A 58,282-nucleotide genomic window follows, 5' to 3' on the forward strand; every position below is an offset into this window, starting at 1 on the left:
TTAATTCATTATTTTTCTTATGCTTTCCTTAGCTTTCTTTTTCTTCTTCTTTTTTTCTTCCATCCTTCCTTCGTCCTCGCCTCGACCGGCAAAGGCAACTCTCACTCGATATGGCAAGGGTGAACCTCGCTAAGGCAGTGGGGGCAAACCTTTCCCGAGGTTGACGAGGGCAGCACTCGTCAGGTTGGAGAGGGTGTCCCTCCCCTAAGGCCGGTGGTGACGTCCCAAGGCGTTATCCGATATTAACGAGCTTTGTTTTAATATGATATTACATATAATATAGAGAGCACATGCGGAAGACTCAACAATAAAATAGTCGGGCGGGCATAGATACATACAAGTGCATGACAAAAGGGCGGGCATGACGCCTGAAGGATATGGCCTTTCATAGGGTTCGTTAACTTGTACTTTTCAAACAATCACACAATCCCACATAACAGGAACCCCCGATTTTATACACACACACACATAGACATACCAATTAGTTACATTATCTTTTCATAAACGAAACCACAAAATACACCGAGAGAATTCGGAAGGGTAACGTCTATCCCCGAATACTATCCACATCACCATGGCATGCTCCAACTTCTTCATTATCATTCACAACCATAGGTACCTAGGTATTTGAAAAGAGGGAATAACTACGGAGTGAGCTATAAGCTCAGCAAGTAAAATATCTAGCCGGATGACTAAACTATCTAAATCACCCTTCATTCGGACGGAAACCGGACAATCAGCAAACGCCAAAATACACAACAACAACCATAACAAAGCACACACGTAAAGGCTATAGTTAGTCAAAATTCCACCAGAATCAACTATCGAAGAGCACCAAAGTGCACGATACCCTTATAGAGCTCACGGCCAAACCGCCCTTATATAGACTTCCATGTCCAATTCACTCCATTCTAGCTATAATTTCGACAACCAGTCCTCAAATCCGTACTACCCATGGCTAAGAGGTCGGGATTTAACCGATAGCTTCAATAGGTGAGCCATAAGCACCGTGGATCATTTCTTATAACCCATGGCCAAAAACTCAAGTATGGTTCCTCTCTAAATTTTTCACCAGCTCGATGACATTCAAGACAATCAGTCCATGAGTCCTATCTACCCATGACTCGAGGAAGTTAGCTCAAGCAACGCATCGTTCATACAAAGGCGATTTCCCTTCCATGCAAGCAGAACACCCATGCAACATATTCATTCTCAAGACAACACATCTTGCCAAAACAAACAACCATCAGACAAGCTAGTGGTTAGGATAGAGGTAGTATTTGCTTTAGGATCGCGTACGAAGAAAATAGAGCTTGAATCGCTACAAGAACGAGTTGGAGTCGTTCCTTCCTCTTTGGCTGTCGCGACAAGGAGGAGCGGATGGGGTTGAGCACGGGACCTAGACGAGCCCGAGGATCATCATGACCGAGGAATGAGGGAGCTCGAGCAAGAGAGAGGGGGTGTCGGGGCGTTGGGCGCTAGGTGGAGAAACCAAGAGGGAGAAAGGGTTCTCGGGGGGAAGGGGTGGGGGGAGGGGTGTCCACTAAAGGGAAAGGGAAAAATGAAGAGAGGAGAGAGAGAATGGGGCCTTATATAGAGGGGCTAGGTGATCGCTTGGGGCTATCCACGGTTTCTCGTTCAAATCATGAACCAACTTCGCTCCGGACCGATTACATGCAAACTACACGCCTACACCATATCAATCCGCCAAATAAATCACTATGTTCACTTGTCTCATAACCTTAATATATCTATCGGGCAATAATAAATATCCCAATCATAATTACTAATAAATCAATTCCGACATCAACTAATCCCCCCATTAATCCAATCGGGCAGAAATTTCGGTCTTCACACCGACGACCTTCGTCGGCCATCGACAAGTCGGTGATAGTCGACGGAGGGAAGGAGGGAAGAAAAAAAAGGAAAAAGATAAGAAAGAAGATAAACAAGTAAAGGAAAATAGAAGAAAATAAAAACAAAAGGGAAAAAATTAATTAAATTTATCAAAATTTGTCAACATCAATGCTGGCAGTGCCACGCAGGACAACCGGCGTCCACCTTAGTAACTTCCAACCAAAATTGTCCAAATAGACTTATTTGGTGAAACGTGAAAATGTTTATGGCTCAATTAACAAAATTAAAAGGTTTAGGACTAAATTGGTATAACCGCAATATGTTTAGGACTTTTTGAACAATTTTTCCGGTAAAATTAGGATAATGAGTAAGCAGTAGCGGTATGATTCGGAGCCCAAAATAACTGTTTTTTTTTTTTTTATGTTATAGTACGCCTTTCAAGTTGGTAATTCCATGTGGTAGAAATATCATGTCCCATATTGATAAAAGCTATATTTATAAAAGGCAGGTTTTACCGACGGACCCATTTTGATTGATGACCGAGAAGTGTCGCAATTCATCGTACTTTTAATCGATGATAGAACTATAAGAGACCTCAAAACAGAATTGTTGTGTGAAGTAAGCGATCAAAGGATAGAATAGATAAAACAAGAACATAAATCGGATATCAAATTTACGTGATTCGGTCATAGAGACCTACGTTCACGAGGAGAGCAGCAACGAATTCCAATATAGATGAAGCGATAAAATGGAGATTACAATCACACTCGAGTCATTTAAACATTTTCTATGTCTCCTAGTCCCAATTACATCCAATAACTCACAAGCGTTTAGCCCCACAGTTTCTCACGAAATAATCTCTCAATCTCAATAAGGAATTCATAAATCTTACTCATAAGATTTAATTGACTTCAAATACTTGGGTTGTAATTTACTAGCGGAAGATTTTCTTTGACACTCTTCACAAAGAACATCTGCTTCTTATTTATAAGCAAGGGTTGAATCCAAAATAGAAAATATTCTCCAACTAGGATTAGGAAACCTATTCAAAATAGGAAATATCACATCGATTCCACCAAAGTTAGATTTCCGTGAGATTCAAAACAAATCTTATTCAATGCAGAATCCAAGTTTGGTCAACCCGCTTCCGTATTGAAATTTCTTTGATTTTCTTGACCAACTCCAAAAGCCAAAAGAAGATTGTATGTTCCTTTCTCTTATCTTTAATTTCACGATCAAGATATATTTATTTTTGTAATTCAGATTTTCGCTTTAGGCACAAACTTAAGACATATTTTCAACAATCTCCACCTTGGCTCGACATTTGAGATAATTCACAATTGTTTCGTTGAAAGTTCAAACTTCTCTACTACTCTCACAGCCCCAATGGGCTCGACCTCTTCGGACGTCATCTAAGTCGATCTCGCGCTTAAACTTCGTCATAACCGATGACATCATCAAAACACTAATTGCACATGCACCTTTAACTACTCCGTAAAAAATTTCAGACACAACCTCCTTTACCACAAATAAAGAAAAACCATTGTTGCAGCCATATATATTAGGAGACTGAATACATAGCTTGTCAATATCAGCAGTTACAGCAACCATTGCATTTATAAGCTCTACTCACTACAAGTACCATCTGTGTCGATTACTATACTAGTACATGCTACCTCAAGAGTTTGTTGTTGCAACTGTACCTCAAGCTGAACACTGTTCGGATCTGTATGAACACTGCTATAATCACTCATATGCGGAAATCTTGGAGACTCGTCAAATGTAATTTCTCTACTTATAACAGATGAATTTAATTTCGTGCACTACAACCGATGACTTTGCTCACCTTGTGCATAATCTAAGAACATGCACTTTCTTGCCTTTCCTTTGAGCTGACCATCACTAACATGAATATAACAAGGATAACTAAATATTCTAATAATAGAACAATCAGTAACATTATCGGACCACACTTTTTTGGGAGTCCGGCATCCAATCGCAGTCAATGAGGATATATTCTTTAGGTAGCTAAACGTACTAAATGCATCTCCATATTAGGACTAGAGAACATTTTATGGGCCGTCTTTGGTAATGTCTTACTCATCAACTTTGCAACATGTTGTGGTTTAGTAGCACTAGTGCGGTGTTTTACTATGCCTTTCTTCATGCAGAATTCGTTTAATAGCTCCGAGCAAAACTCCATGATTTTGTTAGTTTACGCATCTATGATCGTTTTATCAGTCTCCTTTTCAATCAAAGCTCTCAACCGCCCGATCCCGACAAAAGCACCAAACTTGTGCCTAAGCATTAAACACCCGATCATCCTCGAGTAGTCATCTATGATTGTTAACATAAATCTGGCACTTTTCCTAGAAGGAAATCGCAACAGCCCGCGAACATCCAAGTGAATTAATTCTGCAATCTTCGTGGTTTCTCTGACAATCGTACTAAACTGCACTTTTCGCCGTTGATTTAAATCACAATACCTGTATACATTTAGTTCGTTAGCTATATAACCACACAATAAATTTCTTTCACTTAGAACCTTCAGGCTTTTCTCGTTGATGTGCCCAAACGCATATGCCACAATTCATATTCGTGAACAGAAGTATTCGACGTATCCGCAGCGAAATATGTTATTGCATCACCTTGAAGCTCATATAGGCTATTGTGCTTGATTCCTTACATTATCACCAAAGCATCTCAAACAACCTTCAAAATTCTATATTTTGAAGAATACCGATACCCAGCTAAATCCATAACACTCAAGGAAATCAAATTTTACTTCAACTCCGGAACATGTCTCATTCCAGTTAATGTCCTCACAATAACATCATGATTTTTAATTCTCACATCGCCAACACTAATAACATTGCATTCGGTATTGTTCCCCAATTGCACTTTACTACTATCCGTGCATTGGTAAGTAGTAAACCAATTCCTATTTGTTGTAACGAACAATCAAAATCCATAATTCATCCACCATACGATGAATCCTCGCAATGAGACAAGATAAAATTAGCACTATCCAAATTACTGTCGACTACAGCTGCAACATTATTCGCAAACTCAACTCTAATTCCCTTACCCTTTTCATTCTTCAGCTTAAAGCAATCCCTTCGAAGATACCCCTCTTGCCACAATTCCAACAGACAGCACCACCGGTTCATGACCGACTCTGTCTGTTATAATACTTCTACTAAGATGAGTACCCATTGTTTCTCTATTTTCACCTATTAAAGTAGTAGACACAGATTTACCATATTGTCCTCTGCGGATATCCTTACTCAGAATTAAATCTCGGATCCCATTTAATGTCAAACTTGTTGACTCGGACGAATTACTAACAGCAGTAATAGTAGTATTCGAATTATCAGCAATGAAGATAATAAAATCAAAGCACATACTTTATCTTGAAAGTCAATATTAACTGAACTCAATTGACTAATGATCATATTAAATTCATTGACATGATTAGAAACTAAAGCACCTTCGTGTATCTTTAAGTTTAACACCCATAACTCGTTTATCCAGCAATTTCCCATTAGCTTGCTTCATTGTATCCGGCTTCGTCCTAGACAAGGGTAAGTACAATTTCATCCGGTATATATAATATTCAATCTGCATCTTCTAGAAATCAAAATCCAATCCATTAAATTTGTCGATTTTCACTATACCTTCTTTTGTTGCCATCTATTTGCTTCAACTTCATCCAAGCCTGGCTTTGATACCATTTGTTGGAATCGCTTCATAGAGTTCGACACATTCTCAAGAGGATATCACCAAGAGAAAGCTCAAGTTTCAGCCCATCAACATATCCAGTCAGACCCACTGTTTCTTAAAAACTTAAGTTAATGAGTTTTGGGCCAACTTGGATATTAACTGCTCTATGCCACATCAATTTTTCAATGTGGGATTTCTCTAATACAATTCACACGTGCATCTTAACAACCTCTCCTTCACGTGTGAGCTCTAGTGTTAGGTTTACTTCCCTTTAATTCAGGTATTTTTCTGCACCAACATATTTCAACTTGAATCTCCAAATTATTGCAATGAACCCACAACTATGCACAATAAACAACCAACATCTACTGTTAACTTGGAATTGCATCACCCATGGTCTCCATCTTGCGTTATTAGACCAACTATCCATGGTCTCTTCTCTCCGGACTCGTGTTACCCGACCAATTGTTCATGGTCTCTTTTCGCAAGACCAATAGAGATTACAATTTTCACATAAAACAAGCGTCAATCGTAAGACTTCTTTTTTGAAATATTCACCAAACACAGGAACAGATTGGAGGCCCACTAATCAACTATCAGCTCTGATGCTAATTGTTGCGCGAAACAAGCGATCAAACGATAAAATAGACAAAACAAGAAAATAAATTGGATATCGGATTTACGTGGTTTGGTCGTAAATACCTATATCTACGGAGAGAGGATCAATGAATTTTACTATAGATCAAGCGATACAATGAAGATTACAGTTACACTCGAGTCACTCAAACACTCTTAGTGTTTCTCAGCCCCAATTACATCCAATAACTCACAAGTGTTTAGCCCGCAATTCCTCATAAAATAATTTCTCAATCTCAAGAAGGAATTCAAAAATCTTACTCACAAGATTTAATTAACTTCAACCACTAGAAATGGAATTCACTAGCAAAAGATTCTCTTTGACACTCTTCACAAAGAATATCTGTTTCTTATTTATAGGCAATATTTGGATCCAAAATAGGAAATATTCTCCGACTAGAATTAGGAAACCTATCTAAAATAGGAAATATCACATCGATTTCACCAAAAATAGATTTCCATGAGATTCAAAACAAATCTTATCCGATGCATAATCCAAGCTCCATAAACCCACTTCCATATTAAACTTTCTTTGATTTTCTTGACCAACTTCAAAAGCCAAAAGAAGATTGCGTGGCCCATCTCTTATCTTTAATTTCGCGATCAAAATATATTTATTTTCGAAATTTAAACTTTCGTTTCGGGCTCAAACTCAAAATATATTTCCAACAAAAACAATTGTTTTTCTTGATCGATAAAACAAAACAATTTAAGTTTTTGGTCAAAAGGGTACTCTCTTTTCCAAGTTCGATTTTGCAACGAAGTTTCCTTTTTCTTTCTCCCGTTCCGTTGACTTCCCTCGAAGTGTACGACTTACGGCCGCGAGAAAAAAAAACCATGGGCTTGTGCTAGACATACGTAATCGCATATGCAAGAGAACTTATTAACCCCGAACTAGTTGTTATCATCACAAAACTATCTTTTCAAAACAAAAACCCAAGTCCAAAACTTGTGTGATGTAAGACAACACGTCAAGAGAAAACTGCCGAAACAACCCTACATTGTGCCCCCCACTCCATCCGTGAAGTTTCCACCGTCGCAGCCCACTATGTCCTTGCGTTGACAATGAAATCATAATATGATTATTTATGGAACACATGCATGTCAACATTGGTGGCACACTCACTCTATCTTGAAAATTGGACATCATGCCTTTCCTAGATACAAATTCTAGGGATAAAAAATTCTAAGTTCATGTCCGTAAGATATGCAAATGAGATTTTGTTTTTTAATAATCCAGCGAGGAGCTATCTGGAGATCCGGGGAATATTCCGCATGTCTCGTGAAGACCTTTGATATGTGCAAGTGACCCTAACTCAGAGCAGTTTAAACATAATTAGTTGGATTCGAATATCAAACTTTCGATTTTTTAATTGAAAATCGCCAATCGTCCAACCAACCGAGCTAACCGTGAGATGTGGTGCGGATGTTGTTAGCGAAGGTTAAAGCGGATGGTCGAAAGCGACGGCCGCAATTGGGGGAGGTGGCAGTATTGAGTTTGGTAATGATATATAGTGAAAAGGCGTTTGAAGGGTGGCGGGGGAGGATAAAAGAAAAAATCGTCAGCCGATATAATCGAATGTATCCTTCACAAAGGGATACATTTTAGTTGTGAATGCCATTAAATAAGAGTATCTCAATCCAAAATAGAAAATCAACCTTCAAGCTCCACACACTAAGGATGCTTATACATGCAATCCTCCATGGAACTTCATTTGTGTCGATGTCATTGCTTGATGACAGGTCATAAATTTTTTCTACGCGGGCCCTTTCGCATAAAAGCTTAAGTTTTTGTGTTGAATTTTCTAATACGCTAGTAGGGTCACGTGCTATCCCTTTTGCGGGATACATACGCTTTTTATACATCTAAAGACTAATGGGTCATGATCTCGACATGGATAAGTTAACTCAAGGGCCATAAATGAAAGAGATAATTACCAAAACGGTGGAAAAGAAACTCGAGCCTTTGAGCATAATTGAGTAGTCCATTATTTTATATCTCATGAAATCCATATTTGAAACTTTAGATCAAGACTAAAATGTGAGAAATACTAGACTTATTAATAAGACTCTTGAAACATACGTCTCCATCGATTAAAAATAATGCAGAAACACACGTTTTAAAGGCTAAAATCAATTCAAGAAGATGATGTGCCCATGCTCGAGTTAGGAGATTGCCGGAAACTTCACATGTTTTTGGCTCTTTCCTTAATTGCCATCTACGCGAAGACATGACACGAGTTGATGGGCGACCGACGACGCGGTCGTGATCAAGATCAAGTGGGTCCGCGGGACGTAGCTGCTGCTGCTTGGAATCTATCCATCCCCTCCTCACGCAGCGCGGCACGTCACCACAGTGCCCGTGACGTAGCATAGTGCGTCACCGCCGTTGACGCTGAAGTCTTCCCACCTTCTCCTCTTAAATTACCTCCCTCAACCCTTTCCTCCCAAAGCCAAAACAGCAAAACACCACTCAGATCTCTCTCTCCCTCCCTCTCCATGCAGAAAGCAATCCCTTTCAAGGCTTGTATCCCGGCTAGCTCCGGCCCCCGGCCACCGGCGGTGGAGGGCCAAGGAGGGCCGGAAGGGACGGCGGCCGTGACGGCGACGACGGCGGGTGCAGCAGGCTGCAGCGGCGTGAGGAGGGCGGCGACGGAGAATGCGGTGATCGTGATCGGGCGGCGCGGGTGCTGCATGTGCCACGTGGCGAAGAGGCTCTTGCTGGGGCTCGGGGTGAACCCCGCGGTGTACGAGATTGACGACGGTGACGAGGGCGTTGTGATCAAGGAGTTGAAGAGCATGATTAGGGCCGACGACAAGGACCAAAATGGCGGCGACAGCGATAATGACCAGAAGTTGCAGTTTCCGGCAGTTTTCGTCGGCGGGCGGTTGTTTGGAGGGCTGGAGAAGATGATGGCCACTCATATCTCCGGCGAGTTGGTGCCCATCTTGAGAGAAGCTGGGGCCTTATGGCTTTGAAGCATATTATGTACATGTTCGATCCCATCTTTCTAGAAAAAATTTCTCGATCAATGAATTGAATTTATGATTGGTGTGAAATAAGACCACACAAGTATTTTTCCTCTTGTTCAGTTGCTTTGGTATCTTTCTGCTTAGATCTTATACCAGGTTTCGCTCGAGAATTTTTGGAGAGAGGGACCTAGGAAATAATTTGTTTTTTGCCCCCTTTTTATTTTTGTAATTAGTCAATATAATTTTCTTTTTGCAATTAATTTTGGTTTCGATTTGTCCAAGGTCGGTACGAATGATGCTTGAAGCTACGCAGGTAGTTTCGTACGGCTGAAGAGACCTTCTAGGCCGATGTCTAGTTAGGTTCAATCGCAGCTGAAGCTTGACTTAGTCTACAATTTATCAAGATTATTATTTTTTTTATAAATAGAACAGAAGCATCTTTGTCGTCATGAATGGAGATCCAATGATGTAGATCATAAATTTCTCAGGAGTAGGGTCAATGCAATTTGGGCCCAAGAAAAGGATGAAAAATCAATACATAAATTGACCGGACGGGGAGAAACTTTTAACTATTTAATACCCTTCCACCGAAGATCAAAGCATGACATATCGATGAAGTTCCTTGATTTCTTCCTCATAAGCGAAACTAGAGCTCGTTAAATGATTTGAATGGATAGAAATGTCATGTTCTCGGTATATCCGAAAAGTAAAATCTCTGGATTAATAGCCACACCTGGCATGGTTATGCTTAGAGTCATCAAATGGGAAGATCATGTCGGGTGAAAAATGGCTCGATCCATATTGACCATGTGAGATTTTGTGGGATCACTATCGATTGTTTTAAAATCTTTTCTGGTTTTTTTTTTGTTTTTGTTTTTTGGGCTGAGGGACGTCGGGTCTACCGGCAACTGCCTGAGGTCGTTGTAGCCCTCACCCAACCCCAAAGAAGAAAAGAAGAAAAAGAAAAGAAAAGAAAAGAAATGCCGTTTTGGAGATTTTCCACGCGATTTGAGTTAACCGAATCGAAATAATCAACATGAAAAAAGAATGGTTATTTTTTCAACTACCCGAACAAAAAATAGAACTAAACCGAACAGAAATGCATGAAATTTTCAGTTCAATTCGGTTCCGTCAATAGTTCGGTTCGATTTTCCAGTTCGATTTTAACATCCCTCCACGACTTCGAGATAAAAAAGAAGAAACTGCAATAGATAAAAAGAAGAATTTATAGTGGCTTGTGACTCAATACCTTCAATTTCAAACTTCGGTCTCTCCCTCTCACACTATTTCAATTATGAAGGGGTGTTGGAATTTCTCCGACGCTTCTCCATCGATTTCTCCTCCAATCATGGCAAAGCGGATGCCGCCTACCCAACCAGCTTGCAACCCCCTCGAAATTGTCCATGCAATTTCATCGCGCTTGACAAGTTACACAAAGCCGAGACGCAATCAAGACTTCTTTGTTTGTTTTAAGCCTTCTTCCTCCATCGAATGTGCCAAAGGTAGGCAACGCTAGAGAAAAAGACCACCTCTCCTTAATCTTTCTCGAACTAGACAAAAGTACTAATTTTGCACCGTCTTTGATTTGGCTGGTCCGCACGCAACAACCTCGACCCAGAAACGCAATTCACGAGTTCATGTCGGTGAAGCCGCTTCGGCACCTTTTTTTTTTTAGCGTACAAATCAATTCAAGTCCGACCCGGAATTGCGGGTACAAAAGAAGGGGGGCGGTGGTGTATGGCAGACAGGTTATTATTCAAATATAAAAGACGAAGGACCAAACCACAGAGGTATGAAACCTTCAGAAAGGAATCATTTAATGAAAGGTCCCCATTTGTAAACGACTCGTCACGTCTTCCGTTGAGGCTGCGTCAATTTGAAGTCTCCTTTCATCTAATCAGCGTTTTATATCTGAGTTTTACCTTCGGAAATCACTTTGCAACTTCACAAGTGCTGCCTCTGTATTTCGATTCACGAAAATGTCATTTTCTGTAATAAAAAAAAAATGCCTATCCCTTAGACATGCAAAACCAATTGATGATCAATCATCCAAATCCCAAGCAAAATGCTAAAATATGGTAAAATGAGTTTGCAAAGAGGCATATGTATTCGCAAACCCTAAGCAAGGGTATTTGCAAAAATAGAGACATATTGTCAGAGGGATCAAAAGTGACGTATGTTCTTGGTATTCTTTTGGGAAAAAAAAACCCTAAGTTACAACGGCACTTTAATTTAATCCGAAAATTTACAATTTCATTGGAGTACAGGCGGGTATATACTTATCTTAACAATCTTCCTGACGCGAATGTTATTAGTAGCAATAGGATTAAAAAAAGCTTGGAGCACATGTGATGCGTGTCTGGGGATGTGTTTTGAGTGACAATGGGATATATGGTAGACGTCAATCACCATCAAGGCATGAAGTACTCGCCACTGGCTGAGGATAAAGATCGGGATGGATGAAATTCACCAGTAGGGCCTAAAGGAACACTGCTAGCACAGGATAAAGGATTTCGGATAGACGAAGTTCACCGTTAAGGCATAAATGACGAGCCGCCCACCATGGATAAAAGACTTCCAAATAGGAGAAGTTTACCGCCAAAGCCTAAAGGAAACTCACTGTCCAAGGATAAAGGGCTCCTGGTTTCACCACCAAAGAACTTGGATAAAAATAGGGATAGAAGTTCTCTCACTTGAGGAAAATCTCATAAATTATCAAATTCATGTCTTCTGTCTTATAAATGAGATTATGCCCCTGGTTATAGAAAGATTATGCTAAACAAAAGAAAGACTCTTGAATCCTAGAAACCAAAATGACTCTTGAATTATTCACGTAGTAAAGACTCTTGAAAGCAACAGCACAATAAAGGCTCATAAAACTAGGGCTTAAGACAGATAAAACTAATAATTAAGACACTTAATAATTTGGGCTAAATACATTTAACGAAGATTATATGCATTATAACTTGATTTGATCCTCCAAATTCATCCACTGGTCTAGGCAGTCGAATAGAAATCTCGAAAGATTGACAAACAACAAAGGAAATCGATCAGAGCAACCCCGGGTTACTAGGTAGTTGATTACGAGTTTCGAAGTCGACAACAAACTTGTAAATCGGCATCTCGATAGTCGATCAACAACCATGAAATCGATAACTAATCTTGCAAGTCGATAACTAGCACGTAGAATCGATATCTTTAAACTTAAACCCATCAAACCAGATTGTAGCCGAAATTGGCGTTTGCTTGCAAAAGTAAGGATTGGGCTAGTTCAATCAACGAGTTCTTTATTGAGCTTGATAGTCGATCATATAGAACCGGATGTTCCCACATCAATTTTCCCAGGTTATTTGAGATTTGTCTTCAAGTCTAATATGCCTTCATATTCAAAACAAGGAGAAATATTAAAAGTAGCCAAGACGCCATAATCTCCAAGGTGATCAACCTTATAAGCATTGTCCCCGACTCTCTTGAGGACTTTTAATGGTCCATCATTCTAAGCAAGAATTTATTCTTTCAATAGTATGGAAACATCTCTTTCCTTGAGTGTATCGACACAAGATAATCTGAAATTTTTTGTTTTTTATTTCTTTTGTTCTTTGCACTTAGGGTCGACGAGGGTCACCAAGCGAACCTCGCCGTGTCTACTCGAAGGCCATGACAACCTCGCACACTCAGATCTAATAAAAAAGTTCAAATTATTATTACAAAAAATGTCAATGTAGATGCAAGTTTTTGGCAAAAGCACTAGAAGCAGGTGCGGGGGGGAAAGAAACGTCTGTATTTCGCTACAAAATTCATTTTGTACACTACGGGTGGTTCCATATATTAAAAAAATGTCCATGTTAGTATCGGTTGTACCATTTAGGATGGTCGGCATCTGTAAATTAATCGGATGAACTCAATTGACAAAATGTGATATTGTTTAATACTGAATTGGTACAAATACAATAGGTTTAAGACTTTTTTAATAATTCTTCCATGCTTGTCACCTTGCAGTGGAGTCTTATCTTATTACGCACAAGGACAAAGAGGTTAACATGCACACGATGAGATTATTCGAGTAGAAGGTTTGATACACGATATTACTAATAAATGGCCAATTAACAAAGTCTCGATGGAGAATTTGATAAGTATAATATTTGCTTATTGCTCCTCACTCCTTTTCTTGGTGGGTCTTTTCTATGATGACTAATTTTGGGCCACCATGCAGACATTCGAGCAATAACTTATCTTTTAGCTATTAGGTTCTTTCAGTGGAGCATAATGATTCACTAATTCTCAAACTTATCCGAATGTCGAGTTGGACCAACCTAATCCTTTAGCACTTGCTCGTCCGTTCTAGAATAATAGGCAAATCAAAGCAATTATATGGCATTCTCATTTCCCGAGTCTACTGCTGCTCGCAACAGTCGCTGACTCGTGCCCAAAAGGTATTAAAGAAGAAATTAGAACAACTTCCTCCTCCGGAAGGAATTCTTCCAAAAATTCCGAACCTAATCTTTTTAAAAAAGTGCGTACAGTCCTTTTGTGTTTACGAGCTAAAGAAAAAAAAAACACAAAAGAGACTTAACTATCATTGCATGAAACTGTTATAATGGGCATTGAGGTGGAGCTATAAAGCACCGACACTATTCGGGAATCTTTGTGTCGTGTGGGATTTGTGTCAAACACCAATACTCTTTGACATGCGACCAACACGTGGCCAATTCTCACGGTTATATTGGGCACTGGAGTGGAGTTAGGAAGCACCGATACTCTTCGGGGACCTACGTGTCGTGTGGGATTCATGTTGGACACCGACACTCTTCGACACGTGACCGACATGCGGTCAATTCTCTAGACATGCCGGAGACATGTGAGTATAGCATTCCAACATGCACATGACCAATTTTAAACATTTTCAATAAATTATGGGTCAAAATGCAAATCTATTACATATTTATATGCTTAAATTATATTCCAACCACCTCAAAATTAATATATCCGGCCAGAATTTGAACCCTAATTTCAATTTCCCCTTTGAAATCTTCAACAGCCTTCGTCTTCTCTTTGTTGAATTGAGTTCTCCAATTGTTTGGGCTTCGATTTTACCTGCATGCAATGGCACCGTGAGAGCGAATTGGAGGATGAGAGACTTGTGAGACCGTGAGAGCTTGAGAGTGAAAGAGCTAGGTGAGAGCGGTGGCCTTTTGAGCGCGAGAGGGAGTGAGCGATAGTCAGAAACAAGGGAAAGAAGGTGTGAGAGAGACGCGAGAGCAAGAGAGGTAGGTGAGAGAGTACCAATTTAGGTTGCCTTTGCTGATCGGGATAAAAGTTAGGATATGATAAAAACAAGAGCGAAATTTCTAAATAAGGGTTTGAGTGGCCACGGTTGCTTCAAATAAGGGTTTGATCCGGCCGGTCGGCTAAATATTTCATCCGATTAAAGGAATTTTCGTTCAAAGACAAATTTAAAGCTAAATTTAGTTAAGTTAATTAAAAAGTCGGAAAACCTAAAAGTTGAAAAATTAAAAAAAGGAAGTATACGAGAGAGAGGGATGACCCTCCTCGCCCGTGGCCGCTGCCTCATCGATGGATCTCATCTATATCCGGCCAAGGGTCCCGGTCGTCCCCTAGACATGGGTGAGGGCCAGCAACCCCTTGCCCCTTGTGAGTGATGGGGCTGCAGCCACAGGTGGAGGAGGGCTTAGTTTTTTTTTATTTATAAATTTTATTCATTTAGGAAAATAAGAAAAAAAATTTTAAAAAAAAGGACAAAAATGCCCTTGACCAACCAGTGAGGTCAAGCCCTTTTTGAGACTAACGTGGCTACTTCAAACCCTCATTTAAAATAAAGTTCACTTCAAGGTTTTTTCTTTTTTTGAGAAAATAAGAGCATTTCATAACCTTATAGTTGAAACAAAGTCCATTTTAGATCTTTTTTTGAGAAAATAAAGACATTTGAAACTCTTACTTAGAATTTTCCCAAAATAAGAGCCATTTTGTCCGATTCAATCGGTTCGGTTCAATGGGAAGCGAACCAATTATTGCTGGTTCCAAACTTGTGAGACCGGAAATCGAACTAGTTCTCGCAAGAACATCCAGAACCGATTGGTTTGATCCGAATCCTGGTGGAATCGGGACCAAATGCTTACCCCTAGAAATAACTATGTGAGTGCATTTGTCGATGAGTTCATACATCTTTAGTGTGTAGAAGAGTTTCCTTATCCGAGTTATATCCGCTCTATATCCTACCTTATCCTATCTTGGAGGATCACCAAACACAAGATATGACAAAATTTATCACATCTTGACTTTTATTCGGACGATCAAAGGTAGTTGAAAGGAATTACTTGATGAGTATAATGGATAGATTAAATACACTCTTTTTTCTCCACATTAATTATTAGAAGTTTCACATCGGAACCGTGGCGGCTCAGCAAAACGTGATTGGCAAGTGACTCACGGATTGCCAAGGATTCAGCCGAGAGAGAGAGAGAGAGAGAGAGAGAGAGAGAGAGAGAGAGAGAGAGAGAGAGAGAGAGAGAGAGAGAGAGAGAGAGAGAGAGCCTACTCTTTGAAATTTGGAGGGAAAATGGGATATATTCAAATGTTAGATCCAATCTTGGCCATTGGATTGACCAATGATTCAAATTAGATGTTTAATGATGAAGTAATGATGCCATTGGTCAGATTTTCATCGCTTGGATTGATGACCAGGCAAAAATGAATGGCGAAGATCACAAGGCATGAATGGTAGGAATGGATCTTCACATGAATTGATAACATGGCTTAAGGGGTAGTTTGGTCATTTCTCAAGGACAAAGGGCAATTTGTAAATTGCTGAACAAGGGGGAGGGTGTGGGCACCTGCCATGCTAATTGTGGCTGGAAAAAATCATCGGAAATTGCTTAACGGAGCCGACGGGTCAACGTCTGTCGGACCGGTTTAACCCGATCGAATTGGGCTGACCCAGGTCTAAGTGGGGTTGAACCAGTTTGGTTTTTGGCTTGAACTTATCTTATTTTTCTTGTTTTGTTCCAATTTTGATGAATTAGAAATTTTCTGATTAAATTGGACCAAATTGCATGCAATTAGAACAACCTAAATTGATCTAGTTTGGATAAATTTCCAATTAATGCATGAATTCCCTTAATTTTTTCCTATAATTGCCTAATTAATCACGTGACCAAATTTTGAACATGTCTAATCGATCAAATTGAACCCTTATTTTAAAATTGGATAATAACCAAGAATGGGTCAAGTTTAATTGGACCAATTGCATCAAGTTTTCATCGAATTGTGAATCATTACGTTGTAAATCAACTCAATCGACCATACATATGAGTGAATTTGTCAAAATTGATGGTGGATTCATATTTCATTCACTCAATGGTGTAGAATCAAGGCAAACACTCATTGGTCATGAAGACTTGACCGGTTGACTGATCGGAGCTCAAAACTGGGGCTTTTTAATTTTGTCAATGAATTTCAAAATTGGCTTGACAATTATATGTAGAACAATATTTAGATCAAATGTCATGAAAGAAATTATCTCAAAAAATGATAAGAAAAGAACTAATTTTGGTTTTGGCCAATTAGGGATTGATTTCCTAATTGGGAAAAAGTCAATTCCTAATGTTTTTGCAAAAATTTTCAATGCCAAATTCACAATGAAGTAAAAGGGAATTGATTTTGAGATTTATGATTTTTCCAATTTTCTTTTAAGCACCAATAGTTTGACTTTTTGGTGAAAGAGCAATAAATGGGTAAAATTTCAATTTTTTTGAAAACTTAAAAATATAAAAATGAAAATGACACTTTTATGTATAAAAAAAATTAACCTAGGTTGACTTTTTGTCAAAGTTTGACCAAGAAAGTCTACTCTGGAGTCAAACTTTTCAATTTTCAAAACAAGAGTGGAAATGGCTGGTAAATGCAAGAGCTAATACTAATTCAAAGGTCAAATGACCTTTTTTGGTTGAAAAATAGATCCTAAAGCGATGAGGAATCTAAATTCCAAATTTTTACTTATGACGACGCATCAACTAAAAATCAATTGGATTTTAGATGAAGCATTTGCAATTTATTGACTAATTTTTTGGTCAAATTTTGCGGCATTTGAATTAAAATACCATATAAGAAGAGAGTGCTTAAAATCGTGCATTCCTTAATATGGCTATTTATGGAAACTAGATTTTTATTTTATTCAATATCATTCTTTTGATGATAGCAGCATATGACCAAAAAAAAAAAAAATTGATAGCAGCAAATAAATGAGTTGAAATTCAAGCTTCAATTCATGTTGGGACCAAAGAGAGACATGGAAATGCTCAATTGACTCCCACTCTCATCCAACTTAATTACATTCTAATATGATTTCGTTTTTCGTATACCAAACATACTGGGATTCCGGCTTAAGTCAAGAAACTCTTCTTCCTCCCTCTAAATCTAGGAAACTAGGGGGTGTCAACGGGCTGGGTCTCGGCTCGGCCCAAGCCGGCCCCAAACGTAACAGCACCGAGCTCGACCCGGCCCGACCGAGGCCGAGCCTAGTCGGGTCAAATTCTGGTCCGATTCTTTTTTTCTTCTTTTTTGAATCAAAACCAATTAACAAACCCATCAAATGAAAGAATATAAAAAGAAAACAATTAAATTAAATTAAATTAAAAAGAATACATTGGTGTTAAAAAAAGTCGGGCGGCGGGCCGGTCGGGCCCGAGTACCAAATCCAACCCGAAAATTAAGTGAATTTTTAGGCCGGGCTGGGCCGCCTCGTCCGGCCCGGGCTTTTTTTACACCCCTATAGGAAACAGGTTTCCAAGCGAAATATCACAAGCCCGATGAGATAAAGAAAATAATTATTTGTAGAAATATTTGGATTTATTCAAAAACGAGGTAAGTACACCACGAGTGTCATAACTTTTGCATGGCGCTAACTTGAGTGCCATAATTTTTTTTTTTCCACGATTAAGTACCATAACTTTGAAAAATCTATCACTTAAGTGATATCTCTAACATGGACACCGAAAAAGCCGACGTGACACCAGCAAAACGATTCTATTGAAAATTTTAATGTGCATGTGGATTTTTTCCTAATTTTTTTAATTCATTTTGCAATTTTCTTTTTATTTTGATTTTTTGCTTCCTTGGCCCGCAAGGGTCATCAACAACCCTCGTGGGCCACGATCGGCAACCCAAGGGTGAGGGCCACCTTGTTCTAGGCGGGTAGGGCCTCGACGGCCCTCGTCCCGGGCCGTCGCGGCCTCGGCGGCGACAAGTGAGGGCATGAAGGCTATTGCCGGATCTAGGCAAGGGTGCTTACGGCCCCACCGGCCATGGGCAAGGGCTGTCGCTCCCTCGGCCGCGATCGAGAGCCCTCGACCGCGGCTTAGGTTCTTGCTCACCGGCCCAGGGCGAGGCAGCCCTAGCCCCTAGGCCAGCCGGTCGTGGCTGAAAAAGAACAAAAAAAAAATATCAAAATCAATAAAAAAAGAGAAAATATTTCAAAAAATTTTAAAAAATCCACGTGTCGCTGAAAAATATATAAAAAATTAATAAAAAAGTACACGTAGGATGATTCACTAGAAGTGGCACTCATGTGAACGATTTTCCTCCAACGTGGCACTCATGTGAACGATTTTCCTCCAACGTGGCACTCAAATGAGTGAAAAAAAAATTTATAGTACTCAAGTGAGTATTGTACAAAAGTTATAGCACTTGTGGTGTACTTAACCCTTCAAAAAGTTATCCATCACCCTGCTCATTATTGCATATTAGGCACTTGGTGAAGCGTATTTTCAAGAATACTTCTAAGTTTTCACAGAAGATGGAAGTCATAAAAATGGACATAAGCTTCACCTATTTTCGTTTGGATTTTCCTTTTTCAGCATCCGAATTATGGCACAGGTGACTGTCCAAAGGCTGGTCAGCAGGTTTCCCTTTCATTTTCTTAGCTTTATTTCTTGAACTTGCAATACTGCAAAGTTTCCTGCGCATCGAGTTCTCTAGGAACTAAAACAAAAGATTTTTGAAAAAGGAGTTTCAAAAGATGAGCATTGTTTTAGTAGTTTTGTTCTGTACTGACTACAGATGGTAAGGTGTCTTAGGTTTTCCACATTATTGTCCTTCTACTTGGTTCTTGTATCATTGCCTTCATATTTCTAACTTGATGAACACTGGTTTACACGTTGAGCAAAACCGAGGCCGCCATCTATCGCGGTGTAAAGTTTAAACGGATCGCTACGCACATACAACAATACCCGATTTGCGAAAATCGTGATTCTGTATGCTTCCATCTGTTCTTTTACTCATCGCCCCCAACCTGTTAAGACAAATTCACACAAAAAACTTTTGGGATTGCAGAAAGTTAGGTTGAAATGCTAAGGTTGAGACGGTACTTTTATGCTTGATGTTTCATTTAAACGTTCATGAATGTCAGGGAAATGAGAAGCATGACAGTGAATCTACGTGTCAAAAACAATTTCCCTTTGGGAATAAGTCGCCGCTTTGCTTCTTACGATGACTGCAGTTCTTGTCGATGTTCTTATGCAGGTAACTTCTCACTATAGTGGCTACAATGAGTCGGGAAGACGGTATTGATAGCACCTATTTACAAGGTTCTCCTGCTAAAATCCGTATGGGAAAGAGGAGAATCCTTACTCCTCCAGAACTTGGAGCCCCAGTAAGAAATCTTCATGCTTTATTTTTCCAGTTCTGCTCGTGCTATCTGGTTGCTCTGTCCCTGTTCTTTATTCGATGACTTCCTCGGTTCAGCTATACATATAACTTCGGGTTTTCCCCTTTCTTTCAACATCATATTTTTAGGTTACTCTTGAAGAATATGACATATCATTATAGTCATCAGAATCAGAGTTAATGTTAAGATACCAACTTTCATGCGACCCGAGAACGTCTTTGTTTATATAGGAAAACCCAAGATGCTAAAGTACAGAAACTACAATTCATCACATCACATTGTATATTGGAAAAGTTCAGGGACCATCCGTGTCATCATCTCGATAAATTACAACTGGGGGCCAAGAATCTCGGGGCAACACCCCCTTGTATTGGATCAGCAATAACATCAGGCAAGAATGATGCAAGAAATCGGCGAGTGCCGATAGAGGGTGACCCCTCAGCCCCTAGAAGACAGCGTCGTAAACATCTGGCCAATGCCATGCGTTTCCGGAAGGTATTATTGCCAAAAACAGGGTAAAATTCCTTTCCGGGTGGATACTACATCAATGCCAGACATCTGACTAGGACAATGCCTATTAACAAGAGTTTCGCCCGCATAATCGCTATCAAACTTCTGGAGGAGCCTGGTGAGAAACAATCGTCTCATCCGCATGTGGATCGGCATGATGCTGCCCATAGAATGCATATACTCCAACTGTAATGATGCTGAGAACAACGAATCTCACCCATGCTTCATAGTGCAGCTGCAAAAGAGAACCGTGATATTTACAAGCTTGAATAGATGTATCCAAACAACGATCTCATCGTCTTCCCTGTGGTGCTTCGTAACCATACCTGAGAAAAGAGGAAGATGTTGAAGAAGATGGAAAGGGCTGGGAGAATTGGAACCCAAGGACAAGAGAAGCTTGCCGCCTGCAAGTAAACCTGAGGAGAATCGATGTTATGTCAAGACGAACAAGAAGTACAATCTTAATTCTCATTGCTTTGAAGTCAGGAATTTAAGCCAGCAGGGCACTAGAGCCACTCCTTAATCAGCAAATACAGCAGTTGGAGCCATCAGAAGTAGCTAGCTACGCCACTAGAGTGACAAGGACAACTACTAGTTCAAAATTGAAAGCTTAGAACCAATTGGTTTGGCTCCATTCTGCCATGCATACAACAGGTAAAATGGAGGAACTAGTAAACTGAAGAGAGAGAGAGAAAGAGAGAGACTCACCTGCCGGTATTGAAGAGCGACAATAGCAATCATAGAGACGACGACAGCAGCAATTGAAACAACAAGTGGAGCGTTGAGACGATAGCATAGTCCGGCAACAAAACTGCTGCAGGCAACTATGAACAGGGTAAGAACACCTTCCCTCCAGCTCGAAATCCATCTTGAAGAATTTGAATTTGCCTCCTTGCCATCCCATCAGAGGACAACAACGCATGCTGAAACTACTGAATAACCTGTCTGGACGAAAAGAAAAACAGGTGAGGACATTGATGATGATGTTATTTATGTCAACTAATTTGTATGCACCGGTCATAAAAGATAAAACTAGTTTGTATGCAGTTGCATACATAAGAAAACCATAAGAATTAGCAGAACAATGCTTTGATGCACATGCAGCAGTCAGGGCACCATGAAAATTAATCACCTAGATGAGTTTACTACTATCACATACAGGAACTATCAAAATACTGAGGACATATTATGGTAATGATAAGGACATAGCTGGCCCTTACCACAGAACCGACAGAAAGAATGTGAGAGAGGACGCACACGTTAAACAGGCCCACCAATATGCCTGCAACGACTCCAACCCAGACCTGAGCACGAATGGGAGTACGGCGAGCCGGGTGTACTTTAGAGAACATTTTAGGTAGTAAGCCATGGCGGCCAATAGCAAGACAGAGTCGAGACTGCCCATAAAACAAATCAATCGTTACTGACACGCCATGCTATGTAACAAAAGGACTGTCTTTTCATCGTCGAATGTCGAGCGACTCACCTGAACATATAGAACAACTAGAAGAGCTGTAGTAAGACCAGCAACAGCACCGATGCTGATCAAGATGGTAACATATTTCATACCCTTGCATGTAAAAGCCGCAACCAATGGGGCTTCTTCACTGAGCAACTGGTAAGGTATCATTCCGGTGATGACTAAGCAAACACCGATGTATAATACAACACATACAAGAAGACTTCCCATGATCCCTAATGGCATGTCTCGCTGAAACTGTCGAGAGAAAAGAGGATAAGTACCAAAACAATGAAAGAAGTAATAATCACAGAAGAATGAAGTGTAATTGAGTTTATGGATGTGGTGAATGCCATGCGGTATACCTGAGGTTTTTTCGATTCTTTGGCACAAGTAGCTACGGCATCAAACCCGACATATGCGAAGAATACTACAGTAGCACCAGTCAAGATTGCTTTGGCACCATTGGGTGCAAAAGGTGTGCGATTGGAAGTATCTACCTCAAAAGAACCAGCACAGATGAAAAAAAGAACAATTATGATCTGCAGAACAACGGATTAGGCGTAAATAATCTGGAAGTACAAACGGTGAATAAGCACCAAAGAAACAAATAGCTTTCGTAAACTAGGATTGCTACGGATTAATTGACGATAAGACAATCTAAATTCTTAAAATGGCCTCAATGACGACTGTCGCCTTGATTGTATAGCAGCTCTAGTATAATAATCAAATGTGAGGTTCTTCGACGACAATGTAGGCCTCTAAAAACAAAATAGAATCTCATAGACACACAATTAGCACTAAAAAGAATAGATTGATTGAGTGCAAAAAGTTTCTACAAAGGAACTGAAAAAACATAGATTAGAATTGCAGGACCCTGGGGATAAAACAGGATATAAATCGGAACCTTCCACGAAGCCGGTATTAACATGATGTAATAAATTGTCCGTCCATAAAATTATGAACGAATAGTGCAGAAATGGCCAACTCAGGCATAGTAGAGTGCAATTCTTGGCATGGAAAAGCAATGCATTAGGCAGAAAAAATACATTATAAGGGCTGAAGAACGAAAACGAAGTGTGCAGAAGCAAATGGAAAGCCACTAAAACTATGCAAATTTAGAAAATTCTTCTGTAGAGAAATGGAAAGGCGTCGTCTTTATAGAATTAGCTGGTATCATATGCATTCCGACTAACCGAAATGCGAACCAAATGTCGTAATTTTTATCTACGCAATCACCGCCATCATAGGGTTGTCCAGTTCGATCTTGCACAAACCATTCTTTAGAAACACTATTTGGGTAAGGCTAAACCGTACCTTTAGCAGTCATGATTGAGTTCACAGCAGAAGATTCTTTAACTCCCAGACACAGAATTACAGTCAGAACAAGCAAGATTATGGGAGCTAGCAGGTTGATAGACATATTTTCTCCAAGGAATTTTTGACCTCCACGGCCTATCCAGCTGGGAATATTGTCTTTAAAGAATGGGAAGAGCTCCAACAATGTAACCAGATAGTTTGCTAAGCCTCGCGCTATGCTAGCCTCCCCGATATTGTAGTCAAGCATCAGCTGGGCGAAGACCAGAAACGCAGTCAGCTCATTGGAAGCTGTATAAGTGTATGAATAAGCTCCTCCAGAAACGGCAGGCAAACGAGAGGCGAGCTCTGCGTAACAGAGCCCGTTCAGCACACAAGATTCACCAGCCAACACAAAGCTAATGGTGACGCCTGCATCATGGAAGTAGGATGAACAAGTGAGGCCCACGGGACAGAAGCCCATGCACTGTAAAGGAACGCTAAGACAAGGTAAACGTCCAGATGTAAGTACTGTTAGTTATTTTTTACTACAAATTTTTCTAATCAGTAAGTGTTTTATGCAAATTGAAATTGTGTCGTCCTTCACAGTATTGTCAGAAAAGCATTTCTAATCGTTAAAATCCGAATCCGAATCTTTGACCAACAACCAAGCGAACAAGATCGGAATCAAGCGATAATATGGAATTTTTGTAGAGATGGAAACAGAATCAGATTGATCTGGTGAGAGAGATAATCCGTGCCACAGGTCAAGTAAGCTGGGAAGTCATGGCTCTTATCATCGAAGCCCAACAGTTATAACGGGCATTGAGGCAGAAGTCTCAGAAGCAGCCTCTCTTTGTTGGTCGAGCCATCGTTGACCATTGACCGTGTCCAACTATGGCTACGCCAAAGGTGGTGCTAGTAAAAAGTAGCCAATTTCGTGACATGTGAATATCGAACAATTTTCGACAAAAAAAAAACATATCGAACAATTGAAAAAGTGAAGTCAAGAGCTGTTAAACGGGTCATAAATAAGAATTCATAGCAATTCCATAGGACAAAAGATTATAATCCTTAGGATGGCAGATTATCTTATCTTTGTTCTCTTTCTATCACCTTCGATTTACTTTCTTCAAGTTGAGTTTTTGTGGTACATTGGATTTGTAATTTATTCGTTATATAGTTTTTCCATTTCCACCTAACTTTCTATTATAAGCACACATATCGTTGGGTTTGGTAAAATTACCAAACAAAAAAAAAGTCATAAACTTTTTATACTTGTGCTAACTCAATCTTAAATCTTTGAATTTGATCAATTTAGTCAAAAAAATCTTTTGGCAATTTTTCAATCAGAAATCGCTGACGTGGACGCCGGCGGTCTTACGTGAAAAGGCCGGAGCCGACGTGGATAACTTTTATAATTTTTTCGACTTTTTTCTTTTCCCCTTTCTTTTTTGCCTTTTCCTTTTTTTGTTTTCTCTCATTTCCCGACCCCTCACCCGGTGCTGCAGTGGATCGTCAGCCTCATTTAAAAAATAAAAAGACAAGAAAAAAGTGAAGGGGAGAACAGCCGAAAAGGGATACAAAGGAAACAATCAGAAATAACATTAAAATCTATGAAAAATTTCCATGTTTACCATCGATCGTGCAATGTCGTCGTCGGTGATTTCCTATCAAAATTAGCCGGATAGACTCCATTAGCAAATTTTCAAAAGATTTATGGTCAAATTAGCCCAATTGAAAAGTTTTGGACTAAGTGGGCAAAAATGCAATATGTTTAGGAATTTTTTAAAAGTTATCCCCGTAGGATTTCCACGAGAATCGTGGGTTTCGGCTTATAGCAGTAAACAATTATAAGTACATAAATTACCGTAACAAATTCAGCTATGCATAGTTGTTTTACATTAATATACCGATAACATGTTTGCATGATCATCCGGACGAAGGGGGAGTAAGAACTTCCTAAATTAAAGTTGAGTGGGGGAATCGTTTTATCGAAAACTCATTTATGCTCAATCAAAACATCATTGAACTTCGTCATGGTGGTTGTTTTTGTAGTTTTATTGTTGCTTATTTGCTGCTTACGTATAAAAGGGCTTACTTAAAGCCCGTCTACAATTAAAAGAAGAGCATCGATAAGTCGAATCAAGCCAGGGGGGTCTAGTTGGTGATAGGAGATCTCGGTCTAATGTCACATAATGGTCATAGAGGCGTGTAGAAATTGAAAAGAGCAAGAATTCAAGTAAAATAAATGATGCAATGGTCTGATCAAATGATATTATCACAGCTCGAGAGAAAGTAATAACATCTGCTTGCACACTATAGAGGAGGTGCGTCGAATCGGGAGCAAATCGTAAGCGTCTCTATTGTGGACAGTGTCTCTACTAGGCCTGTCAAATGGGTAGGTCGGGTTGAAATTGACCTCATCCAAATTGATCCATTTAATTACAAATTTAGTGATCAATACTCCGACCCGACCATATTATTAAATCCCATTAATATTTAATCCAACATATGAAAACTCAAACCCACCATTTAATCTCATTTAAGCACTCCATGTGAACATGCTACTTGAATAGAATTACTATTAAAATGAACACTTATATTGACAGATTTAAAAGATGGTGGAAGTGTTAACATGATTATGAATACCTATAAAAGTATTAACATGGATCCCTAATTTCGGTTCGGAGTATTTTTGAGGTTTTCGTTGCACTGGGCTCAGTGCTCACTGTCCTTAACATCCTCGCTCTGCTCGTCGGCAGTCGCAAGTCAAACCCATTGGTCATTTTCGACACACACGTCAGCACGTGCAGTGCAATCTCCACCCCTTTCGTCACTGAAACGGGGAATGACAAGATACAATATAGGCTCATTGAGGCATTTTATCGAACACCTTGTGTAGCCCATCAACGCATAGAGTTCACCCTCTTCTTGAAACCCCCTGCAAGAGGCAAACACATATTTTCTGCAGTCATATACACGGACTGTGCTTGGAAGTGGCAAAAATGGGTTTAAAACCCACATTTAATAGTGTAGGACATAAATGAGTTACTTAATAACTTAATAGGTCGTAAATGAGCTACTTAACTATCTCGAGATTTGATGAGAGAAGAATTCTTTTATCGATCCATTAACGAGGGAGTTAGACATAAAAAAGTTTTGTGAATTTTTAGTCCTTTGATTTTTTTATAATTTTTTTTTCTTCCATAAAATCCGACAAGGGCCGCGAATTTTTTATTTTGTTCTTTTCTATCTTTTCCTTTTTCCTTGTCCCTCTTCTTGACCGGCATCGACGACTACGGGTGAGCTCGAGTCTCGCCGGCCTCGAGCGAGCCTCGAGCTTGCAAGGGTTTGATCGATCGCCGCCGCCGGTAGCCGACCGTCAACCACCGTTTGTTGGCCGGTGGAGGAAGAAGGAAATTCGGCGATTTCATAGAAAGATAAAAATTTAGGAACAAGTTTTTTAAAATTGAATTAAATGTAAAATTGTTTTAGTAAGATAGGGTGGTCTTAAGTATGGATCGCTAGGTTTGCTTTGAATGCAAATGAGTAAATATGGATCGGCCCACTTTCCATCCGATTTGACCCGCCAATCTGATAAGCCTAACCGTGCTCAAGGATGAGCCCATCTTTATGGGGCGTGGACCACGTGCATCATAATCATATAAAGGGAGAGCGTCGTCGTCGTTTTTTTTTTTTTTTTGGTCATAGAGAGCGTCGTCGTCGTTGAATGCTCTTTAAAGCATGGGTCTGGTTCGGGCCACTTCGACTTTGTCGATTTCCATGTGTTCGAACATGTGAGCCCAAATGCACCTCGCAACACGAGCCGAGCTCCGGATACACCTTAAACACGAGACGCGAAAAACGTGTTTCTGGAAGATTTCTCATTTTTCGAAGGTTGGATAGCTCAGCAAAATGAGTCGACCAAAAATATTGTCCTGTGAAAGTTTAAATTCTAGAAATTTATTTTCTCTTTAAAAAATCATAAAATCATTTTCTATCATATTCGGCGATTGGACTAGGAAATCTACTCTTATGTATAGAAACTCAAATGTTAGTTCCCCGAGCCCATGGCAACAATGCCAGGCTCAAGGAGCCGGGGCTTTGGCCAAGTCTATCTAGGCTGTAACCAAGAACCCAGTTGTTGTGCTTGGGTCCATCAAGGCCGAGCCCAAGAATATCGAGATTGGGCCCGGGTCATCGTCGCCTATGTCCAAATCCATCAAGGCTAGACGCTAGCGCCCATGCTCGGGTCCATCGAGGCCCGGCCCGGGACTCCTATGCTTATGCCTTGATCCATCGATTGGCCCTAGGCTTGAGTATTAGGGACCAAGGCTAGTAGCCTTTATGGACTCGAGCATGGGCACCAAGGTCCCGCGCCCAACCTCTATGGATTGGGGTTCGGGGCCCGGCCTCGACGGGCCCAAGTGTGGGCATTGATACTAGAGTCCCAGCCTGACCTCGATTGACTTAGGCAAGGGAGACGGGGTTCCGATCCCGGGTATTGGGTCTTAGTAAGGCTTGAGGGTCGGGGACCTAGGCCTAATCCCTATCGATCGGGGTTAGGACGCCAAAGTAGCGAGGCATAGAGCCGATTGGTTCTTGGTCCAATCCGGTTCCTCTCGAGAACTAGGTACCGGATCGGTAGTCCCAATTCCTAATTTGTTGGAACTAGAAACCGGCCCAATGGTCATGGGAACCGAATCGGACTTATGGGTTCGATACGGTCCTTGAGCGGTTCTAAGAATTGGGAACCGAACGCTCTGGATCGGATCGATTGATTTTTTTTTTAAAGTAATTCTAATGTTTACTTGTTTGGAACTAATATCTTAACTTGCAATTAGAAGAACCGAGAACCGAACCGAATTACTATAAAAGCGGGAACCGGACCTTTGGTCCAGTTCGGTTCGGGCGGTTCCCAATCCAATCGGTCCGATTTGCGCACCCTTAACCAGGCACAAGCACTAAATTCTTGGGCTTAGTTTTGAATGATCCAAGACAGTGCTTGTGCTCATGAGGCAAGGATTCGGTCTCAAGACTTCGGTGCTCGTGTCGGATTCCTTAGTTACCTATACGCAAGCCATCATCACCTATATAGTGTATATTTATCATAATTTTCCTAATCAAACGATGGAAAATATTTTTTATATCGAAAAATACATTTTCAGAAATATCATATTTTTCGCAAAACAAATAGAATGATTGACGAATTTCTAATGCCATTCAATTCTCGACGCATTATCTCGATTGAGTTCCTAGAAATTTCTAATACCATTCAATTCGCAAACAAAAATTTCGTAGTTTTTTTTTTTTTGTTGCTCTATCAAATGTCCGAATTCATTAGTATTATCGATTAATTTCGCAGGCTTACAACACAACGGTGTTAAAATCCCGGGCTGGCGCTTTGTTTGTGGCTTGACAGTCAAGCAGTCGCGAGGACTTCGTCGCGAAATGACCAAAAGCACCCTCGTTTTGCACGGAGCTCCCCTGTCCGTTTTCGTAAATTCAAGTGTTTCTTCACCGTCTCGCTCAATTTCACTTCGCCGCCCAAAAAGTCACGCTTCACCTCCCTTTCCCTCCCCTGCTCTCAAAAGCAACTGAGAAAGCGGAGGCATGGAACCAGAGGCACTGCTGCACTAGCGAGCTCGTCAAGCAGATCGAGGAGCTCAAAAACCTCGAGACCACCCGCGCCGCGATGATGAGGCTGTTCAACAGAGGGAGGGACGCCCCCTCCGACGCCTCGCCGCAGTCGTACGCGCCTTCCCCGTCGTCCTCGCCGGCGTCGGTCACCGGGCCCGCGCGGCCGATCCGCCTCGTCTATTGCGACGAGAAGGGGAGGTTCCGGATGGATCCGGAGGCCGTGGCGGTGTTGCAGCTGGTGAAGGAGCCGATTGGCGTCGTCTCCGTGTGCGGCCGTGCTCGACAGGGGAAGAGCTTTATTTTGAACCAGGTGAGCTTTTCTCACTGCGCCAATGTTGGGCGCTGGTTGTGATGTTAATGATGATATGTCGATGGCTAGGGTTTGCGCTCTCTAGTGTAGTTTGGATTCCAAGGGCTCGAGTTTCTGATTGCAGTTCTCGAGCGATGAGGGCTGACTTTACTAGGTTTTTTTACTTCATTCTGCTGAGTTCTGAAAAATTCCCGTGGTCTGGTGCTTGGTGTGCGAAATCCGGAAGTGGTTGAGTTAGGCGCCGTGTTGGATAGTGGTTTATGTACTTTTGCAAGAGGAGTTCCGGTGAGCATTTGGGTTGCTCTACTGTGCAGGTAAAACACTGTTGTTTAGGCAAGGTGAAGGCTAGGATGTTTACATTTTGGTGCAATTTGGCCTGAAGTGGATTTAGTATGCCTGAGGGTTGTGTTTTTTGTAATTCCAGGTGTACTGGACCCTGCCTTTTGTGGCTGGATGTGTAGGCTCACTTTATCCCTCTCTTGAAAAGTGATTTCCCAGTTCACGCACTACGGTTTTGAATTCTGAGTTGCGTGAGCTTAGGCCACAATTTTTTTGGTGGGACAAAACTTATATAGTGGTATATGTGCTTTCGGAATTGTAGTTCCGGCGAGCATCTAATGGTGGTTTTACGATCAGTTTTTGCTGACTCAACTAGCGATTTGTAGCAATCTGAGAGCATATTCAGTAGTCTTTGTGGCCAGTTAGGGTTTAGACATCTTCGTCTGTGGCAAGGGCCATACACAGGCAAGTGGTAATAGCTTTCGTCGGCTTTCCATGCAAGATATGTAAAAGTGGGTCCTTGCTGTCTTATCTATTTAGCAAAACCTTCCTTTCTCTGAATTTGTGAATTATCATGGCAAGGTGAGAGCAGAATCATTTGTGGAAATATTAAGATGTAATCAGTTCTGGAGAATGATGGAAAATTTCATGGTAGAGAATGCTCTACTAGTTATATCTTTGATAATCGGAACATGGTTGAAGGTCGTCATGACGTTGAAAGTCTCCTTTCTCTGAATATCAAAACATAAGGACATAACCAGTTCTAGAGAATGATTGAAAGTTCCACGGTGCAGAATGCACTGCTAATTGTACATTTGATGATTGGAGCGTGGTTCAAGGTGTTCGTGAGGTCGAAGGTCTCGATGATGCAAATGACAGTAGAAGTGAAAGAAGACAAACTTTATTCCAAACAGCTCGTTAAAAAATTTAAAGGGTCACACATAAGATTCCTACTGCTGTTGCCATAGATATGTCCTTATGTGAACCTTGAAATAACCTAAAGATGGCACCTCACTATTAGGAAACCTCTCATTGTTTTTTGGAGATGCAAATTCTTTCAATTGTAGTGCATTTGAGATGGAGGAATTGCTGGCTATAACAAACGACTGAATTCAAATGCATGTAGTTGATATTGTGAGAAGATGCTGAAAAAGTCATATTGACGACAATATTGCATAAACTAATGCAGTTATGCGCAATATGATCAAGACAGATTTTAATAGAAAAATACTAAACATAGTAGGGAACACTCCTCTCTTTGGCAGCCAAGTGTAGTGCGGAATAATAAACAATTCGGTTGTCTCCTAGATTGTGTTCAAATCTCAGTTTTCCCTATTCTTATTAGTGCATTATTTCTTCCATTTGCTGTGATTTCTGCTTTGGTTCTGATTGTTCAGTTGTCTTTATTTTGGCCTGTATCAGTTGATCCAGTAAGATGAAGGTGCTATGATATTTATCATGATGTTTATTTTGTTCTGTAGCTTCTTGGAAAGAGTAGTGGATTTCAAGTAGCATCAACCCACAGACCATGCACCAAAGGGCTTTGGTTGTGGAGTGCACCGTTGAAGAGAAGAGCTCTTGATGGAACTGAGTACAATCTCTTGCTTTTGGACAGTGAAGGCATTGATGCTTATGATCAAACGGTGGGCCAAGTTCAATGAATTGCGTATTAATTGTTGATCGCTGATTTAATTCTTATGGTGGTTGTTGAACTCTTTCTTTATGTGAAGGGAACATACAGCACACAAATATTTTCATTGGCCGTCCTCTTGTCTAGCATGTTCATCTACAATCAGGTTGGTAAAGTCTTCCAAAGTTATAGTGATAATGTTTTCTAGTCCTAGATGTTTGATATTTGTCGTATTAGTTTTATGTATAAGTTGCTGATTGCGTCTTAAACTTTTTCCCTTTCTGCCAGCTTTATTGCTACTTTGCTGAAGTTTCTAAGATACTTCAGACTTCAGTTTTATGTCTTCTTATTACTCATTTTGCTTGTGTATAACTCGTATTCAGATGGGGGGGATTGATGAAGCTGCACTGGACCGGCTGTCTCTCGTTACTCAAATGACTAAGCATATTCGTGTGAGAGCGTCTGGGGGGAAGAGTAGTGCTTCTGAGTTGGGACAGTTCTCCCCTATCTTTGTTTGGCTTCTGAGAGTAATTTCCCCAAATTATTCTGCTTCTTTTACTTTGGAAACTGTGATTATAAATTTAGACAAGGTGAATTGTTTGGGTATTGAGCTATTGTTTTTGTTGCTACATTATGTAGGATTTCTATTTGGATTTAGTGGAAGATAATAGGAGAATAACACCACGTGACTACCTAGAACTTGCTTTGAGGCCAGTTCAAGGTACTGGAAGAGATATAGCTGCCAAAAATGAGGTATTATCTACTTTTTTGTTTTTCCCCTTTTAGTGTGGGATCCATGAATTGGAGCTCCTATAAACATTTTCTCTTACCTTATTTAACACTAGTTTATGTGAGGCAAATATCAATCTATGATAATGGGATGTTTCCACATACAATTGGGCTTGTGCCAACCTAGTCATAAGTACTACTTGAACTTGTTTGGTTGCAACTAATTGTTTGCTGTTATAATTTTGGGTGGTCAAACATGTATTGGAAGGCCCCCCTCCCCAACCAAAAAAAAAAAAAAAAAAGGTAGTGGGAGTAGATGATTGTTAAAATTTAGATTGTAGTTAGACCACTTGCTTAAGAACTGATTCATTATAATGGTTGGGCTAAAAGCTCCTTTTGTAATGTTCTAGCATTAAAGGAACTTGGCACAATGCTTCAGTGCGTCATTGTTTTCTTATTTGCCTGGTGCCTGCTTGTGTCTATGCATACATCTTTGCTGTAGGGGTACTAACTGCTACTACTTTTTCAGTGTTTCTTTATGTTGTTAGAGGTTGTAATCTTTTAAAGATATACTTTCCAGATTCGGGACTCTATACGAGCTCTATTTCCAGATAGAGAATGTTTCACCCTCGTGCGACCTTTGAATAATGAAAATGATCTCCAGCGGCTTGATCAAATATCCGTGAGTATATTGTCATTGTTAGATGCGCTTTTATCTACTTCAGCAAATTTTTTTCACTCTATAGTTCTTATTTGATGGTTTGTATGTGTGATGTTGAATGCAGATGGATAAACTGAGGCCTGAGTTTAGGTCCGGGTTGGAGGCTTTGACAAAGTTTGTTTTTGAGAGAACAAGGCCCAAGCAAGTTGGGGCCACTGTCTTGACTGGCCCTGTTCTAGTAGGTATCACAGAGTCTTACTTAGAGGCTTTGAATAATGGCGCAGTGCCTACGATATCATCTTCATGGCAGGTTGGTAATATCTTGAATTTCATTATGTTTTCAATCTAAAGACTTTGGGTTTGATCTGAGTAGGCGTGATAATTTCCTCCAGTGATTGGTACAACAATTTTGCCAAGTGTTAGATGAAACCACCTGGTGCCTCTATGCCTTTGCCTGTTTGCTTTTTAATTTCCTGGGGTGATTGACGCCGAGGATTTTTGTCACAAGTTGACTCATGACTAAATGGGTGTCTGCAATGAAGGGCTCATCGTTTGATAACAAGCTGAAAATTTAAGTACTGAATATTAAGTGCCGAAGTCTTTAAGTACTGAAAATGAAAATAAGAAGTTTGATAATATAAAATAAAACCAAATGTGGAATAGCGAGCATTTTTCAGAGGGTTTTGGTGAAAAGATGGTAAGGTTTTGATTTCCGTTGAATAACTTCCTTACTTACCGCATCAAGTGATTTTCACGCACAAAGATAGTTGTGTAGTTAAATGTTATCAAAAGCACTTAATGACATTAAACATTGAGAAAGTTTAATTCTCAGATTTAACGTGGTTAAGAGAGAGAATCCTTTATATTCTGTTGCAATTTGTTTTTCATCCACATGATGTAAAAGAGGCAAAATTATTCAGCTAATTAACAGGCCTGGCTATGAGTTTTTACAAATAAAACTAATGTAATAAAGATGGACATTTGATTAATTTTGGGAAATACGATGCATTTTATTGACAAAAATAGTTTTGGTGCCTGACATTTAGATTGCTTGATATGTTTGCTACCTTCCACTGAATACTTTGTGTCACTAGAAATAAAAAAATTGTTATGAGCTTCTATTAAAAATTAAGTTATTGCATATTAATGAGCTGAGGGACTTCTCTTTGTTTTGACGTCAGAATCTTTTTCATTTTGAAAAATGAAGTCTGTCCTAATTCTGTTTTTTTCTGTTTATTTCTCTAATGTGTTGAGTTAAATTTCAAATGGTTTTATCATCTTTTGATTAAGTTATCAATGTTATTAGAAGGGCAAAGCTAAAGAACTGTGTGGTGCTGATCAACACTTGTCACTGCTATCTATTGAAATTTGCAGTAGTTATGTTTTCATTCTTATTTACCTCTTATTTCTGCAGAGTGTTGAAGAAGCTGAGTGTCGTAGAGCTTATGATTCAGCTACTGAAGTCTACATGTCTACTTTTGACCGCTCCAAGCCACCAGAGGAAGTAAGCAACACTTAGCCAGAGAAATGAATGCTCTATTATTTTGATATTTTCTAATTTCAGTTAATCTAGGTTGGCATGAGGGAGGCTCATGAGGAAGCAGTACAAAAATCATTAGCTGCATTCAATGCGAGTGCTGTTGGTGCTGGTTCAGCAAGGAAGAAACATGAGGAGCTTCTCCATAAGTTCTTTAGAAGGGCTTTTGAGGTGGTGCCTAAGTTACAATATGCTAACCATTTTTTTTTGTTGCAATGAAGTGGAATTGTTATGCTATTTTTATCATGTGTGGCTCCCAATAATTTGGTTCTGTGATGATTATTACATTAGTTTACTTTTTTCCTTTGTGCTTGTAATTAGATGGTTGCATTGGGTTTGGCATTGCTACTGTTGTTTTTCTTGTTGGGGGTCAACATTTTATTTTATTTCCTCCCTTCTATGTATATTGTCGTGTCAGAATATGGAAATCCATATAGCATTCAAATTTTTTTTCCTCGCATTATGAGGCAATTGGTCTAAAAATTGATGTGTCGCAGAAAGTGCAAAAACTGAGTGGTCAACATATTTGAAAATCTTGTTTAGCGGGATTTTGAAATGCTTAGTCTCAAGTTCTGGAATAGGGAGTTTGATGCGGTTAAAAGATGACATGCTGGTATTGGTAGATAACGTATAATTGTAATATTTCCTTTTCGTAAAAATGCTGTGGTGTGTTGACTAATTTTGGTTAATGAAGATGGTCTATTTTTGTTTAATTATTTTGATTTCTTTGTATTCGGACCAATAACTAAAGCAATCCTCTCCTGACTAAATTGGTCCATACAGGATTTCAGGAGGAATGCATTTATGGAGGCAGACTTGCAGTGTTCACATGCTATACAAAGCATGGAAAAGAGGCTGAGAGCAGCTTGTCATACAACTGATGCTAATATTGATAATGCTGTTAAGGTTAGTAGTCTTGATGCTACCTATATTTTGAGCTTGAATATGTTGTTTTGTTTGTTTATGAGGCTTGGGTATTGTGAACTCATTTCGCATCGATGTCTCATTGGATCAAATTGCTTCTCACAATCAGAGCTTGTTTTATATTTTAGAGCATTTGGGCTGTGTTTCAATAATGCAGATTCAAAGTTGTCTTTATCTACTGGAAAATAATCTTTTAGAATGTTGATGATGGCGAAATTGTGAGGCAGCCATCGTTGGTATGGGGTCTGATTAGTGCGTACTTAGATTTAGATTAAGAAGAGAGAAGGAATGAAACAGAGAAGAAGAACTAGTCTTGAGTGGGGATACTTACACCAAATGCAAACGAGGTCCAGTTCCAAATGTAGGGGAACTGTGATGTATTGACCATTAGTGCCATGGACATGGAGTGCGGTATAACAAAAACCTATCTAATGATGAAGTTGGTAGGCTATTTATTTGTTGATCAATCTTATAAAAAACATACTGGGCTTTTATATAAATCTGAGTACCTTCCAAGTTAACTTTTGCAAGCAAGTATAATGATGCTGGGAGATGAGATCCTCCTCTTTGCAAAGCATTTAGTGTGGAACAAGTAAAAGAGGAGTACAAAAGGCCACTGGGTATTCTATTGCGCAGAATTTCTACAATGTCGTAGCTCTTGTTATGTGATAGAGTTGCCCATTCCAGATCAGAGACTCCTTAATGCCAAGAGGTCATTGGATCATTGTCAAAATTTTACTCTTTGTAATAGACATTGTATTGGAATACTCAGTGCAAAGTAATGGGACCATTACCAACAGACCTAAAAGCTATATTAGATGAAGGTGAGGTTTAATCTTTGAATTGTTGCACTTCCCTCACGTAAAGACTAGTCTTTGGCTTAAGACTAAAGCGTGGAATGTGCATACTTTAGTACCATGTAAAATTTTGTGGAAACACTTCTAACTGTTCTAAAAGTTTAAACTATTAGATGAAGCGCTGTTTAAAATTTATGCTTGATAAACATCCTCTCTTCTTTCCTAAATTTAAATTGCATAGCATTTGATGAGAAAATAACAACTCAAGCCCGTCATATGTCAAAATTTGGGGTCTAAAAAAGAAATGCTACAATTATTCATGCTTGGTCTACCCAACATATTATGGAAGAGCATGGATTATTGATGTCATTTTGGGCATCATCTTGAGTGTGTTCGTTGATATTTTGCAGGTTCTTGATACCCTTTTGTCAGAATATGAGGCATCATCTCATGGTCTATCGAAATGGCAAAAGCTTGCCATGTTCTTGCAACAAAGGTTTTCCCTTCTTTTTTTTTTTTAACATTTTCTTCCTGTTTCCTGAGTTTGTTATCTCCATCTCCATCCTTGACTTACTGCTTTTAAACTACCCAGCTTGGAAGGCCCAATACTGGACCTTGCCAAAAGGCTAATTGATCGGGTCGGATCTGAGAGGAGTTCCTTCATGCTGAAATGTCGGGCCATTGAAGACCAGGTGGGGTTGCTTAATAAGCAACTGGAGGCCAGTGAGAATTACAAATCTCAGTATCTTAAGCAATATAGAGATGCCATCAGCGACAAGAACAGGCTTTCTGATGATTATTCAAGCCGCATAACTAAACTACAGAGTACTTGTAGTTTACTTGAAGAGAGGTCTTCTAGCTTGCTGAAAACATTAGAATCTACAAAGCAAGAATCTCTGGACTGGAAAAGAAAATACGAGCAAGTGTTGTCTAAACAGAAAGCTGAGGATGACCAGGCTAGTTCTGAAATTAATATCCTCAAGTCCCGGAGCAGTGCCGCTGAGGCAAGACTAGCTGCTGCTAGGGAACAAGCTCAGTCTGCTCAAGAGGAGGCAGAGGAGTGGAAAAGGAAGTATGATATTGCTGTTAGAGAAGCAAAAGGAGCCTTAGAGAAGGCAGCAATTGCACAAGAGCGCACAAATAAGGACACACAAAAGAGGGAAGATGCTCTGAGGGCGGAATTTTCTATTGAATTGGCTGCAAAGGTCTCTCTCTCTCTCTCTCTCCCCGCGCGCTCCCCACACTCACACAAACTTGTGTTGGTGCAAACACCTGTAACTTTCCTCTTGTTCTTTCTTTGTACCCTGTTGTAATGGAATCAATGTGTTAACCATTTCTTGATGATTATGCAGGAGGAAGAAGTGAAGGAGAAGGTGACGAAAATCGAGTATGCTGAGCAGTGCTTGATCACCATAAAGTCAGAGCTGAAGGTAAGATCTTATCATTTTGATCTCTGAGCATTGAAAATGGAAGGCGATGATTTTACTGCTGACGTTTCAGTATTTAGCACATTTTATAATACACATATAGGGAGCAACTTGTTAATTTGAATTTTGTTTTGTTAACGTCTTTATTGTTTCCATCAGTCCTGGTCTGTAGGACAATTAATCCAGTTTATCATTTTGCACTTTCTTGTAGTTGATGATTGATATGCTTTACAGGCTGCTGAGTCAAAAATAGAGAATTATGATGTGGAGATTATGTCCCTGAAGAACGAAATTAGAGCATTGAGTGAGAAGTTTGTAACTGCAAATGCTAAGGCCCAATCTTTTGAAAGAGAAGCTAGGATTGTGGAGCAGGAGAAGATCCATCTTGAACAGAAGTACCTATCTGAGTTCAAAAGATTTGAGGAAGTTCAGGAACGGTGCAGAAATGCTGAAAAAGAAGCTAGAAGATCTACTGAAATGGCTGACAAAGCACGAGCAGATGCGGTCACTGCCCAAAAGGAAAAGAATGATATTCAAAGGCTGGCGATGGAGAGATTGGCCCAAATTGAGAGGGCCGAAAGGCTTATTGAGAGTTTAGGGAGAGATAAAATTTCATTAGAAGATCAACTTAAGGAAGCGTGTATATCGGAGACAGAGGCCCTCTCAAAAGTCACTTTATTAGAGGCAAGAGTGGAGGAAAGGGAGAAAGAAATTGAGTCCTTGTTGGATTCAAATAATGAGCAAAGGGCTACTACGGTTAAGGTCCTGGAAAGTCTCCTCGACACTGAACGAAAGGCCCGTGCAGAAGCCAATAGCAGAGCGGAAGATCTCTCGGTCAAGCTACAATCCGCCCAGGCAAAAATCGACTCCCTCCAACAAAAGTTAACCACCGTTCTTATAAATGAAACTGCACTGGACAGCAAGCTCAAGACTGCTTCTCTCGGGAAACGGCTCAGAGCAGACGACGGTGAAATCGGCACGGAATCTGTTCAAGATATGGATATTGATAAGGCCTCCAGAGTAAACAAGAGGACGCGAAGCACAACCAGTCCCCTAATGCACATTCAGCCTGAAGACGGTGGATCTGTGTACAGAGGCGATGAGCACAACCACAGCAACAAAACGTCACAGGAGGATTATACCAAGTTCAACATGCTCAAGCTGAGGCAAGAACTCACAAGTCACAATTTCGGTGCCGAGTTGCTCCAATTGAAGAATCCTAGCAAGAAGGACCTCCTTGCACTATACGAGAAGCTTGTCCTGCAGAAGTCATGAACATTTTGTATGTACAGGGAAGCGCATGTAACTTAAAAAGGGTTTGAGTTGTAGATCAGGTATGACATAGGGTTGGTTTTTTTTACTATGTAGATTCTTTGCCTGAAATTCTCATTGAGACTGGTCCAACATATTATCATGAGTAAACTCCCTTTTCCATGCAAAGATAGCTATTGGCGTAGACTCTGCGCAAGTGTGTTGTCAGGCTTCTTGTTAGTCAGTGTCGTTCTCTGGATAGTTTTTGGTAGTTTCCATGATGCCCTAGAGGAAGACTCTGTATTTGGTGTGCTTGGTTTTCTGGCTTAATGCTTCTCGTGTTCGTGTGCCTGTGCATTTTTTTGGGTCTAATGACGAGTGTAACAAGTAATTGTAGGATGGAAAAACTATTTTCTTGTAGCCCCTTTGCTTGTTTCCATGGATGAGAGTGCTCCTGGTCTGTGTATGCGTGGCTTTTCTCGTACCTGGACTTGGATTGCGTCTTGATCCAGGTTTTTTGTTCATGTTATAGCACGAGCTATGTCCAATAGAAAACGGCCCTGTTTTCCTGCTTTTCAAAGTGCTCCAAGTAATTTTTGGGTTATTGCCTTGTTTGGTGAAGCTCGGTAAGATAATCGAAATTTGGTCTTGGAAGATGGCAGTTCCACAAGGTAGGTTGACGAAGTGATTCTACGACTTTGACGACTTTAGTTTTCCGGTGAGAATGTTTTTAATTCCTGGCCACCGAAGCAAAACCTATCTAAACCATGTTTCCGTTGATCTTGTTGAATTCAACATGAATTTGGTAAGGAGTATTCTCTTCTTTGGTTAGAAAAGTTAGTCAGGAATAGCTGTCGTTCGCAAGAAGGAATTTAGAGTCGGAAATAGTTGTACCGGCCTCCTGTTGATACGGACGAAGGAATTTACAGTCGGAAATAGTTGTACCGGCCTCTTGTTGATATGGATTCGGCGGCCCGAGAACAGGATCGAGCCACGGGCTTGCTGGGATTTTAGGATTAGAGTTTTGGGTTTGGTGCTGGGAGCTCCTTCGTTGGCCGTAGCTCATTGTCAGGATCTGCTGTTTTGTTCTAGGAAAACGATGTGTACGAGTGATGTTCACAGATATTCCATTGCATAAACTGTAGTTTTTGGTGCTGGTAGCTCGTCTTCCCTGATTTTCCATGCCTGTTGGATCTTGGATCACCGAAATAGAACCACAAATCGGAGGACCTCAAAAGTGAAAAATGATAGCTTTTTCATTGTTTGTTGCTTTTGCTTTCTTCGATGTCTAGGGTTTGCTCATTGTAGAAACTATTTGGTGATTTTTGGTGGTGGTTTGATCACCATCCGCTACCGTGTAGCGAGGTAGAATGAAATAAACAAATAAATCGAGACCAAAAGCCCGCAAAACCGAACCGAATTGGCCTGAAACAAAAACATTCGGGTTGGGTCATCATGAAACCCATGTGCTTATTTTTTTTATTCTGGTTAGGTTTTCAAGAAACCGGGCCCGAACAGTTGACAGCCCTAGTTGCGGTTCCTCATGGAGCTCCTACGAGCGGCGAAAATGAGATGAACATGAATAAGAACCTGATGGTGAGGATGACGAAACGAAGAACTGTGATGTAGAGGAGACCCGAAAGGGCGCAAAATCAGAGATGGGCCTCGCTGTTCTTCGCAAGGTCTGGAGCCATGGTGCAGATTTTCATGGTTGCTACGGGGAAACACACTCAAGACTTAGTCTTTATCATCGCGGTTGCTATTGATGCAACTCTCTGATGACAACCATTGGCGACGAACCGGACGGAGATATGGGAAGTGAGAGAGGTCATGTGAGAAGAGAGAGCCCTAAGATTTGGGGGTCCGATTTTGAGAGGATTTAGTATTTAACGTGCCAAAACCGAACCGAACCGCAAGAAGCCCAATCGTTTCACCTATCATTTGAACCCGAATGAGAAGCCACCTGAAAAATATTCAAAAGTTTCGATTCGGTTGTGTTCTGTTCTGCTTGGTTTGAGCTGGTTTGGATATATTTGACACCCCTAGTTAATAGTTCCTAGGTTTTAATTGTTCGAATGATCTAGATCAACAGTTTTTATTTTGGTTGCTGTATGTAAGTGACCTGTTTATCAACAACTATACTTTCTACTTCAGGTTCAATTTATTTTTCTTCTATTGTTGGTAAAACATTCAATTATGATGCAAAACTAACTGTCTCATTATGCAAAGTCGACCAGGGAACAGCTACACTAACTCTTCCATTGTACAAACTTGGAAAATTTACAAAAATTTCAAAAGGTTTGAGATTTTATTTTGAGAAAATTCGAGACGCGAACCTAATATGTTTAGTTATTAAAATGCACTTTGTTTCCTTTATAAAAATTTGTAGAGGATAAGAAGAAAATTTCAATATAATATTCAGTGACGGCTGTAATTACACGCCTAACTTATTTTCATATCTTAGAATTTCTACGTTCTTAGAGCTTAATTTCTTTCAATCTTATATTTTGAGATTGCAGACTATTAATCGAAGACCTACAATACATAAGTTTTCAATAAATAAAAATGCTTGCAAACTTGAGTTTGTGTACCATATATTTTGTGAAAGATTATAGTCTACTATAAATATTATGATAGGTTTGTGCGTGCCCGAATGGGAATCAGACTATTTCGGTGAGGTGAGTTTAGTATATTATAGGAAAAATAATCCAAAAAGTTCTAAACCTATTGGACTTTGGCCTATTCCGTCCTAAACCTTTGGATTTTATCAATTTCTTTTTTTTTGCCATATCAATTTTACCAATTGAGTTATAAATATTTTGACACTTTGCTAATTGAGTCCACCGGACAAATTTTAGCAGGAAATCGCTAATGTGGACGTCGGACGTAGTGGCATGATTGGCTTAGTAGTAGATAATTTTTATTATTCTTTTAAAAAAATTCAAAGTTTTTTTTCTTCTTTTTTCTTTTTATTCTACAAGCCGGACCAAGGTTGCCGGTCATAAGCGAGAGCTAGCTAACCCTCAGAGGCCACCGACAAGGGCCGCAAAGTCCTAATCGATCGAGGGCAAGGGAGCTTGCCCATACCTTGCGAGGGCTTCACAGCCCTCGCCCAATTGCCAATGATGGTTAGCCACCTTGATAGTAAAAAAAAAGAAGGAAAAGAAAGAAAGAAAGAAAGAAAGAAAAGGGAAAAAAATTAAATAAATTAGAAAAAAATTATCCACCTTAGCCGGTCGTTTTACATGGCACCATTAGCATCCAAGTCAGCGATTTCTGATTAAAATTAGCTGGATTGACTCAATTGACAAAGTGTCAAAATGTTTAGGACTCAATAAGCATAAAAGAAAGATTTATGACTCAATTAGCCAAAATGCAATAGGTTTAGGATTTTTTGGACAATTTTTTTGGATATTATTTTAAAATCTCTAACAGGTTTAGAATGTGTTCGAAAGTTGCTGGAACAGGGTTGGGATGGCACTTTTATCCAGTGAGAGAGATTATGTTCTTGACCTTTTTTGTGTTTTTACTTGGTAGGACGGTAGGAAAAGGAAAAACATGTTCTTCATGCAAAGAGTGAGGAATTAAAAAAGATGGTAGTTGATCGTCTAGTGTTCTTCTGACGAAAAAAAAAAAAAATCATCTATTGTTCTCGGCTTCAATTTAGTCCAGGCAAAAATGAGCAAACTCTACAATGGCCGATTCATCAACTGAAGCTTGGAAAGTATAAGGTGTGTGTAATAAGAAAAATGAAGAAGATGGAAATAGAAAATAAAGAATACAAAATATTAAAATAATATTAGAAGTTGAAAAAAAAAATGGTTAGTTTGGGAACGGAAGAGCTCAGTCTTTGACAGCATCCGGATGTTGAATTTTTTTTCCCTAAGCTGTTTTAATCAAGCAAGTGAAAAAAAAAATTGATATTTCACTACCCATTTTGACAAAAAAAAAAAATTAACAATTGAATGATGGGCAAACAAAAATCTCAGAGTTAAGTTGGTTTGCATTTTTAGGCTTCGTTTGTTTAGCGAAAAATGATTGATTTAAAAAATATTTTTCTAAAAATGAATGATCGAAAAATATTTTCATTGTCCATGAAAATATTTAGACATAAATTATTATCGCTAATAAAGATATTTTTCATTAATTAATAATTTCAAGCGGTCGTTTTTAAAAAAAATATTGAAATATATGCACCGAAAGTGTTAAAACTTTTTATGAAAGTGCAATTAAATCTTTAAACTTGCAAAGAAGTGCAATTGAGTCCTAAACTTGTCAAATTGATACAGTTGAGTCCTTCTGTTAACTCCCTCCAACTTAGCTAATGAAAAATAATGACATGATTTTTTTAAAAATATTTTCTCTCTTCTGCGTGGCGATGATGTGGTTAAAACGATGTTGTTTTGGTCATAATCTCATTTTTAATATAATTTTTAAAAATTAAATAAAAGAAGAAGAAGAATCCTCGCAGCGATCGCCCCACCGTCGCCGGGAAGGGTTGGCGATGGTGGGGAAGTGGTCAGCCAGCCTCGTTGACCAATGGCGAGAGCCAATGACCCCCACTGACCACTTCCCCACCATCGCTGGCCCTCGTCGTTGGTTCTCATGTCTTCTTCTTCTTCTTCTTCTTTTTAATTTTAGCTTATTTTTTAAAATTAATTTACATAAAAATTTAGGGCTGAAACAAAGTAGTTTTAGGCATGTCAGCATTTTTCATCGGTCAAGTTGGACGGAGTTATTGGAAAGACTGGATTATATCAATTCAACAAGTTTTAGGACTTGATTGCACTTTTTACAAGTTTAAAGATTCAATTGCACATTCGTGACAAATTTTATGTTTTAAAACTTCGCGATGCACATATACTAAAAATGTTTTTTCAAATCACGGAATCTTAAGTCTTTCATTTCCTTTTATGGCTGGGAAGGCACACCACGTCAAAAGCCCAAATTTGGACAAGACATTATGTAAAAACAAAGCTCAAAAGAGCACAAACGATGTAGACTTCTCAGATAAGATTTCAAACACGAAAATAATTATTTATCTGATGGCGCCGCCAGACTTCTTGCGCAAGAAAAGGGCATTCCTTGCTGAATACTTCATGAGAGACACAGACCGATTACTTAGTCAAACGTCTCATGGCATGCTAACATTTGAATGGGTTTACTGTCAAGCTTAGGGTACGCATAGTACCATTTTTGGAAGTGAATTTCTACTTTAAAAGTGTTTCTGGACCAGAAATTCATTTAGTAATGTAACTTTTGAAGCACAAATCCGTTTGGTAAAAATTTTTACTTCTAAAAGAAATTTCTACTTTTGAAGTGAATTTTCACTTTTGAAGTTGTTTTTTCCCCAATTTGAAAAGTTAAAAAAAGTTGCTTCTCATTTTAAGAATACTTCTTGAAAAAAAAAAAAAACTCACAAAGTACTTCTCACCTCACATTCTTTTCATACGCCCTCATCCTCTTTTTGAGCACGCTTGCCTTCGCCGACCTCCGTTGCCGCCCACCGATGACCACCGACATCCGTCACCGCTGCCGACAACAACCGACCACCGTCGGCCACCGTCCATCGCCGCTCACGACCACCGCCAACCGTTGACCATTGCCCGCCGCTACCCACCACCGGCCGTCGGCCGTGACCGTTGTCGCCAAACACGACCCATCACCACCGGCGATCACCGCTAACCGTCAACCATCACCCGCCGCCGGCCGTGACCTCTAACCACTACCGCCGCCCACCACCAACCACCGCCCTTCGGCGGCCGCTGCAGTAAAATATAAATAATAATTTTTATTTTTTAAAAATTAAATAATATTATTTAATTATAAAAATTATTTTTAAAGAAATTTAAAAAGTTTAAAAATGAAGTAGAAATTTTTTGGCTGCCAACAATAAATTTTCATATAAGATATTGTGTTAATAATATTTTAGAAGTATAAATTTTCAAATGTTATCAAACAAATTTTTATAATCAGAAATCAACTTCTGAAGCAGTAGTAGAAAAATCAACTTCTACTTCTGAGCGGAAATAAAAAAAATCAACTTCTAGCCGGAAGTTGATTTTTGAAGCAAAAATGTTACCATGTGCGCCCTTACGGACTTTTACTTTTGGGTTAGTAACACAAAAAATCCCAAATTTATAAAACTACTATAAATTTATCGAAAACTAATTTTTCAACTACAAAAAACCCCAAACTAGTACATATGTGATAAATTTATCTAAAATTAATTTTTTGACCACCAAAAATTCCAAACTAATACACTTATGACAAATTTATCATTTATTAGTTTTCGTCAAATTTAGTTAATACCACAAAAAATTCTAAATTAGTACACCTCCAACAAATGGAGGGTAATAATCTTAAGTCGGTACACCGGTTAACCGCCACGTGTCACTCAACTAAGCAATTTGATGTTAAAATTTAATGAAAACTAATATTGGATAAATTTATCACAGGTGTATTAGTTTAGGATTTTTAATTTGGCTTAAAAATTTATCAGTTTGAGATTTTTTGTGATATGAACCCATTTACCATTTTGCTTGATCAAGATTTTGTTGTCCTCGCAATGTGAATTCTTTGAAAAAAACCCGAAATACTTGAGGCTTTCATGAATACAAATATGACATACAGATTCCTACATAGTTTTCTTCATATTTATTTAAATTATGAAGGGAAAAAGCCAACAAAAGCTCTAAATTATGCATAGTGTGACACATTTATCCTAAACTTTTTTTTTTTGTGACACAAAAATCTCAAACTTTTATTCATGTGACAAATTTACTCCCAAACTAAAAATGCTAGGGTTTTTACTGCCACCCATAAGAAACACTATCACCCCCAATTCATCTATTGATATTTTACGAGCTTTCCGTCGCTCGAATCTTCCGATAGCGGGAACAAAGAAGCCGTCTCTTCCGTTAGCGGGAACAAAGAAGCCGCCTCGCCTTGAACGGCAAAGTTAGGAACAATTAGCTGGTCGTAAGAAACACTGCAAGGTGGGTTAATATAATACTCAATCGCATCAATGGAGCTCCCAGGTACATGAACGTTCTCATGCAGGCTTGGAGCACTCTTCGCTGTCGCGTCGTTCAGATCTTTGAGGGTCGTCGAATTGGGTTGCCTAGGCTGCGTTTGGTAGAACACCTTGGACACGACCAGCTCTCCATCTGTCTCCTCTTCGTTTTTGCCGAGGTGGTACTGGTGCATCACCCAGTTGGTCTTCTCAGCCTTCCTTTGCCTCCCATAATTGGTGTACAGGACAAGTATCTTCTTGAACCCTTTCACGGCTCCGCCTGCGAGGACTGGCCTCGTCTTGCCCGTCTTGTGCCACCTTGTCTCGCTCCCATCCACGTTCTTCTCCACTCTGCGCCGTTTCCTAGTCCCAGTGGCATATGCCTTCGAAGGCCGGTGGAAGAAGTGGCGGATTTGTCCGTCTTTGCTTACTCCTGCGTGATACGCATGGAAGACACTCAAATGAGATTTGTAGAAAATGAAAATCGAGCGTCGTGTACCCAATTAGCTCAGGTAATTGATAAAGATGATCTGAGTTGTAATAGAATTCACTTTGTTGAGCTAAATGAGCAATACTTTAGATCTATGGGGAGTTATGAGGCCCGTGATATCAATTTGAAAAGCTACTTCAAAGTCCTACTCGGTGCATTTCTAAGTTGGGTAACTTGTTTGAGACCGTTTGCAGTCTCAAAATAAACCGCTTGCATGTGTAATCTAATTTTAGACTTGTTTTCAACACAATTTTGGCCCTTTTTCTTTTTTTTCTTTTTTGCTTTTTCTTTTCTTTTTAAATGTTTCGATTATCCTGAGATTTATCGCTTAAGTAGGGTTTCAAGGGTGTATTCACAAGGCCTTAGATGTAAACACATGCTTCGTTCTTTTAGTGTTTTTACACTACATCCAATAAGTCAGAATGGATTTCTTTCTTGTGTTCATGTCATGTTTAGTTTAGACGAACTGTCTTGCTATAAATATCACTATGTATGTTCTCATTATCCAGTTTGTAAGCACACAAACATTCACATTCATGCATGGTATGGATTTACGACAGCCTTGTAAATTATACTTACACAATCTGAAAAGACTATTGAAGATTAAAAGTTACTATAAATATCACTATGTATGTTCTCATTATCTAGTTTGTAAGCACACAAACATTCACATTCATGCATGGTATGGATTTACGACAGCCTTATAAATTATACTTACACAATCTAAAAAGGCTATTGAAGATTAAAAGTTGCTCCTATGATCATAAAACCAAAAGTTTAATATCTGTATCTTCGGGGCTTCCGAATGATAGACTCGAAGATGATCCATCCGATGTTTTATTTTAAACTAATTTGTTGAGGGATAAGACTCTCTAACAAGAAAGGTGACTTGGGATTGAGAAGTATACATGGCAATCTTGAAAGCGCTCATTCAAAAGAAGCCACATCCACATTATTATAGAGACTTCTGTTCTGCGAGAGGTTTACCTAAAAACTGATGGCACATGACAAGCAGTGTCCCTATCATGAAGATAGGAAGACAATTTGACCAATTTTCAACTAGAAGAGAGGAGTTCCAATCAATAAGAGACATAATATACGCAACAGTATCATGAAAGCGCAACTACTTCTTCATTAGTACACAATTCCCCGACCAAAGATGTCCACTTTACCCCAGAACAAGCTCCAACATCATCATACGAATTCCCATCTAGGAACTCCGCGAACACGATCATAAACCGCCAAATCTGAAACTAGAAGTTGTATACTTTCTGCAGACGATTCAGGTATTTGCTTATCTAAGACGTTGGTATGCCGAAGAAGATTATACTTTCTCGACTGTGCGCATTTGCATTTATGTCCGAAGATATCTAGCTTAATAACTGATAAAACATCTTCGACTTGAATATGAAAAATATTTCCGGGCGTAAAGATATGTATCCTTTCCTCTAAATTAAAGCTTAGGCAGAGGAATTACTCCCATTACACAGCCCAAACATCCAGGACAACAAAATGAAGAACCAAAAGGCAAAAATTTCTTTCCATAAGGGGTTATCTTCATCTTTTTTAATAGGCTGAAACATTTAGGGTAACACATGAACTATCATGAAATCATTAAAAGGGCAGTGTTATTGCAGAATTACCTGGAAGTCTCTCTGGGTGAGTATAACAAATTCCTTCATCTCCTTCCAATGTGGGAATGAACTGATCAATGAGAAAATGAATCTTCCTCACATCCCCCATTATCTTCAACTCCAAATGCTCCAAGATTTCTTGGTCAGTCGGATCAAACTTCACCCCTGCTGGTAGTCCCACCAAATCATGAACAATCCCCCTCTACACAACAATCATTTCATAATTACACTTGCTAATCTTTCACCCCCCTAAATTTTATATATATAACCCTTAAAAGGAGAAGAATCCAAACATACCGTACAAAATCCAGAAAAAAAGAAAAGAAAGAGAGCAAGTGATAAGTACCTGATCAAATAATGGGAAGCTGTGGCCACATGAAGGGCATGTCATGGTGGGAAGAAGACTGTTATCATCATCCTTATCGTCATCATCTCTAGGGTTACTAGTAGGTGGGATTATGGCTCTTGCATCTTCCGTTTGCCACGTCATTTCTTTCCTGTTCTTCTTCGGCTCTCTTATACACCCCACACCAAGATTTCATCTATGTTCTCAGGCTCCGCCAACCTCCAGTTTAAGCAACACCTCTGCAAATTACTGCATACCCAAAAGCAAAAAAGAGGGTTTTGATCTTACTGAACCGAACAACTTAGACAAGTGAGTTCTTCTAGAGAGAGAGAGAGAGAGAGAGAGAGAGGGAGAGAGAGCGCTTTTTACGAAGAGGGAGGTGTTGGAGACAGAGAAGGGAATCATATTTAATAAGAAGAATTGCTTGGACGTCAAGTCTGGTTGGATTTCGTACGACGGGCTTAAATCACGTCCGTTGATCAGGCTTTCTTTTGTGTTTATATGAACGTGGGCCCTCTTGTTGACTGGGAGTGGGGACGAGCTTTAGGACATATTCGTGGAAAAAGCAGACAAAAGAAGAAAGTTATCTTTTCGACCAAAAAAGAAAATCAAGGGGCCTACGTTTGTTCCACGAAAAATTTCATTTTAAACGAAAATGCTTTTCAAAATTTTTTTTAGGAAAATAGTCAACTTTTCTTTATTTGGTGATAGGTGATAGAAAATATTTTCTTGTATTTAGATTTTATTTGAAAAATAATTTCAATTTCATGATTTTATTTGAGACAAAAAAATTAAATTTTTAGATTATTTTTTTTCTTCTATTCTTTCTTTCTTCTTCCTTCCTCTGTCACGACGTCCTCCACTACAACCAGCCAGCGGCAACCATAGGCGAGCACGAGGCTCACCAGCCGTCGCCAAGGCCCGACGACCAGCGGAGGTAGAAGAAAAAAGAAAAAGAAGGAAAAGAAAAAATAATAAAAAATTAACATTAGATATTAAAAAAATAGAAATCAAGAAATTTGATAGAAGCGATTTCAAAAAGTGTTTTTACCTCTTTAATTTAAGAATTCATTTTTTTTTTAATTTTGTGCATGAATTTTTTGTTAATCAAAAATTATTTTTTGTTAACTAAGTCATTCTCGGCGAATCAAACGAATAAAAGTTCGGAAACGTAATGGAGGAAGAAGGTGAATATGAACTTGCAGATTGATAAACTCTTTTTTTACTGTTCCTTCTGTGACTTCTTACTCCTGTGAGAGAGAGAGAGAGAGAGGATATAGATGAAGAGTCTCAATCGAGAGTGGCCTTGAAGCTAAGTATGAAACATTTGAGATGCCGTCGACCTACTTGATTGCACGCCGTGGAGGGAGCTCGGCTCCATCATGCCAACAACTCCGGAGGAGTGGGAGAGAGATATTCCCGCCGGGGGGGGGAGGAGTACGGCGGTCGGTGGAGACAGCCATGGTGCAGATTGAGTTGCAATGCCGGCCATTGGTGGTCGGAGACAGGCGGCGCCGCACGTTAGTCAAGTTTGGAGTCACTGTAAGAAAATTTCACCCCCGACCGAGACAGAGAATTGCGAGGCGTGAGCTCGTTGGCTCCAAGTAAGCAGTTGCAGAGAGCGAGAAATGAGGCCGGTTGTAGCGGATCACAGGCCCCCCCAGATCCGCCGACTTACTGCGTGTGGACGGGGAACGTCGGCCGTGCGAGACTTTGCTCCAGCTTCTAAAGGAAGCCACGCGCCCAAAGAGAGAGATGGCTTAAGCACTAAGCTTCGGGAGGACAGCGACGCCCACGTGACGGATTTAGGGTTTTCGATCATTCTCGTCAACTTCGTCTCCTCGTTCCCATGTTTCTATAATAGGTTCCCCACCCATAGAGGTCATATTTATTTTGACTTGTGCGTTCGCGGATGGATTCCGCAGGGAAATTGTTCGATCAGTTCACAGCTTATTATGTGAATAATAATTTAGTTGTAAACTATTTAAATTTTTCAATTCAGTTATAAATCTTTACGTGAATTCCAATACAATTCCCGGCGAATTTCCATTGATGATTGAATCGTGGCATTGGCGATTATACAAGAAAGATCGATCGAAGGACTACATTGAAATTTCATGTGAAGAGTTGAAACCGAATAAGAAAAATTAGTTTTGGATTGGGTTACAAAAGGTTTAGGACTCATTAGATAATCTTTCTTGATTCGATGAAACGGCGGTCCATATCGGATGAAACACCATGAATAGGATAAGCTTGAAAGTGAGATTTGTTTTTGCCTCCTTTATCACCGAGCAGTCATTTAGGAGCATTAGCTGGTGATTTGGGTTGTTTCCCTCTCGACGATGAAGCTTATATCCTATCGTCTCATTAGTCGACCTTGATTTATACTATTTGGAGGTCATATCCAAGTATTCGAGTTTGCCTCGATTCGATACCGCTCTCGCGGCCCACATCGAAACAATGCTTTAACCCTAGATATCCAGTCAACTGCCGCGCCTCAACGCATTTTGAGAAGAACCAAGCGGCTTTGAGTTCGAGTGGCATTTCACCCCTAGCCACAACTCATCCGCTGATTCTTCAACTATTCAATAAATAACCTATGTTCCGACCAAAAAATAAAAATAAAAATGAATAACGTATGTTGGTTATAATGAAACTTAAGTGCAAGATCATTTTTGCCGAAAGTTGAATCGGTTTGAGAATTTTATATATGGAGCGTGTGAGTGAAAGAATTCGAGTCCATAAGTGCGTGAACGGATCACGACGGATCGAATTCGAAATCTCTCGATTCTGCTATAGCTTAAAGCGTAGTATGTACGGAATGTCGTTGAACAAATTGTCCTGAAAAATGAACATTGATTTCCACACTTTGAGATCCAAAGTTCGACCCTCGTTCCTCCAAAAAGAAAGTTATCCACCCGGCAATTGCCTCTTTGACTGCAAAATGAGGGGGGATTGGGAAGCTCCTTAGACTTCAGTCAATGGTCAAGGACGTCCCAGCCAGGCAAATGTTTGGTAAAGAAGCTTTTGTTTATTTTCGGTAGCGAGGCGGTTTTGGAGTCAATCGCGAGGATTTATACAGAATCACGAGGTTCGACATGATCAAGATTAAAGGACGTAAGCTTGAATTCTTTTTAATTACGGTGGCCCTACAAAGGGTTACCACTTACCACGGTTCAGCATAAATAAGGGGAAAATTTTCAAAAAAAAGCCTCAAATGCCCTCATTTTTTCAAATAAGAGCATGAAGTGAATATTATTTCAAAGAATGGCATGAAGTATTCTGATTGTGTCAAAGAAGGGCCTGAAGTGCACTTTATTCCAAATAAATGCCTCAAGTGACTATATTAGTACAAAAAAAAGGACATGGATCATTTATTTAGAGACATTTTGGTCATTTACTATTTTATTTTTCTATTTTTCAAGAAAAAAAAAAAAAAAAAAAGAACACATGGCTGCCGCCCGGCAAGTGGATGAGGGTCGGCGGCCCTCTCCCCGCTTAGGCGAGGGCCTATTGGCCCTCGCGTTGGTCGGTGAGGTCACCGACCCCTGCCGAGGCGTCGGCGGCCATAGGAAAGAGGTCAGTCCTTCCACCTTTGTTTTTTTTTTTTTTTTTTAATTTCTATTTTTGATTTTTTTGTTTTAATTTAATTTAATAAAAATGAGATTAAATTTATATTTTTACAAAAATGCCCTCTACCGGTCGGCCGGCGAGGTCAAGCCCTTATTTAAAATAAACATAACCACTTTAGGATCTTTTTTGACACAATTAGAGCATTTTAGGCCCTTATTTGAAACAAAGTCCACTTCGGATCTTTATTTGAAAAAATGAGAATACTTGAGGCATTTTTTTGAAATTTTCCCTAAACAAGGACACGACTTTCTAATTCTGTATTTTGTTACAATTACGACGCTTCCTCGGGATTTATGACAATAGATCATAACCTAGAATAAAATGTCGCGAGTGTTGAGGTTCTTTTTCTAGTATGACGATTTCAAAATGTACAACGTTCCACCGTAACTAGGAATTTAAGATCGTAAATTTTTGTTATTTTGAAATGTGATATTGACAAAGTTTCGCTCCTATTTTTTGTAATCAGAAATATAAGTATGTAAAATGTCATTAAATTTGAGCCCTAAACTTCACTTGGAGTTTGTCAAACAACCGTTTTCTAGTGGATTTTTTTTCTTTTGGTCGGGAGTTTTCTAGTGGATCAGACGTCCAACTTTGTCCGAAAATTAGCAACCTGGTTGCAACCGACTGAAATCCAATGGTTAGGATCTTTTCATCTCAATATAACGGCCAGTATTTGCGAGGTACGATACAACGGTGTAGCTTAGAACTCCGGTAGATGAACCCATTTTACTTACGAAAAGACACAAATTAATATTATCAAAAACCTCAAATTGGTGGTGTCCACGCCACATTTACCCCAAAATAATTTTTGTTTTACAAAACTCCCCAACCGGTACATTCATACCACATTCCCGAAAAAAGTTTCAGATTTACCGTAATTTGTGTTAAATGTGACACGAGTATGTCAATTTGATGTGAATGTGGCACGATTGTACCAATTTAGAATTTTTTTTGCCAAAAAAATTAATTTAGGATAAATATGGCGCAAATTAGTTTTTGGTAAATGAAGAATAGGTGTACCGGTTTGGGGGTTTGTTTGTGTTATGAGCCCTTTTGTTTAATTTTCTTTGGACTTCTGCTGGTTCTTTTTCCTTAAATCTTTTTTATCCGTGATATTGCTCATTTGTAGTGTATTCTCTTCATGCTTGATTTAAATGATGACAACCATAGACCGTGGCTGGTTACAAATTAGGAGAAATTACGTTGAAAATGTGTCAAACATTTTAAATTAGCAGATAATGATGGTGACGGGTCGGGAATCAACGACTTTGGACAATGCTTTTTGTTTACGTGTTATAAATTTTTTGTTAACTGAAAATTATTTTTTGTTAACTAAGTCATTATTAGCGAACCAAACGAATAAAAGTTCGGAAAAATAATTCTCAAAAAATTCTTTCATTCAAACGAATGCACCACGCACCACGCGCTGTTAAACCCCGTTCACTAATATGATCCTATACAAAGTAATGGAGGAAGAAGGTTAATAAGAACTTGCAGATTGAGAAACTCTTTTTTTACTGTTCCTCCTGTGACTTCTTACTCCAGAGAGAGAGAGAGAGAGAGAGGATATAGATGCAGAGTCTCAATCGAGAGTGGCCTTGAAGCTAAGTATGAAACATTTGAGATGACTCTTGGATGGAGCTCGAGGATGCCGTCAACCTACTTGATTGCACGCCGTGGAGGGAGCTCGGCTCCATCATGCCAACAACTCCGGAGGAGTGGGAGAGAGATATTCCAGGGGGGGGGAGTACGGCGGTCGGTGGAGACAGCCATGGTGCAGATTGAGTTGCAATGACGGCCATTGGCGGTCGGAGACAGGCGGCGCCGTACGTTAGTCGAGTTTGGAGTCACTGTAAGAAAATTTCACAGCCGACCGAGACAAGGAATTGCGAAGCATGAGCTCGCTGGCTCCAAGTAAGCAGTTGCAGAGAGCGAGAAATGATGCCGGTTGTAGCGGATCACAGCACCCCTGGATCCGCCGACTTACTGCGTGTGGACGGGGAACGTCGGTCGTGCGAGACTTTGCTCCAGCTTCTAAAGGAAGCCACGCGCCCAATGGGAGAGATGGCTTAAGCACTAAGCTTCGTGAGGACGGCGACGTCCACGTAAAGTTTTCGATCATTCTCGCCAACTTCGTCTCCTCGTTCCCATGTTTCTTTAATAGGTACCCCACTCATAGACGTCATATTCATTTTGACTTGTGCGTCCGCGGATGGATTTCGCGGGGGAATTGTTCGATCAGTTCACAACTTATTATGCAAGTTATTATGCAAATAATAATTCAGTTGTAAACTATTTAAATTTTTCAATTCAGTTATAAATCTTTACGTGAATTTCAATACAATCCCCAACCAATTTCCATCGAGAAATGCTAACGTGGCGGTGCGCAACGTAAGATGGCCGGCAATGATTGGACTTCCGCGTTAGTGATTTTTTGGCAAAAGATTGGCTCAAAGGGTCTATATGAAAATTTCATGCGAAGGTTTAAAACTACATAGCCAAAATTAGTTTTGGACTGGATTATAATAGGTTTAGGACTAATTAGATAATGTTTCTCGATTCTATGAAATAGCGAGTCATATAAGATGAAACGCTATGAATAGGATAAGTTTGAATAGTGACATTTTTATCCGGGAGAGTTACCTAACATACAAGGAGATATTGTCATATATATATAAGGAGGATGTAACTATTTCACAAATAACGTATGTTGGTTATAATTAAACTTTAGTGCAAGATCATTTTTGTCGAAAGTTAATTCGGTTCGAGAATTTTATATCTGAAGCGTGTGAGTGAAAGAATTCGAGTCCATAAATGCGTGAATGGATCACGATAGATTGAATTCGAAATCTCTCGACCCTACTGTGACTTAAAGTGTGGTATGTACGGAAAGTCGTGAAACAGATTGTCCTGGAAAATGAATATTGATTTCCACACTTTGAGATCCAAAGTTCGACCCTCGTTCCTCCAAAAAGAAAGTTAGCCACCCGGTAATTGCCTCTTTGACTGCAAGATAAGGGGGATTGGGAAGCTCCTCAGACTTCAGTCAATGGTCAAGGACGTCCCAGCCAGGCAAATGTTTGGTAAAGAAGCTTTTTTTTTTTTTTTTTTTCGGTAGCGAGGAGGTTTTGGAGTCAATCGCGAGGATTTATATAGAATCACGAGGTTCGTCATGATCAAGATTAAAGGACGTAAGCTTGAATTATTTTTAATTATGGCGGCCGTACAAAGGGTTACCACAGTTCAGCATAAACAAGGGGGAAATTTCCGAAAAAAGGACTCAAATATCCTCATTTTCTAAATAAAGGTCTCAAGTGAACATTATTTCAAAAAAGGGCCCGAAATATTCTGATTGTGTCAAAGAAGGGCCTGAAGTGCACATTATTTCAAATAAATGCCTCAAGTGACTCTATTAGTATAAAAAAAGGACATGGATCATTTAGTTAGAGACATTTTGGTCATTTACTATTTTATTTTATTTTATTTTTTTTCAAGAAATATTGAAAAAAAAATTTTAAAAAGAAGAACACATGGTCGCCGCCCCAGCGGTGGGTGAGGGTCGGTGGCCCTCTCCTGGCTCGGGCGAGGGCCGGTAGGCCCTCGAGCTAGTCGATGGGATCGTCGGCTCCCTCCGAGGCGCGGCGTACCATAGGCAAGAGGTCGGTCCTCTCACCTGTGTTCTTTTTTTTTTCTATTTTTTTTAATTTAATTTAATAAAAATGAGATTAAATTTATATTTTTACAAAAATACCCTCGATCGGTCTGCCGGCGAGGTGAAGCCCTTATTTGAAATAACCATAACCACTTCGGGTCCTTTTTTGACACAATTAGGGCACTTCAGGCCCTTATTTGAAACAAAGTCTACTTCAAATCTTTATTTGAGAAAATGATGACACTTGAGGCATTTTTTTTGAAATTTTCCCTAAACAAGGACACGACTTTCTAATTTTGTATTTTGTTACAATTACGACACTTCCTCGGGATTTATGGTGATAAATCATAACCTAGAATAAGACATCGCAAGTGTTGAGGTTCTTTTTCTAGTATGACGATTTCAAAATGTACGGCGTTCCACTGTAACTAGGAATTTAAGATCGTAAATTTTCGTTATTTTGAAATGTGATATTGACAAAGTTTTGTGCTTATTTTTCGTAATCAGAAACATAAATATGTAAAATGTCATTAAATTTGAGCTCTAAATTGCACTTGGAGTTTGTCGAACATCCGTTTTCTAGTTGGTCAAACGTCCAACTTTGTCCGAAAATTGACAACCTGGTTGCAACTGACCGAAATCCAACGGTTAGGATCTTTTCATCTCAATATAACGGCCAGTATTTGTGAGGTACGATACAACGGTGTAGCTTAGAACTCCGGTAGATGAACCCATTTTACTTGCGAAAAGACACAAATTAATATTATCAAAAGCCTCAAATTGGTGGTATCCACGCCACATTTACCCCAAAATAATTTTTATTTTGCAAAACTCCTCAATTGGTACGTCCATACCACATTCCCCAAAAAAGTTTCAGATTTACCGTAATTTATGTTAAATGTGACACAAGTATATCAGTTTGATGTGAGTGCGGCACGATTGTACCAATTTAGAATTTTTTTGTGACAAAAAAATTAATTTAAGATAAATATGGTGCAAATTAATTTTTGGTAAATGTAGAACAGATGTACCGGTTTGGGATTTGTTTGTGTTATGTGCCCTTTTGTTTAATTTTCTTTGGACTTCTGCTGGTTCTTTTTCCTTAAATCTTTTTTATCCGTGATATTGCTCATTTATAGTGTATTCTCTTCATGTTTGATTTAAATGATGACAACCATAGACCGTGGCTGGTTACAAATTAGGAGAAATTACGTTGAAAACGTGGAAAACATTTTAAATTAGCAGATAATGATGGTGACGGGTCGGGAATCAACGACTTTGGACAATGCTTTTTGTTTACGTGTTATGAATTTTTTGTTAACTGAAAATTATTTTTCGTTAACTAAGTCAATCTTGGCGAACCAAATGAATAAAAGTTCGGAAAAATAATTCTCAAAAAATTCTTTCATTCAAACAAACGCATCACGCGCTGTTAAGCCCGTTCACTAATATGACCCTATACAAAGTAATAGAGGAAGAAGGTTAACAAGAACTTGCAGATTGAGAAACTCTTTTTTTACTGTTCCTTCTGTGACTTCTTACTCCAGTGAGAGAGAAAGATAGAGAGAGAGAGAGAGGATACAGATGCAAAGTCTCAATCGAGAGTGGCCTTGAAGCTAAGTATGAAACGTTTGAGACGACTCTTGGATGGAGCTCGAGGATGCCGTCGACCTACTTGATTGCACGCCGTGGAGGGAGCTCGGCTCCATCATGCCAACAACTCCGGAGGAGTGGGAGAGAGATATTCCGGGGGGGGGAGTACGGCGGTCGGTGGAGACAGCCATGGTGCAGATTGAGTTGCAATGGTCGAAGACAGGCGGCGCCGTACGTTAGTCAAGTTTGGAGTCACTGTAAGAAAATTTCACCCCGACCGAGACAAGGAATTGCGAAGCATGAGCTTGTTGGCGGATCTCGGCCCCCCCCCAGATCCGCCGACTGGCTGCGTGTGGACGGGGAACGTCGGCCGTGCGAGACTTTGCTCCACCTTCTAAAGGAAGCCACCCCCTCAAAGAGAGAGATGGCTTAAGCACCAAGCTTCGTGAGGACGGCGACGTCCACGTAAGGGATTAGGGTTTTCGATCATTCTCGTCAACTTCGTCTCGTCGTTGACATGTTTCTTTAATAGATTCCCTACTCATAGACGTCATATTCATTTTGACTTGTGCGTCCGCGGATGGATTTCGCGGGGAAATTATCCGATCAGTTCACAGCTTATTGTGTGAATAATAATTTAGTTGTAAACTGTTTAAATTTTTCAATTCAGTTATAAATCTTTATGTGAATTCCAATACAATCCCCAGCCAATTTCCATCGAGAAATGCTAACGTGGCGATGCGCAACGTAAGATGGCCGGCAATGATTGGATTGCCACGTTAGTGATTTTTTGGCAAAAGATTGGCCCGAAGGGTCTATATGGAAATTTCATGCGAAGGTTTAAAACTAGATAGCCAAAATTAGTTTTGGACTGGATTATAAGGACCGATTAGATAATCTTTCTCGATTTTACGAAACGGTGAGTCATATTAGATGAAACGCTATGAATAGGATAAGCTTGAATAGTGAGATTTTTCTCTGGGAGAGTTACCTAACATACAAGGAGATATTATCATCACACACACGCACATATATATATGTATAAGAGGAGGCTATAACTATTCCACAAATAATGTATGTTGGTTATAATTAAACTTTAGTGCGAGATCATTTTTGTTGAAAGTTGATTCGGTTCGAGAATTTTATATCTGGAGCTTGTGAGCGAAAGAATTTGAGTCCATAAGTGCATGAATTGTCGAAATCTCTCGATTTTGCTGTAACTTAAAGTGTGGTATGTACGAAATGCCGTGAAACAGATTGTCCCGAAAAATGAACATTGATTTCCACACTTTGAGATCCAAAGTTCGACCCTCATTCCTCCAAAAAGAGAGTTAGGCACCCGGTAATTGCCTCTTTGACTGCAAAATAAGGGGGACTGGGGAGCTCCTCAGAGTCTCGGACTTCAGTCAATGGTCAAGGACGTCCCAGCCAGGCAAATGTTTGGTAAAGAAGCTTTTTTGATTTTCGGTAGCGAGGTGGCTTTGGAGTCAATCGCGAGGATTTAAACAGAATCACGAGGTTCGTCATGATCAAGATTAAAGGACGTAAGCTTGAATTATTTTTAATTATGGCGGCCCTACAAAGGGTTACGAC

General features: G+C 39.6%; 4 protein-coding genes and 1 pseudogene across 4 annotated transcripts; 2 read left to right on the forward strand and 3 right to left on the reverse strand.

The window, feature by feature from the left end:
* The first annotated feature begins 8,551 nt into the window (after nt 1–8,551).
* LOC115739712 (glutaredoxin-C9) lies at nt 8,552–9,445 on the forward strand. The gene has a single exon (XM_030672936.2). The coding sequence runs from the start codon at nt 8,716–8,718 to the stop codon at nt 9,193–9,195; it is 480 nt and encodes a 159-aa protein (XP_030528796.1). The 5' UTR covers nt 8,552–8,715; the 3' UTR covers nt 9,196–9,445.
* Nucleotides 9,446–20,166: 10,721 nt separating this feature from the next.
* Nucleotides 20,167–23,611, reverse strand: LOC115739667 (annotated as a pseudogene).
* LOC125312467 (cationic amino acid transporter 9, chloroplastic-like) lies at nt 23,146–23,619 on the reverse strand. The gene has a single exon (XM_048284812.1). It carries the CDS (start codon nt 23,617–23,619, stop codon nt 23,146–23,148), a length of 474 nt encoding a protein of 157 aa, XP_048140769.1.
* A 5,045-nt stretch (nt 23,620–28,664) lies between these two features.
* Nucleotides 28,665–38,666, forward strand: LOC115739714 (guanylate-binding protein 1-like). Its single transcript, XM_048284980.1, has 14 exons — nt 28,665–29,088; nt 30,849–31,010; nt 31,098–31,163; nt 31,381–31,524; nt 31,637–31,750; nt 32,307–32,408; nt 32,512–32,697; nt 33,802–33,891; nt 33,961–34,095; nt 34,708–34,830; nt 36,056–36,141; nt 36,238–36,850; nt 36,998–37,075; nt 37,307–38,666. The coding sequence occupies exons 1-14, from the start codon at nt 28,834–28,836 to the stop codon at nt 38,345–38,347; spliced, it is 3,195 nt and encodes a 1,064-aa protein (XP_048140937.1). The 5' UTR covers nt 28,665–28,833; the 3' UTR covers nt 38,348–38,666.
* A 6,432-nt stretch (nt 38,667–45,098) lies between these two features.
* LOC115739743 (NAC domain-containing protein 73-like) lies at nt 45,099–48,171 on the reverse strand. The gene is made up of 4 exons (XM_048285205.1): nt 47,809–48,171; nt 47,472–47,664; nt 45,244–45,771; nt 45,099–45,213 (listed from the first exon to the last, which is right to left on the reverse strand). Exons 1-4 carry the CDS (start codon nt 47,950–47,952, stop codon nt 45,173–45,175), a joined length of 906 nt encoding a protein of 301 aa, XP_048141162.1. The 5' UTR covers nt 47,953–48,171; the 3' UTR covers nt 45,099–45,172.
* Between the last annotated feature and the right edge of the window lie 10,111 nt (nt 48,172–58,282).

The sequence above is a fragment of the Rhodamnia argentea genome, chromosome 9 (assembly GCF_020921035.1).
Source record: "Rhodamnia argentea isolate NSW1041297 chromosome 9, ASM2092103v1, whole genome shotgun sequence".
NCBI classification, from domain to species: Eukaryota; Viridiplantae; Streptophyta; class Magnoliopsida; order Myrtales; family Myrtaceae; genus Rhodamnia; species Rhodamnia argentea.

What these genes read in the sequence shown, in the direction of transcription:
- LOC115739712 (XM_030672936.2), top strand. Translation starts at nt 8,716, where the DNA reads ATGCAGAAAGCAATCCCTTTCAAGGCTTGTATCCCGGCTAGCTCCGGC.
- LOC125312467 (XM_048284812.1), bottom strand. Translation starts at nt 23,619, where the DNA reads ATGGGCTTCTGTCCCGTGGGCCTCACTTGTTCATCCTACTTCCATGAT.
- LOC115739714 (XM_048284980.1), top strand. Translation starts at nt 28,834, where the DNA reads ATGATGAGGCTGTTCAACAGAGGGAGGGACGCCCCCTCCGACGCCTCG. An exon ending in AGAGCTTTATTTTGAACCAG is followed by an intron (nt 29,089 to 30,848) that starts GTGAGCTTTTCT and finishes TTTGTTCTGTAG; the next exon opens with CTTCTTGGAAAGAGTAGTGG. An exon ending in GCCATGTTCTTGCAACAAAG is followed by an intron (nt 36,142 to 36,237) that starts GTTTTCCCTTCT and finishes TAAACTACCCAG; the next exon opens with CTTGGAAGGCCCAATACTGG.
- LOC115739743 (XM_048285205.1), bottom strand. Translation starts at nt 47,952, where the DNA reads ATGACGTGGCAAACGGAAGATGCAAGAGCCATAATCCCACCTACTAGT. An exon ending in GCTTCCCATTATTTGATCAG is followed by an intron (nt 47,665 to 47,808) that starts GTACTTATCACT and finishes ATTGTTGTGTAG; the next exon opens with AGGGGGATTGTTCATGATTT. An exon ending in TCACCCAGAGAGACTTCCAG is followed by an intron (nt 45,772 to 47,471) that starts GTAATTCTGCAA and finishes CGTATCACGCAG; the next exon opens with GAGTAAGCAAAGACGGACAA.